The 55,800-nt window shown below is 41.0% G+C and overlaps 14 protein-coding genes across 14 annotated transcripts; 7 read left to right on the top strand and 7 right to left on the bottom strand.

Annotated features, from left to right (window-relative positions):
- Positions 1-19,601: 19,601 nt before the first annotated feature.
- On the bottom strand, positions 19,602-21,677 carry K444DRAFT_616263 (uncharacterized protein). The gene is made up of 2 exons (XM_024880894.1): positions 21,036-21,677; positions 19,602-20,610 (listed from the first exon to the last, which is right to left on the bottom strand). Exons 1-2 carry the CDS (start codon positions 21,633-21,635, stop codon positions 19,831-19,833), a joined length of 1,380 nt encoding a protein of 459 aa, XP_024733336.1. The 5' UTR covers positions 21,636-21,677; the 3' UTR covers positions 19,602-19,830.
- A 228-nt stretch (positions 21,678-21,905) lies between these two features.
- On the top strand, positions 21,906-23,267 carry K444DRAFT_645142 (uncharacterized protein; the record flags this gene model as incomplete). The annotated part of the gene is made up of 3 exons (XM_024885054.1): positions 21,906-22,410; positions 22,462-23,088; positions 23,137-23,267. The coding sequence occupies 3 exons, from the start codon at positions 21,906-21,908 to the stop codon at positions 23,265-23,267; spliced, it is 1,263 nt and encodes a 420-aa protein (XP_024733337.1).
- A 200-nt stretch (positions 23,268-23,467) lies between these two features.
- Positions 23,468-26,188, bottom strand: K444DRAFT_594941 (Rad17-domain-containing protein; the record flags this gene model as incomplete). The annotated part of the gene is made up of 1 exon (XM_024878375.1): positions 23,468-26,188. Exon 1 carries the CDS (start codon positions 26,156-26,158, stop codon positions 23,468-23,470), a length of 2,691 nt encoding a protein of 896 aa, XP_024733338.1. The 5' UTR covers positions 26,159-26,188.
- Positions 26,189-26,854: 666 nt separating this feature from the next.
- On the bottom strand, positions 26,855-28,343 carry K444DRAFT_645144 (TFIIH basal transcription factor complex, subunit SSL1; the record flags this gene model as incomplete). The annotated part of the gene is made up of 2 exons (XM_024885055.1): positions 26,855-28,022; positions 28,072-28,343. 2 exons carry the CDS (start codon positions 28,341-28,343, stop codon positions 26,855-26,857), a joined length of 1,440 nt encoding a protein of 479 aa, XP_024733339.1.
- Positions 28,344-29,040: 697 nt separating this feature from the next.
- K444DRAFT_535987 (uncharacterized protein) lies at positions 29,041-30,245 on the bottom strand (the record flags this gene model as incomplete). The annotated part of the gene is made up of 6 exons (XM_024875339.1): positions 29,041-29,586; positions 29,635-29,728; positions 29,782-29,869; positions 29,919-30,018; positions 30,091-30,126; positions 30,216-30,245. 6 exons carry the CDS (start codon positions 30,243-30,245, stop codon positions 29,041-29,043), a joined length of 894 nt encoding a protein of 297 aa, XP_024733340.1.
- Positions 30,246-30,666: 421 nt separating this feature from the next.
- Positions 30,667-32,014, top strand: K444DRAFT_63728 (uncharacterized protein). Its single transcript, XM_024884102.1, has 3 exons — positions 30,667-31,404; positions 31,499-31,756; positions 31,805-32,014. The coding sequence occupies exons 1-2, from the start codon at positions 30,909-30,911 to the stop codon at positions 31,687-31,689; spliced, it is 687 nt and encodes a 228-aa protein (XP_024733341.1). The 5' UTR covers positions 30,667-30,908; the 3' UTR covers positions 31,690-31,756; positions 31,805-32,014.
- A 1,036-nt stretch (positions 32,015-33,050) lies between these two features.
- K444DRAFT_63745 (putative MFS monosaccharide transporter) lies at positions 33,051-35,437 on the top strand. The gene is made up of 4 exons (XM_024884123.1): positions 33,051-33,556; positions 33,602-34,084; positions 34,134-34,846; positions 34,895-35,437. Exons 1-4 carry the CDS (start codon positions 33,540-33,542, stop codon positions 35,293-35,295), a joined length of 1,614 nt encoding a protein of 537 aa, XP_024733342.1. The 5' UTR covers positions 33,051-33,539; the 3' UTR covers positions 35,296-35,437.
- K444DRAFT_63774 (uncharacterized protein) lies at positions 35,438-36,324 on the top strand. The gene is made up of 2 exons (XM_024884165.1): positions 35,438-35,822; positions 35,891-36,324. Exons 1-2 carry the CDS (start codon positions 35,579-35,581, stop codon positions 36,106-36,108), a joined length of 462 nt encoding a protein of 153 aa, XP_024733343.1. The 5' UTR covers positions 35,438-35,578; the 3' UTR covers positions 36,109-36,324.
- A 1,253-nt stretch (positions 36,325-37,577) lies between these two features.
- Positions 37,578-40,714, top strand: K444DRAFT_567050 (glycosyltransferase family 39 protein). Its single transcript, XM_024877153.1, has 5 exons — positions 37,578-38,031; positions 38,109-38,242; positions 38,301-38,853; positions 38,908-39,667; positions 39,715-40,714. Exons 1-5 carry the CDS (start codon positions 37,888-37,890, stop codon positions 40,356-40,358), a joined length of 2,235 nt encoding a protein of 744 aa, XP_024733344.1. The 5' UTR covers positions 37,578-37,887; the 3' UTR covers positions 40,359-40,714.
- Positions 40,715-41,136: 422 nt separating this feature from the next.
- K444DRAFT_616272 (O-acetylhomoserine ami) lies at positions 41,137-43,835 on the bottom strand. The gene is made up of 7 exons (XM_024880895.1): positions 43,293-43,835; positions 43,181-43,206; positions 43,062-43,090; positions 42,950-43,004; positions 42,844-42,872; positions 42,317-42,676; positions 41,137-42,270 (listed from the first exon to the last, which is right to left on the bottom strand). Exons 1-7 carry the CDS (start codon positions 43,337-43,339, stop codon positions 41,449-41,451), a joined length of 1,368 nt encoding a protein of 455 aa, XP_024733345.1. The 5' UTR covers positions 43,340-43,835; the 3' UTR covers positions 41,137-41,448.
- A 1,617-nt stretch (positions 43,836-45,452) lies between these two features.
- On the top strand, positions 45,453-48,400 carry K444DRAFT_645149 (uncharacterized protein; the record flags this gene model as incomplete). Its single annotated transcript, XM_024885056.1, has 6 exons — positions 45,453-45,531; positions 45,586-45,714; positions 45,763-46,037; positions 47,615-47,780; positions 48,091-48,183; positions 48,231-48,400. The coding sequence occupies 6 exons, from the start codon at positions 45,453-45,455 to the stop codon at positions 48,398-48,400; spliced, it is 912 nt and encodes a 303-aa protein (XP_024733346.1).
- Positions 48,401-49,246: 846 nt separating this feature from the next.
- K444DRAFT_632847 (uncharacterized protein) lies at positions 49,247-50,313 on the bottom strand (the record flags this gene model as incomplete). Its single annotated transcript, XM_024883526.1, has 4 exons — positions 49,247-49,311; positions 49,364-50,072; positions 50,157-50,166; positions 50,225-50,313. The coding sequence occupies 4 exons, from the start codon at positions 50,311-50,313 to the stop codon at positions 49,247-49,249; spliced, it is 873 nt and encodes a 290-aa protein (XP_024733347.1).
- An 869-nt stretch (positions 50,314-51,182) lies between these two features.
- K444DRAFT_535434 (ras-domain-containing protein) lies at positions 51,183-51,950 on the bottom strand (the record flags this gene model as incomplete). The annotated part of the gene is made up of 1 exon (XM_024875286.1): positions 51,183-51,950. The coding sequence occupies one exon, from the start codon at positions 51,948-51,950 to the stop codon at positions 51,183-51,185; it is 768 nt and encodes a 255-aa protein (XP_024733348.1).
- Positions 51,951-52,815: 865 nt separating this feature from the next.
- Positions 52,816-55,153, top strand: K444DRAFT_632849 (uncharacterized protein; the record flags this gene model as incomplete). Its single annotated transcript, XM_024883527.1, has 2 exons — positions 52,816-52,828; positions 52,893-55,153. The coding sequence occupies 2 exons, from the start codon at positions 52,816-52,818 to the stop codon at positions 55,151-55,153; spliced, it is 2,274 nt and encodes a 757-aa protein (XP_024733349.1).
- Between the last annotated feature and the right edge of the window lie 647 nt (positions 55,154-55,800).

Here is a 55,800-nt window from a genome sequence, read left to right on the forward strand (position 1 = left end):
AAAAACACCTATTTTAATACTATTAAAAGTACTAAGCTAGTATACTAGAATAAGTTCTTAGAGAATAAAGACTTCTAGTTAATTTATAAAGCTATAAAATATACTAAAAACATTATATATTAACTTATATCTAGTATTTTAGATAATAATTCTTATAAGCTAAAATCGACTTTTTAAAAGAAATATAATATCTTTAAAACTATGCTTTTTTTACTACTTCCTATAGCTAAATCTATTAGTCTAATAAACTATAGACCTAGCTTAAAGTAGGACTGGCTTATTTTATCTAAAATAGAGCTAGAACTAGTATATACTTCTAAGATAAAAGAGAAAATCCCAGAACTAGACTTAATTACTTAAAAGATTATAGTTTATACTTATAGAGCTATTTCAGATGTTTTTTATAGGCTATATTCCTTATTTATTAATAAGAGATACTACCCTAAAGTCTAGAAATAAGCTACTAGCTTTATTCTAAAGAAATTAGAGAAACTAAACTATTTCCTACCTAAAGTATATCAAGTTATTTCCTTATTTAATTACTTAGGGAAGGTTTCTAAAAGAATACTAGCTAGGCGACTTAGCTATTTAGCTGAAACTAGTAACTTATTATACTACTCCCAAATGGGCAGTAGGCTTTACAAGTCAGCTATAGATACTGCTTTACTATTACAAAATAAAATAGAAGCTAATAAGTCCTATAAGCTAAAAACTAGTACTCTCTTTCTAGATATTAAAGGCGCCTTTAATTATATATTCAAGAATAGGCTATTATAGATTATAATTAGTTTACTACTACTTACTAGCCTTATTTTATAGGTATTATTATTTCTAGATAATCGAGTATTAAAACTAGCTTTTAATAATAGTATTAAAGTATTTAGGTCTATATTTATTAGTATTTTATAAGGTAGCCCTATATTTCCTATATTATTCCTTATCTATATCCGAGACTTATTTAAGTTAGTAAATATTAAATTCAGATTCTATTTAGATAATATATCCCTTATTACTAGCTTTAAAAGTCTAAAGAAAAATATTAAGATTCTAGAAAAAGAAATAAAGGATATAGTTAATCTAGGAAAAAAGAATATTATTAGCTTTAATATAAATAAAACTAAGCTTATTTATTTTAATAACTCTAAAAATAAGCCTAGTCTAAAACTACCTAATAGGGAACTAGTTTCCTCTAGTAAAGTAGTTAAATAGCTAGGGATTTATTTTAATAAAAACCTCAGATTTAAGAAATATATAGCCTATAGGGCTTCTAAAGCAAAACAAGCCTTTTATAGGATATAGAGACTTATAAATATATTATATAGTTTATTTCTTTTTATAATTAGATAGCTATATTTAGCCTATATTACTAGTATAATAAACTATAGTTCTATACTATAATAAAAGACTAAAAATAAAGCTCAGATTCGGCTTTTATAAGCTATTTAAAACCTAGCCTTAAGGAAAACTTTAAAAGTATTTAAAACTACTTCTATTATTCCTATAAAGATTAAATTAGCTTTAGTTTTACTTATTATAAGGCTAAACTATAATTAATATTAATATGCCTTCCAAATCCTTAAACTAAGTCTAAAATACCTTATTAGACTAGAGTTCGAAAAGTTCTTCTAAAGATCTAGGGATTTAGAAATAATAAAATCTAATATAGACTTTATTTATAATCTAAATACTAATCTAAAGTGAGATTACTTAACTAAAAAGTCTCAAATAGAAACTATAGTGAATTCTATTAGTAATCTAGTAAACCCTAGGAATCTAGAAACTATAAGACACTTTTACTTTACTTCCTGAAATAGAGAAGTGCCTTATAAAATTACTATATTAAAATAACTAAAGAAAGAGACTATTATATTATATAATTTCTACTTAAAAACTTTATATAATAATAGCTCTATATTATCTATATATATAAATGAATCTCAAACTAAAAAAGGAATTAAAGTAGGCCTAGAGCTTATAGTTTATAGTTACGAAACTTCTTATATTCCGGTTATAGCTAAATATAGAGAAAGCCAGAATATAGAAGCTAGTATTATAGTCTATAATAGAGAACTAGAAAGTATAACTAGAGCTATTAAGTATACTAGTAGTAAAGTAAAGAGAGGAGAGCTTTTTAATATTTATATAAATAACTAAGCTAGTTTACTAAGATTAAAAACTCCTTCTAATAAGCCTAGTTAAAGTTAATAGATTAGAGCTATATTAGTTACTAAGGCCCTTAAAGCTAAAGAAGCTAATATAGAACTAGTTTGGGTTTCAGGGCATATAAATATAATAGGAAATAAAGAAGCAGATATACTAGCTAAGCTAGGTACTACTTCTCCTATATTAGAACCTGAATTAGTAAAAACCTTCTTTACTTTTCTAGGAATTGAGATTAATAAAGTTAAGAAACTAGAGTATAGACTACTTTTAGAATCTTATATTAAACCGAAAACTTAGCTAGAATTATATAGTAATATATATCTATAGAAAGTATCCAGAAAAATAAACCTATTTATAGGAATATTTAGGCCTATAGCTAGTACCTTCTTCTAGCTAAAGCTAGGCTACGGATATTTAAAGTTCTATTTATATAGGCTCAAAATAATATCTAATAATAAATACAAATATAGCAAAACTAAGAATATAAAGTACCTCCTTTTATATTATATATTATATAGAGAGAAACGTTTTAGACTATTTAGTCTATTTAAAGAAAGCTTGAAAGCTAGTACTTTTAACCTATAATTACTATTATATACAGAAATTGGGATATTAAATATACTAGTATTCTTAAAAGAAACTAGTATATATATAAGAAAATGGTATATTAAGTAAAGTATAGAAGTAGAGGAAATAGAAGTAGTAGAAATAGGGGAAGAAATAGGAGAGGAAATAGGGGAGGAAATAGGGGAGGAAATAGGAGAGGAAATAAGAGAGGAAATAGGAGAGGAAATAGGAGAAAGGAAATAGGAGAGGAAATAGGAGAGGAAATAGGAGAAAGGAAATAGGAAAAAAGAGAAAAGAGAAATAGGAAATAGGAAAGAATTTGTAATTTATACTTATTTTTATTATTTCCTTAAGTTTTTATTCCAGAAATATATCCCCAACTATTTATTATACCTATATTAGAATTTGGGCCTGTATATTAGCTACTAAGACACATACTAGCTTAGCTAGCCGTACTATATAGTTCTAAACTAATAAAGTATATTAAAAGAAGAAAAAAAAAGGAAAAAAAATACTTAGAAAATAAGGCTAGTAAGTAGTAATAAACTAATTATAATCTATAATAGCCTATTCTTAAATATATAATTAAAGATGCCTTTAATATCTAGAAAAAGAATACTAGTTTTTAGCTTATAGGACTTATTAGCTTCTATTTTATTTTATAATAATAAAGTAATATTAATAGCTAACTTATAGAGCCTACTTTCTATTTAGAAGTAATATAATAAGTTACTAGTCTCGGCTAAATAACTAAGTTATCTAGCTAGTATTTTCTTAGAAACCTTTCCTAAGTAATTAAGTAAGAAAATAACTCGATATATTTTAGATAGGAAATAGTTTAGTTTCCCTAATTTCTTTAGAATAAAGCTAGTAGCTTATTTCCAGACTTTAGAGTAATATTTCTTATTAATAAATAAGGAATATAGCCTATAAAAGATATCTAAAGAAGCTCTATAAGTATAAACTATAATCTCTTAAATAACTAAGTCTAGTTCTGGGGTTTTCTCCTTTATCTTAGAAATATAGGCTTATTCTAGCTTTATTTTAGATAAAATAAACCAGTTCTATTTTAAGCTAGGCCTATAGTTTATTAAACTAGTAGGTTTAATAATAGGGGATAGTAAGAAAAGTATAGTTCTAAAGATATTATATTTCTCTTAGAAAGTTAATTTAAGCTTATTAGAGTTATTATCTAAGGTACTAGAGATAAATTAATATATAGTATCTTTAGTATATTTTATAGCTTTAAAAATCGACCGGAAGTCTTTATTCTCTAAGAACTTATTCTAGTATACTAGCTTAGTACTCTTAATAGTATTAAAATAAGTGTTTTTTATATTTTAGAGTTCTTATTTATAGAGAGTATATTCTAAAGCTTTAGACTTATAGCTATAATATAGTATTAATTTATATAAGGTCTTTAAGTTCTCATTTTACTAGGATTTAGAATACGAACTAGTAATAGATTTTGAAATACTATTACTAGCTATTTCTACTATTCTATTAGTAAAATCTTCTACTAATAGATCTAGTTTATAGTTTCCAGATATACTAGTAAGTAGAAAAGGTATATTCTTAAGGCTATTAATAAGATAGCTTGTAAATTTAGCCCAGTCCGCTTTCTTAGTATTAAATCTAACTGAATTAGAACTAGAGTTATAAGTCGACTTACTAATAATAAATAGTACCCCGAAGTAATTAGAATCTAAGTCTAAAAGTACTTACTAGTTCTTAATCTTAGTTACTATTCTACTAGTAATAAAACTTAAGTCTAATATAGAAGAAATAAATATATTAGGTCTATAGAAAGTATTTTTCCCTGGTTTATTTAATAGCCTTAGAGAATAATTCTCTATATAGCTAATTAAATAAACTATATAACTATTTTAAGGTTTAAGGGAATTCTACTAAGAATAATATATATTAAAATCACCTAGTAATAAAGAGCTATTATAGAGAGTAATAAGTAAAATATTCTCTCTTAATATAATTAATATATTATTAGGGTTTTCTGGGTAAATTATATTATAGAAATTAATTAGCTGCATTTTTAGTATATCTAGACTTAAGTTTATAATTAAGTAATTAGAATTACTTAGTAAGTTTGAGGCTAGACTAGCTTATAGTTTGCGAGCTATATAAAATAGGGTTCTAGGCCTCAGGATATTATAATTCGGGAGTATTTAGAAATAGCTAGAGTATATAATGAAATAATATTCCCGATTATTATTTCCTGCTATTATCTAAAGCTTCTAAATTACTAGAACTTTAATATCTAGTTTTATAGCTATTTGCAAGACATTTTTAGTAGTAGAGCTATTATAATTCATATTAACTTATAGTACTTTAATATAGCTACTTATTAATAGTAATAATAGGAATTATAATAGTAGTAGCTTTTTTAATTACTAAATAAACCTTATATAGCTTAGAACTAGCTAAATAAGTAATACTTAAGTAATTAGAATATTTAGTAGTTATATAAGGGCATTTTTTATTCTTTTTCTTATAAATAGAGCAAAAATAGTTCTTAGTTATATAATTCTTACTATATAGTAAATACTTAGATTTCTTTTTATAAATAGAATCTAAGTGCCCGTATTCTATATATCTAATATATTATATAATACTAGAAATAATATAGTATTTTACTATTTTAGTAGAAATCCCGGCTATAAGAAGTCTATTTTTAATAGCTCTATTAGTTTAAATCTCGGTAGGAAATACTACTATTACTAAACCGGCTTACTAGAGGCCTGAGTCTCTTTTTTTCTTTAAAGTAGCCTAATAGGGCTAGCTAATAGGCTCTAGTTCCTTATTAAAAGTCTTGATTTCTTCTAGAACTAAGTCTATTTCTTCGGGTATATTAAACTCACAAATAAATAGACTATAAATAATAACTTTATATTAAAGTTCTTCTTTTTATATACTTATAACTAAGGGAAGTACTTCCTTTATAATAGCTTAATTTTGAACCAGAAAGTTAGAGTTAAATTCGGGAGTAGTATTAACTATAATATTACTTTTTAAGGAAAGAGAAACTATAGAGATTACTAGTTCCTTAATTCCCTTAGAGCAGAAAGTAGTATTAAGTAAATTATAAATAGAAATATTAAAGAATAAGCTAGCCTATTCTATATAAGCTAGTAGGAAGGTGCTTTTCCTAAAGAGGGCTATAGATTTCGAGCTAGTATTACAAGTACTAGAACTACTAGTATTACGGGTACTACTACTATTAGTAAGTATATTAGAGCCTTTTACTTCCTGATTTTTGGACTTAGTATATAATATTATAGTCTAGTTCTTAAATAGCGATTTTAGCCCAAATAGGCTTTTCAGAGGTAGTTTTAGCTTAGGTGGCTAGTTTGGCTTGAGTTCTTAACTAAATTTTGATCTATTTAGTAGTATTTTCGAGATTTGCTATCTGGGAGGCTAATAAAGTACTAGTATAGCGAATACAGCCGAATTTAGTATATTCTCTAAAGATTTCTACTAAATCTAGTAGTTGAGATTACTAGTTATATAATAGAATAATAGTAATAGCTTTAACTATTAAATCCCGGGCTTAATGAATTAGTAATTTAGCTTTATTTAAAGCTTAATTCTAATATTAGTAGTAGTTTCCGTAGTTTTAGTATTTCTTATTAATATTACTATTAATATTACTAGAGCTAGGGTTATACTTTAGCCCGTTCTAGAGGCGGCTCAGTCGAGCTATACTAGCCGAATTAGGCTAAGGGAAAGGGGCTGCGAGTTCGTCTGAAGAGATGGGATTTATAGCTAAATCAAATGCGAATTGAGCTCCCTGGCTAAACCGAGCTAGTAGGGAGCTAGTAGGTAGGTCTAGCTATTTGCTAGGGCTCTCTGGAAGCTCTCCGAGCTCTTAAAAGTCAATGGGAGGGGGGCTAGAGCCCGGGGGGTCAGGGGGGGCCATTTAGCCTATTCTAGCTCTACTTATAATAGGTTCTAGAGCCTGGGGCCAAAGGGCTGGGGTGTATTGAGTGAGTTCTAAAGGTGGGTAAAGTATGGGTATGAAAGTAAGAGAGGTAAAAAACCAGGGAAAATATATATATATATATATATATATATAAATAATTCAATTATTTTACCAGATCTTTTAAATAATAGCTATTTTAAATAATACTAGAATATTATATAATATCTTATAATACTCTCTAGACTAGAAGAAATATCTAGAGCCGAGTTTTAAAAGTTAAATAGAAAAGCTTTAAATTATAGTATAAGAGATTAATTACTATAAAGAGTTATATCTAAAATATACTTATCTCGGCTTATTATTAATAATTAAAAGCAAAAAGAGATTATTATTAAAGAGCTATATAATAAGATTAGATATACTAGAAAAGAAAGTACTTTTTACTTAATAGCTAGCTATTATTACTAGAGAAATTACTATAACTATATATAAAAGTATATTAGTATCTATAAAGTCTATTAGTATAAGAGTAAAAGAAGATAAGAAGAAGCTTTATATCTAATAAAAGCTATATTTCTTTTCTATTACCTTAAAATTAATATAGTTAAACTACTAGACTATAAAAGATATAACTTATTAATTATTATTAGAGATAACTTCTTAGAATAGATTAAAGCTAGACTATTAAAGAACCTAACTAGTAAGAAGATTACTAAGTTTATTTGGGAAGAAATTATTTATAGATATAGTTTATTTAAATAGCTTAAGGTAAATAGCAGATCGGAATTTAAAAAAGTAGTAATTTAAAAACTTAATAAGTTAGGAATTAATAGAATTATTATTTTAGCCTATAATTCCAAAAGAAATAATATAATTAAGAAATGGTATTAATTAATTATTTAAGTACTTATTATACTTATAATAGATAAAAAGAAGCCTTAAATAGATTTGCTATTATATATTCTATTTACTAATTAAGTTACTATATATAGATTAACTAGATTTACTTCTTTTTATATAGTCTATAATAAAGAAGCTATATTACTTATAGAAATATACTTTCTAATCTAGAGAATACTTGAATAAAATAAAGTTTATAATAGAAAAACGCTTCTAGAAATATATATAAAGTAAATACAAATAAGAAATAAAAATATTAAAGAAGCCAGAATAAAAAGAAATAGATAATACTAAGAGGAAAAGAAGTAATTTAATACTATCTATTAGATTTACTTAAAGCCTATTTCCGAAAAGAATCTAGTTCTTATATATAATATTAAATTAATAGATTAAGACAAGTTAAGAAATATAAAGCTATTATATTACTAGTTTGGCCTATATAAAGTAAGATATACGAATTAACTAAAAGAATACTATATACTAGAAAAGCTTAATAATACTATATTCTAAAGAATATATATCGGGAATTAACTTAAGTAATTTATTAAAAGAAATGAATTCTGGTACTTCTTTAAAAACAAAGTTAATAATAAGTATATACCTATAAATAAGTATTTTAAAATAGATATAGAACTAGAAAAGAAAGTAGTTATAGAATACTATAAGCAAAATAATATTTAGAAGATTAAGAAAGCTACTAGTATTATTATATATATTCCAGAATTACTAGAATTAGAAAAAGTAAAATATATCTCCTTTATAAAGAACTAGAAAAAAGTATCTAATAATAGGAACTTTTCTTAACCCGAAATAAAGCTTATTATTTTCGATTCTTTATATATTTTTTATTTTATTTTTTCTAATTATTATTTATAGCCTTTAAAGAATATTATTATTAGATTACTATTCTGGAAATTAGATAAGCTTTATTATTACTTATTTCTTACTATTATATAATTATTATTACTAGATAGTATTTTTAATATAAGATTCTATTACTAGATCTTAGGAATTAAATACAAATTATTTCTTTTAATATAAAAATTAATAAGAGATTAAAAGGTTACTTTATAAACTCTTAATTCCGAACTATAGTAATAAATAGTAATTATATTTAGAAATAGAGAAAGAAGAGAAGAAAAAAGGAAGCCTTTTATATATATCTTACTAAACTAGAAATCTTTTAGAAGCTCTACTTGCCTTTTTAATTAGCTATTTTTGCGGCTTATACTAGTCTAAAGCTTAATTATAATATCTATAGATCTTGACTTTAACTTAAACTACTATTATAAGTTTACTTATAATATTCAAATAAATTTCCTAATTAGAAGTTATATATAAATAGAATAACTAAACTAGAAGCCCTATAAGAGAAAAAGAAAACCTTATTAAACCTAATAATTATTTCCGAAAGTATTTAATAATATATAATTCTAGGAATCTCTTAGATATTAGATAAACTAGATCTGCCTATTTAAAGCTTATCTTATATTAGAAAATTTACTTTTTCTTTAATATAATTATAATTACTTTTAAAACTTATATCGAGATTTAATTAATATATTATATATTTCTACTTTTATATAGAAGGAATTTCTTTTATATAGAATTCATTTTCTGACTAAAATATTATTTTATTACCGGAAACTAATTACTTCTTTAAAAAGCTAATATAATTTAATAATTCTTATTATTAATCTATTTCTTGCTATTAAATATTATCTAAATAATTCCTATATTCTTAATACTAATTTAGAATATCTAATCTTTCTATATTTTATATTAACTTTAATATTAATTATTTCAAACTTAATAATAGTACTATAAACCCTATTTATACTATCTTATAATTCTTCTTTTTATATATTTCAATACCTTTAATATTATCTTTATAGATATAGATATTATTTTAAAGTTCTAACTAACTAAATAGTTTTATACTATATAAAATCGACTTTAATAAATACTAAATAAATATAATTAGCTTTTGAAAGAGATATAAATTAGTTTTAGAAGAAGTAATATCTTATTCTAAGTTATTTCTTAATTCTATTATTCTAACTTCTTTTTTATTAATACTTACTTTATATTTTTCTAATATTTTTAATATATTTATATATTTTATCTTTTATATATTTCCTATATTATTTCTTTTCTTTTATATTATTCTTTAAGTTAATAGAGATATCTTTAAATAAATAGAGAATTGAAATATATTTATATTATAAAAATTTTATTATTTTCTTTTATATTTTAATACTTTAGATATTACTATTATATTTATATTTCTATTATATTATCTTTTTATTTTTCTATTATTACTATTTAATTTAATCTGCCTTAATTATTTCCTAGATTATATTTCCTTAAATATATATATTTATATTCTTTTTTATAATAGAAGCCTAATTCTATATTTTATCTTTTATAATTATTTCTAATTTATAATTATATTACTTCAAATATATCTAATTATTATATCTATTTTCTCTATTATATATACTACTATTTTAGCTTTATTTTCTTACTAGAAAAAAAGACAAACTCAAATATATATAATATCTTTATATAATTCAAGTCTGTTTTAATTTACTTTTTATTTTAAAATATACTTAAAAGAAATCCTTATAATTTCGAGAACTTTTAATTCTATAATTTATAACTATTATACTAATAATATCTTTATAATATTTTTAATAATAATAAAATGGCTAAAGAATAAATTCCTTAAGCTAGTAAAATATAATAGCTAGTTCTTATAAGCTATAGTATTATTAAAAGCCTATAGATTAATAGTATTAAAGTTTAGAGTATTAAAGAAGTTTAGGTAATTATAAAAGGCCTGCTAATACTAGAAAAGATAGCTATAATTACCGAATTTAATATAAATATTCTAGATAAGCTAAGTAGTATATATAATAAGCTCTTAAAATAGAAAACCTTTATTAGAGATAGAACTAAATTGGAATTAATTAAGAAGAAGCTAAAGAACTACTAAGCTAATAATAGGAAATTCGAGAATATTATTAAAGGCATTTCTAAAAGCAAATAAAAAAAGCTTAATAAAATTAAAACTATAGTAAATAGTCTAGAAATTAAGGATTAGAATAGAATTATATTATATAATAAAGCTTTTAGCTAATATATTAATAATATCTGTAATAACCTTAATAAAAATATTTATAAGAAGCTATATTTCCTTTTTAAGGCAAAAGCTTTAGTATATAAAGCTATTTAGTTAATTAATAAAGCTACTTTAAAGTATATTAAAGATAAGAAGTATTAAAATACTAGTATATTTACTAAATTAAATATTACTAAGGTATTTAAGTATACTAAAGCTATTTTGGGACCTGAATAATTGGGTTTTAAGCTACTATTAACTAATAATCTCAAAGCTAAATAGTATATCTTTAATACTTCCGGAATTCTAATTAAGGGAGTTTATAGTAATAAGCCTTTTTCTACTTTCTGAAATAAGTCTAAAGAATAGGCCTTTATTATAATTTTAGTTTTAATTTAATCGGATCTAGCTAATAAGAATAGAGCTAATTTAATATAGCCTAGTAATAAATCTACTAGTAAAATTAGTAGAATTAGTATAACTAGATAAGAAGAACCTGGCAAGAATAGAAAGTAAGCTAAGTCTAAAACTTCTAAAAAATAGCGAAAATCTGAGTACTAGTTTAAATATAAGATTAGTAAAATAGAGGAAAATAAAGAGAAAAGTAAAAAGGAATTCTTTATTCTAAAAAGAAAAATATTATCTAGAAAAACTTCTATATTTATATCCAGAATTAAAAAGCAAAAGACTAAGAATATTAAGTTCGGAAAACTTAATAATATCTAGTATATTTGCAAGATATTAGCTAAATAGAAGTTAATACTTACTTAATAGAATAAGTATATCTTTAAGGAAATATATAATAGTATTTTAAGATCTATTTATAAGTAAGAATACTATAGAGTTACTAATAGATTCTTTAAAGCTTTTTATATAATATATATTTAGTAGCTTACTAATACTCTCTCTATTAATATAAGAGATATTAATAATATTAAGAACTCTCTAAAGCTAATTACTAAGATCTATAAAGTTATTAAAGGCAAGAAGTATATTTCTATTACTTGAATAAATAAGGAAATATAGGATTTATTTTATAAAAACCAGAAGATTAAAAGATATAGATATAAGTATTATATTTCTAATTAATTCTACCCAAATCTATAGCTTTAATTTAATATTATAGTTCCTGTTTCTAAATCTGGTATTACTAATTTAGATATAAATAGCTATATTTATAAGAAGAATTACCTAAAGTAGATTAAGAAGCTTAGTATTCGAGAGCTTTTAATAGAAAAGATAAAGATATTATAGTTCTATTTCTAAAAAAATAAAATATTAAAGTATAGAGATCTAGGTAATAGTTACTTTATCTTAGTATCTTAACTCTTAATAGTAAATCTATTAATATAGCTCGGATTTTACGAGATATTAAATAAGTACTTTATTTATCTGGTTACTTATCTTTAGCTAGTCTAATTCTATATTTCTGGAAATATTAATTATAATTAATATAAAAATAATACTAAAAATCTAGCTATTACTAAAGCTTTAAATAGCGAATTCTATCTTAGTAAAAAGTATTAAAATATTAGCTATATTTTCCTTATAAACTATAAGAAGGCTATTATCTTTAATAAGAAGTTCTTTAAAGATATTAATTACTTTTCTATTTTTAATAAATTTGAGCTAGAAGTAGCTAAGGAAATAGGCAAGTATTTACTAAAGATAATAGAAGAAAAGACTTCGAGTATAGTTTATTTAATTAAATAAATAAATGCCTTTAGCTAGATAATCTATAAGTCTGAAATTATAGACAAGTATTAATTCTCGGATAATATATAAGTCGAAAAATAGCTTAATAATAATTTGCTATTTAATAGGCCTTTTGCTATAATTTTAATAAGTCTAGTTACTATTAAAAGTAAAATATATAAAAATAAAGTCTTTTATAAGGTTATTAAAGCCTCTTATCTAGAGCTTTCTTCTTTTATTAAAGATTAATTTAAGAATACTATAAATAATACGAAATTCGAAAGAGTTATTTATTTGAAATATATTAGTATAATTTATAATATAATTTGCTATAATAAGCCTTTTTAATATCTAGTAATAAAGGCAGAAATTAAGTAATAATTAAAAGCAAATACTAATTAGTATAAAGAACTATATTGGATTTAATATAAGAATATAGTTAAATAGATTCAAATTACTCTTAAGCAAGTTCGAAAATACGAAATAAGACTATTTAAGAGTAATAAGTCTTATTTTAGATATATTAAAAAGAAGTTAAATTAATTAATAAAAGTCTAAATATTTTATTATTTCGGACTTTAAGTAGGATTTTTCTATTATTTTTAGTATTTAGGAAACAAGTATAAATAAATAAAGAGTCGGATATAATATAGTAAACTATATTCTCTAAAAATTATATTATTTTAGCGGTTTTGAGATTTAGGTTATATAGTAAAGGCTATAGTTTTTTATATATAACTTATAGAAATTATATAAAAAAGCTAGTTTTTCTATAGATTTAGAGAATAATTCTTTATAAATATTTAATTAATTAAGCTTTTATATACTATATACTATTTATACTTTACTATTTATACTTTTAATTTATTATTTTACTATTAAGTTATATTTTATACTTTAGTATACTTTATATGGGTTTTTGTCTTATTATAGTTTCTCTTTTATATTAGCTATATTTTTAGTATATCTAGATTCAAGTCTATAATTAAGTAATTAGAATTACTTAATAAGTTTGAGGCTAAACTAGCTTATAGCTTATAAGCTATATAAAATAAGGTTCTAGGCCTTAAGGTATTATAATTCGGGAGTATTTAGAAATAGCTAGAATATATAATAGAATAATATTTCTAATTATTATTATCTCTTACTATTACTTAAAGCTTCTAGATTACTAGAACTTTAATATCTAGTTTTATAGTTATTTATAAGACATTTTTAGTAATAGAGCTATTATAATTTATATTAACTTATAGTACTTTAATATAGCTACTTATTAATAGTAATAATAGAAATTATAATAGTAGTAATAGCTTGTTTTATTACTAAATAAACCTTATATAGCTTAAAACTAGCTAAGTAAATAGTACTTAAGTAATTAAAGTATTTAGTAGTTATATAGAAATATAATAGAGGTTACTAAAAGAGTTATTAAAAGATTATAAGTTAGAAAGTAATTCTAGTAGTATTAACTAACTAAAACTTAAAGAAAGAAATAAGTTATAAGAGATATAAATTCTTAAGGGCTTATATATAAACTACCTATATATATACTTACTAGAATACTTGAGTACTTTCTAATATATAAGAAGATAATAAATAAATTAATCTTTCTGGTTCTATTACTTAATAGCTAGAATTCGAGACTAAGTTAAATATTACTAGCTTTTACTTCTTTACTAAATCTCGAAAAGGCTATAAAATAATAATATTACTAATATATACTAGAAAGAAACTAAAGAATAGCTTATACTAATGCGTTTTTTTATCTAACTCTAAATTATAAGTTATAAAAAATACTATAGCTATTTAATAATATTTGAGAAACTTCTTTAATAAAAGTAGTAATTAGCTAGATATTATATCTTTAAAATACTAGTAATTATAAATTATAAAGAAAATAATTATAATTATACTAATTTTTATACTAATCTTATTACTTTTTACTAGTATTAATAAAAATACTTAAAATTCTATTTCTTTTCTAATATTTTAAGTATTTTACTATTTCTAAAGTTTTAGCTATTATTTGAATTCTATTTTATAATATTATATAGTAAATACCTGAAAATATTTACTTTACTTTAATACTTATTACTAGAATTAAAAGAATATTAATTATTATAAGTGAGAGCTTTAGTTAGTATCTTTTTTATATATTTTAATACTATTATTAAAGTATAAACAAGTCTCTAATATTATATAGCTTCTTCTAATAATAATTCTTATATTTATTTTAATTTACTAGCTATATATATTTCTCTAATATCTGAATAATCTTATTAAAATTATCTAGTTTTCTTTTTACTAGCTATTTAATTTCCTTAACTAGTACTAAATTATTAGAGATAAATATCTAATTTTAATATTTCTTTTAAAGCTTTTTAACTTTAGTTAAGATAGGCTAAATCTATCTTTTCTTTTAATTAGCTCTAATATATTTTATATAATAATTTAAATAAAATATAAGAGTAATAATATAAAGAAATATATTATTAGACTTATAGTAATATATATTAAAAACCTTTTACTTTTTTCGGATTTAAGTATAAAAGTTTTTATTATTTATATATATATTTTATTATACTATAATTAGTATTATTAATTTAAGTAATAAAGATTAGTATAAAATTTAGTATAAAATTTATTATTTACTAGTAATTTATTAAATACTCGAATTAAAATATCTATTATAAAAAGCACTTAATTAATAGTTATAGTATTTCTTTAAGTTTTAAGAGTAGCTTTATAGAATAGTTTAAGAAAGATAAAAATTATCCGAAGCCTTTTCTAGTTTTCCAAATTAAAGTAATCTAATTTCAGATTTATAAGATACTTCTTATAATAAGTATTAAAATAAATATATTACTAAAAAGTAATATTAAGTATTATATACTAGCTATTTTATTATATCTAATTATTAAAAGAAATTATTCTTCTAGTAAAAGTTTTAAATCTAATAATCTAATTAGAAGAATAATATATATATATATAATAATATTATAAAGCTAGCCTAATAGTTTTAAAAGTCGAAATTTTATTTATTTTTTCTTATTATTTAATAGGGCTTCTAAATTTCTCAAGTTCTCTTATTTATTAAGTACTTCTAATTCTTTATTTATAAAAATATTATAAAATAAAAAGGCTTATATTAAAAGATTTATAATATATCTTAAATAATAAACTTGCTATTATAAAGTATTCTATTCTAATTCTTCTTCTCTTAGTAAATAAGCCTAAATAGCTCGATATAATATACTATTTATACTAGTATTATTACTAATAATAGCTTTAAGTTATTTAGTAATACTATAGTCTTAAAGTATAGGTTATAAAACCGTAAATTAGTTTTTTCCTAAATAATCTAGTATTATATAAAGAGCTAAAAGAGCTTTTATATAATTCTTATTTTATTATTTAATAAAATATATAATAATATCTAAAAAAAGATATTAAAAATAAGATAAATACTTGAAACTATAGACTAGAGTTTTTCGTTATATAATATTCTTTAAACTAATCTAGTATTTCCCAAGCTTTTTTCTTATATAAAAGTGAATTATAGAAAGAAAAAGTTAAGATTCTAAATTAAGTATTTAATAAAAGATATAAAATTCGGGCTATTTAATTACTTGAAAAGATAGATTATAAATAATAATTAATGAAATTAAAGCTTTATAAATAACTATCCAATTAAGGTATTATTAAAAGATATATATATTAATTTTAGTTATTTAGCCAGATAACTTTACTTATAAGTAAAGCTATTATAGCTAGTTAATTACTTTTAATTAAAGTAAACTAATTTCCGATTTGCTCTTAATAGTAATATTATATATTAACTTAAGATAATTATATTAATTAGTAAAGACTAAAGTCAAATAAATATTTAGTAGATTTTCCTTTTTATAAGAAAGATAATAGTAGTATTTAAGTAGTTCTTCTATATCTGGATATTTGAAACAAATATAAGCCTAAATAGCTCTTATAAGTTCTCCTTATTTGAAATCAGATTTGAATTAAATTGAGTCTATATTAATAGAGGCTTAATAGATTAATAAGGCAGATTTAGAAGCCATATTTAAATAATAGAAAATAAAGTACTATTATATATTAAAGAGAGAATAAAAGAAAGTATAAAAATTTTAATTTTTTTTAGAAGAAATAGTAGTATAAATCTTAGTATTATATATTAAATACTAGCTAGTCTATATTATATAATAGACTATTAAATAAAAAGTTAAAAAATATAATAATATATTTATAATAGTCTACTTTTATACTAATCTTAATATTAATTAGTTTATAATTGAATTAGAAAGCGAGATATTTATATAATAGGGCTTACTAGCTAGCTGGGCCCACTTTTATTAATGGTATTATTGAGGTAATAGGGCTTGCTTAAGGGCTGGCTGGGCCCACTTTTATTAATGGAATTATTGAGGTAATAGGGCTCGCTTAATGGCTGGCTGGGCCCACTTTTATTAATAGAATTATTAATAACTGGATTAAATACTAGCTAGTCTATATTATATAATAGACTATTAAATGAAAAGTTAAAAAGTATAATAGTATAGTAATAATAGTCTACTTTTATACTAATCTTTATACTAATCGGTTTATAATTGAACTAGAAAGCGAGATGTTCATGTAATGGGGCTCGCTTAATAGCTGGGCCCACTTTTATCAATAATAATTATCGATATTGATCGTTTATTGATCGCTTAGCCGATAACGATTACTAATCGATAATTTCGATCGATAATTTATCGGAGCCCACACTGCAAATATAGAACTACTCGTCGGCAATATCGTCAAAGAAATCAATGCAGTTTGGAGGCCGTGGCGGATTCAATGAGCTCTTCAATGACGACTAAAGAGTTTGGTGCTGATACTGAGGCTGTGTAAAAGTGAGTTGAAGTTTGGGAAATGATGGTGGAATATTTTGTTGGTGTGGGGTTAAGAGATTCACAAGTACTTTGTTTTTCTGTAATCGTTACGCGGGGCCGACTTTGTCATCCTGAATATAGTTGTATAGAGATGACAAATTTCACGCCGCCAAAACCGAATGGTAAGTAAATCATAATTGGTTAATGGAAGGGAGAGCAGGAACGTGGCTGAGCAACCTGAACAGTGGGTGAGTAGCGCCCGAGCAGAGCCTCGATGCTAACTAACCGCGGTGAAAGCGACGCAGGTTAAGATTCGGCGCAGGTTACCACTGTCACGCCACAGCCCATAACCAAGAACTGCGTTCTTGGCCGTTATCAGCACTTATATGCCTTACTGGCTGCCATATACTCTCGTGGAACTAAGCGTGTGATCACTCAAATGACATTTCTCCGCAGGGTTTACTACGCTGCAAGGACTGCGCTGAGCCAAACTCTTTAGGGCGTCTTACTAGATAGCAAAGATTCAATGCGGGAAGTTGCGAGTAAACTCAAATCCACAACCTCACATCCAACATCTTTGAAAAGCTCTTAAAAGCTCTTCGGTATCTCGCTTTCTGGATCCCCCTACGCAATATCTTTGAGAACGAGAGTCTGCTCGCCCAGGTGGCTCGAGACAAATCTCACCAAGACCCGTTCCAGACTTGCCGCAAGCGCTGCTCAATGGAGATTACGAAAAGCCGTAAGGATCAATCGACTTCGGTTTTCGACTTCGGTGTACGACTTGGCACGTACTCACCCCACCAAAAATCGCCCACATACTAGGCCCCCTCTTCCTGTGCCTCTACCTATTATTACTACTTAAAATATTACTCTCTCTTTAATTCTTATTTATATGTATATGAGAGAGGGGTGGGAGGTTAGGGGTAGGTGGGGGTGGAGGGCGAGTGAGCAAGTGAAAAGTGAAAAGTGAAAAGTGGAAGGCAAAAAGCGAAAAGCGAGCTTCGAGATACGCGACTCGCAAGAAAAAGGAAGCCCTATATTATCCGTTACGCTGCCGCCAGCTTTACACTTCGTGCTCAATTATACGCGCAAAATTGCAGCAAATCAGAAGGCTCAAACCCGAATTTTGGCTCTCTGATTTGCTAGATTTCCTCGCTTAAAAGTGCACGGTCCAGTGTAAAGCTGGCGGCAGCGCAACGGATAGGCTACTTATTACTAAATTTTAGGGCCATAATCGCTAAATTATAGGGTATAGGTACTAAAAATTTAGTGCTTTGCAAGGTAAATTTTTAGTAAGGTTTCCTTGCCTTACCTTTATTCCCTTTCCCCCTATATTCCCCCTCTCTTACCCCTATACTTATAAAGAGAGAGAGAGAAAATAATTAAAGAGAGTAAATATTTTAAGTAATAATAGTAGGTAGAGGTATAGGGAGAGGAGGCGTGGTATATAGGCGTGGTGTGTGGGTGTTTGCGATTTTTGGTGGGGTGAGCACGTGCCAAGTCGTATATCAAACGTCGAAAACCGAAGTTGAAAAGCTCGCTTGGACAAGTGATCCTTATGGCTTTCCGTAACAAGAGATGAATACTCGAACAAGAAATATTAGGAAGCTTCCTGCTTGCAAAGAGACCTTCATTTTCTTTCTTTAAACTTGTGTCGTCGATCCTATCTCTCTTCGATTCACTGCCGAAGCAAGCAAATATGCTTGGTCCCAAGGATCAATCGATAATTGTACCAATGTCACGTGAACCCTATTGAAGATCTTCTTTTTGATTGGCTTTATGAGTATAACTGGCGAATCAGAGTGAAGGAAATCTGGTGTGGAAATAGACATGGATGCAAATGTTAATCCTGGAGACCAAGTAGTAAGACGCCTAGGCCCACGAGCATCATGAATAATATCCATGTACCGCAATTTAATTCGTAGGAAGTGATAACAACGAAAATCCATAGATGGGAAGGGATGTTCTTACGCCGGAGAGGCCTTCCACGAAACGCAAATGTGAACATGAAAGGTGAAATTGAAATCAACCTCTTCAATAGCCGTACCTCTTCTCAGAGTCTCGTTGAGGCCGTGGGTGAGGTTGTGAAGGACCGTTTCCAACTCCCAAGTGTACGTTAAATGGTTGGAATCAAATCACAGCCAACGGCGTTCTCAAATTGAATCTGACTAAAGGAAACAGGATCGAAGGCTGCGTAAGACACCTCTGCAGCTCTCCAGGAAATGAATAAAAAACCGACGTTCGTTCTGGGACCAAGAGATGCTACACTGGTCGTGAACCGCACACTTCACCAGTGAAGAGTGAACGCATTCTGTGCTATAAGTGGAAGCGTAAGTCCGGGACAATTGGCATTAGCGAAAATGTTCGAGCAGAAGTATTTTCTGGAATAGGCATGAGACTAGCCGTTCCCGTGTGCTCTGCACTAACGGAAGATGAGTCTGAGATCACCGAAGACAACCACAAAGCACACCCACGAACTAGAAAGATCTCTACCCCACGCTATGTCATTGACACTGATGATTTATATGCCCGACTCCATTGTCTCATTCCAGTTTATATCATTCTTCGTATCTCTCTAGTAATCCTACATCCCAATCCTGAAACTTCCGAGCGCTCAGTGGCAGAAACGAAGAGGACGACTGAAGGCAAGCCTCGATTTCACAGATCGCTTCATTTGGTAGCAAAATCTCCTCCACTCCGTTGCTCCCCACCAGCTTTTCAGCAGCTTCCACTGTCAATGTCTTCCAGAAAACTTTCATAGCTAGCGTTCCGGATTCACTCTCGGTTTCCCGCAAGGACGTTGGAGAGCCACTTGTCAAATTCGTCTGCGTAGTGTTTCTTGAGAATCTTGAGCTGGGGGTCAGAATCCAGAGACTCAAATAGGTAGAACGCCAAGAACGCCGTGATTGGCCCGAGTAAGCTGTGTCGCCCACCATGGAATTCATGTCGTGTATATTCATATATACAGAAGAGAATATAGAGGCAGAAGTAGGGATAGCGTGGAACAAACCATTCCTCGAACGAGAAAGGTTGTGAGGCTGCTGGGCTGGCTCCTGCGAGGTTGGCATCCACCGCGCTGGCAATAGTACGAAGCGTGAGAGTCCTTGCGACTGCATGCTCGCTGCTAATTGTGCACCAATGATGGTAGCCAGGGATGGCAAGGTCGATGAAACAGGTGAGGTGCTCTTCAATAGCGGCTGTGACGTTTGGGTAGAACGAAGTTGCCATTTGTATAATCGGCTTCCTGTTTCTCGGTGATCGATATAACCAATGAAGCTGTGACAGGTTTTGCAAAGCATACTCTGATGCTGCGAAGTCTCTTCTGGCGAAGACTTAGTCTATTGTTTATCAGCAAACAGTCTTCGTCAAGTTGACACTGATAGGAACATCCCGAGCCGGAGATTCGCCCCGGTGAGAACTAGGTCCATGAGAAACGGAAAGTGATTGGGGAGCAGGTCTCTCCGCCAGTTTGAGTTCAGAAAATGTCCCTCGTGCTAATCCTATGGCTTCCGAGATCTCGAGGAAGATACAGAGTGAAATGCCGAGGTCGTAACCTCCAATCAAACATGTAAACCCACAGTCTAGAAAAAGGGGTAGACATGAAGGATTGCTGCTGCGCAGAGTGGTGACAGGGTGTTGATTTTGGGTACTTGTATCGGTGACCAAGCCATTGAACAGCAGAAGCAAGCCTGGCCACCTTCTTGATACCCTCGCTGTGCTCCTTGCCACAGACCCAGCTTTCAAAAGAAAATGTGTCTCTTACCTGCGTGTTTTGGCAGTCCGCATCAGCGAGGAGAAACGAGGTGAGGTCAACGAAGCCAATCCCAGGAGTGGGAGTAAATTTTGTGTTAGCTCCGTAGCCTCTGTTCGCTGCTGATTGTTCAACATGCTCGTCAGGAACCTCAGGTTTATGGCAATGCCAGAAATCCATCATTTCGGCCCAGTTCTCGCTAGGGAGATCTCTCCATGTCCCGATGCTCCCTTTCTTTACAATCTCAGAACCGCAGGCTCGACACACAAATTCTGTTTCTTTCCCTAGATATTTGGCAGACCAGGGAGCGCAATTGCTCTGCATGGTATCCATGCTTGTGCAAGTTGGCTCACCAGCCAGGGGAAGTCGCCATGTGAGTTCTTTGACACCAAACACTGGCCTCTGGAGCTGAAAACTGGGAGAAACTTGACCCGGAAGGCTCAAAGAAGACGACTCCTCACTGTGGCCGTGGCGCAAGATGAAGCGCCGTCCATCTGTTGAAAGCTCTACGTTTGTTGTCAGATCACATGGTTCTTGGAGTGCGACAATGACCGAGACTTGACGGATGTTGGAGAGCAGCTCTGCATACATCAAAGGCTTTAGAGACGACATGTTTGCGGGACCTTGGGCATTGAGTACCCAGGAAGAGAAAACATGATGGAGGACGTTGACAAAAGGTTTACCTTCGGGCCGTCGTTAAAAGGACCCTGAAAGGTTTGGCCGGGCCGGGCGGAACGGAGGCAAAGTTCGTCCGGGCCAGTGAGCTCATCCTGCAGGCATTACCATTACCCCACGATTTCGATATCCCAACAACCTCAAGCCACGAAGTCAGGAGAGGAGAGGAGGGATGTTTCCAGACCGCAAACACCTCAACCTGACAACATGTCTGCCCCGATGATAGCTTGGGTGCCTTTGGTTAACCGCATCCACAAATATCTCACAACGAGCACATATTCTGCTCAGTCCATCGACATTCCGTCAGCTGAGATTCACGATGTTGAGACCGCTCCAGAGAAACGTCCCAGGACTCTCAAACACCTCATCCGGGCAAACCATGTCAACCACTCCATAATCTACCACAACCTCCAATACCACAATCATATGCCTCATTTACTTGGCTCTGCATATCTTCTCGGAGCAGACGTCGATCAACTGCAGAAGATCTATGATGAAGAAGCCAAGGAGCTTGAGGAATGGAAGGACTCCCCAGCAGAGATATCGGACGCTGATTGGCGTGATTTTCTAGGAGACAAAAGATATCAAAGGGCATTTGTGGATTTTTTTGAAGATGAATTAGCTTTGAAATTCGGCTATGACTGGAAAAGGGTTGCAGAAGAGTACTTGTTCAGTGGAAAGGAGCCTCTCATCAACGGAGTTGTCGCAGGACGTAAGTTCACAAACCTCCACTGAGGAGCTGCTTGCTGACTGGAAGTACAAGTTGGCCACCCTCTCATACATCTTGGCTACGCCTACGAGCTGTCTAGTAAAGAATTGGCAATGGAGGCGCTCGCCATGGCTTCTTCATCATACAACTACATGCACAAGTACCTCGATAGTCCCTCATACACAAAACCCTCTTCATACTCTACGTCGTCTCCTCTTGAGATTCTACACAAGATTGCAGATGATACCAGGTTCGACGGCTTATTCAACGAGCGAGGAGACGGAAATATCGAAATCCTATTCAAGAACCACGAGGATCTGGTGCTGGAGCACTGGAACGCCTGGAAAATCGACGAACCCAACAAACAATTCCAGGATTCCCAAGAAGCAGCCGTTGCACTGCTTGTCCGAACAGTGCAGCCCGGTACTCATGGATACGATTTCTTCATGGTCCATTTACTCACTTCGAGTCATGCCGTTAGGACTCTGATACCTTTGATACCCAAGAGATTCCACATTAGTCTCGTCAGACAGTGGTGGCTATTGACAATAGCTGTGTACATAGCACAGTTGAGGCCAAAGATCGATGATGATATTGAAGAAAAGCCAATGAAGCAGTGGAATTATGTAGATGATAAGGCTGTCAATGGACCATGGGCGACTGATGCTCATTTTGTCAAGGGTACGTCTGTCTTTTACACAACATGAAACTCTGCTGACTCTTTCCTAGCCCTCCGAGCTATGAAAGTAGCCGCCTTTACTTGGTGGGATGGCCATGAGCGATATCTCTCAGCGGCAGTTAAATTTGCGGATGATTTTGAAGGGTGGACGGGATTCGGTCCAATGGACGACTCAAATTGAAAGAAGAGCTGGGAATGGTGGCTACTTTGCAGCTGCAGAGCTGTGCTGCCCTGAATAAGGTTCACGATGCAACGAATTCATGTATTCAAAAGGGCTTCAGGAAATTGGAAAGCCATTTTGTGCGCCAATACTTGTCTTACGTAAAGTAATCTTACCATGTAAGCATCTTCTTACATCATGCAGGTGCTCGCACATATTGCTCAATCATCCTCAATATCATCATCGCTCAGTACTAGCTTCTGTTCGGGCTGCTGTACAGGCAGGGTGTTTGTTGTTCCACGCCCTCTCATCACCAATCCCCCTTTCCGAGGCGACTTTCCTTCAACTGGCTTATCTGTCGCCCACTCTTCGCCAATGGTGCCAACATCATTGCCCTCGTCTGGACTATCTTCAGATTGTTTGCCAATACCATGGAACGTAGTGGCTTTCTCCATATCCCTCGCTCCAAGGGCGGATGATAAGCTTTTCCCTGCTTTAGCGATGAAGACCATGTAGGGTAAACGTTCTAATAACATCTCTTTTCTCGCCGAAGTGCCAATAGCCATCAAGGGGGCATTGTCTGCCTCCGTAGTGTTGTATTTCTTAGAAGTCGGTGTGGTTGAGGGTCTTAAACTCTTCCAACTCTCGACTGTTCCTACCTTGGGCCTTGCAAAGGCAGCCGCGCTTGCAGTAACGGCACCCAGATACTGATATTCACCTTTCAGCAGTCGCGTAACCCATAAATCGATTGTACTTTCAATCTCCTCCTTCGTTCTCCACAGTTTTAAACTTGTGGGATAGAACATCTTAAAAGCGTCGCCTCCCTTGCCCATCCTTAGCCCAGCAGCTGATGGAGTTTTTCGCTTGACAGGGCAAGGAAGTGAGAAGAGGATGCCACGGACTGCAACCTGGAAGCTGATTTCATCTTGACGGATGATGTCACCACCGGTACCCCGACCACCAAAACCTCCACCAAAACCTGTCGAGTTGAACGAACCGTCCCAGGATGGACAGAGAAGGTCACTGTCCGATAGTGCATCGATACAGCCATTTACATGATCAAGTGAAGAAAAATCGAATGAGGTGGGAGGTGCATCACATGATAGTATGTAGTTTTCATGGAGGGCGGCAATGAATGTTGCTGTATCAGTTCCAGTCTCATCGATGAGTTCATCCACCGAGACCTGGGATCGTTTTGGGCGAGACTGGGTAGACATGAAATCTGGCAACCGCTCCACATCCTGGCCAGTATTACATATGGGAGCAGGCTCGTCGCGTTTGTTATAGACCACCTTTCCAACAGCGTGGAAGATTCCCAAACTAGCTTCACGTCGTGTCACGAATTCAAGGCTTTCCTCCTCCATCCTCGTCATGGCAACTTCCCTGGTACCCTTCTTCGCCTTCCCAAAGGCTACTTTACCCCCCCAGTCACCATCGGTATCACCTCTTAAGCAAAGGAACTCGAGTGATCCAATTGCACTCCGGATGTCGCCCACTTCTCCAAGTTTCTTCAAGACGACGGGTCCAGGAGTCTTCCTTCTCCCGGACTTTCGAGATTCCTTCTGCACCACAAGCTCGAGGGCTTTTGCTAAGATAGTAGGAGCGATCGCATTGAATTCGATTGTGGCAACCCCAGGATGTTGGAGAATCTCTGGACCAAGCAATCGATGTGCTGTGAAGCTGTCTGCGGAGGCAGTCGTTGTGGTGAGCAGAGTCTCTGAAATGATCATGACAACTGGGGTTATGGGCTCGCGGGAGCTGTTGTCATACACCATAGAAAGTGGTGGAGTATTAGACGCGAGGTATTGAAGGATTGTAGAACGAAACGACTGCAAAGCAGTAGAAGAACGAGTAAACGTATTGGGGAACTCTTCTATCAGAATGAGACGCTTTCGTCGGTCAAGAGGTTTGATATCTGGTTTTGACGCAGCTGGCTGGCCGGCAGAAAAAACATCCAGTTGGCTAAACTTGCCGCCTCGGCCCATAAACTCCTCGAACTGCGCAGACATGTATTGGGGTCCGTCTGAAGAGGCGATAGACCCGACTGGATTGCGCCATTCCAATATGTCACAATCCAATGCCTTTGATAGGAGCTGAACTGTTGTTGTTTTCCCAGTCCCAGCAGCACCTTTTAGCAGGAGAAGCCTCTGCCTCATTCGGCCATTCATAACGTCCTCGAACCATGTTCGGACATCAGCGACCTTCTTTTTGTGAACTGCCAATTCATCCAAATTACTTGGTGAGAACCGTTCCGCCCACGGTCTCGTGTCTTCTTCGCTTTTGATCTCCGTTCGTGATTTCGGCTTCACGAGAAACTTCTGGCTTGCGCTGGGCATGTCTCCCTCACTACTTTTGAAAGCCTTGACACCTCTGGCTCGTTTTCTGGCGGCCAAGCCAACCAAGCTGGAGTGCTGGGCTTTGGTCTCAACAACGTCATCGTCATCTGATATCAGGTCGTGGTCTTCTGGTTTGGAGCTTTGAACTGTGTGTTTTGGCCTCGAAGTACTTCCATTAGAATCGCCATCGGCTTGCTGACGTTGTGCTTGCTTTGTAAAGAATGTGAAGATGTCCCCGCTTTTGCCCTTCTCCTCTGTCTTCCCTTTTCGCTTTGACTTTTCTGGACTGCTGCTCACGCTCTTGCTGCTAGCTTTGCCTGCACGGCTTGGTTTGCCGGGGAGATACATTGGTGCACCGTTGCGAGGATGGTTCGCAGTCTTTGTGGGAGGCTCGTTCTTTGAGGGCGTTGTCGAGCCCTGGCTGGGGGCCTTCGCGGATATTGTAGCCTTTGTATCATTCCAGGAGAGCGGGGAAGAGGAGATCGGGTCCATCAATCGCCCTTTGGGCTTTTCGTCATCCTCCTCATCAGAGGAGAGAACCACAACTCGCTTCCGGCGCTTTGCTGGAGGAGCCATGGCGTCGAGGCTGTTGGGGAGGTGGTCGGTTCTTCCTCAGTCCATGTTTGTGTGGAGAGCCCGGGGCTGATACCTTGTAAACTTGGCGTCAGCTGCGTTATCAGGTTGCTTATCTCGCTTGTATGACCCCTGAAGCTAGTCCCGAATGGTTCCTCGGTGCCCTACCTCGCTAAATCAAAACAACTCCTCTCCTCCTCAAGTCCTGACCATATTTCTAGTCTACGAAATTTTGATCGCAGGAGGGCCAGCTTCATGTACTCTAGGGGAATGTTCTCTCTGGCATAGCTTGGACGATGCGTTGACGCTTGGTGTGCAATGCCGCAAAGTGTTCCCTGCTGACTGTAGTACGCATGAAACTTTTGTTTAGGTCGAGGTTGGGATTCGGAGTCAAGTGGACCTCCGATGAAAGCCTTGTTTGTGGATGTAGGATGCTCAAGAAGTGCAGGGGAACCACCTAATTTCTTCATGTAGTACAGGACGCCCCAGGACACAAGTGGTGCAGAGATTGATGTAGCAAAAATTATCTATTTCTTCTAATGCTGTGGCAAAAATTATTCTTTTGATCCGCCAAATCATGAGAACCAGCCTCGCAGAAATGGACCTTTTTGACTCCAATACGTTTAAGCTAGCCATCCAATGCAATGCCCCTTTGATAGCCCAAACGCCTTGAAGCCAACGACAACGGTCCCCTCGTTCTCATTCAACCATTGCATCTGTTTCGTTATGACCAGGTTCCCTGTCAACCACATCTTGGACCTCAATCATGCCTCGAGTATCACTCTGGCAGCCGGGACAATTGTGGACGATCTCATGAGAAAAGACATCGCAATCAATGCAAAAGTGGTTTCCACACACCTCACATGCATATCGTCCACTCTCGCTCATACCCTTGGCCTCTCCGTCTGGCCTTGGCCCATTCTGCTCGACCTGTATCCTGCCATTTGAAACCTCTGGAAAAGGAGTAAGGCAAGAGAAGCAAACTTTTGATTTCTTTGCAGCAGACCAAGGAACCTCGACCCAGTTTCTGAGCGGGAATAGATGGTGATATGATCGCGCTAAATGTGTGGAGAGGATGAGAGTTAGGCCGCAAGCCGGACACTCAGCCGGAAGACTGCAGACTTTGCTGTCGCACCTCGAGCAGAGGTAACCGCCTCGGCTTAACTTGCTGTGACATGCGCAAAAGCTCATTGTCTTTCCAGCTCCAGAGGTTCGAGAGGGAAAGCCCATCATCAAGAGGCTGGATTGTGATTGCTTCTTAGTTCTTGTGACCGGAGGTGTGGTCAATGTCATTACCAGCTCTCGAAAATGCTGTTCGTTAAGTGCGACGTGGTAGTTGCCTTCATTACCAGCATTTGTACGGGAGCATAGCTCTGCACAGATGGCAACTTGTGCAGCTAGGCCGACTACTGAAACCCTTATTCGATCAGCAATGAGAGAAGATATGGTTTTGTGTATGTCTCCTGGATCACTGGATAATAAAGCACCGTAGATGATAAGGATCTCTCGTGTACCGTGTGAAGGGGCGTGAAAAAGAGCAGCTCTGCTCATCTCGAGGGCATTCTGCAGGCTTGGATTCCCTTGAGGTTGTTGTTCTCGAAGAGTTTTCAGTTTCTCGATATGCTCCGTCGGATTCCCACTCATGTCGCTGACTCTCACTGCTATACCATCTCGCATGCCAATAATCCCCAACTGAGAAATGGGATTTTGCTCGAAGTATTCGGTAACAAATTCAGAAGCATAGCGTACGGTAAGGAGGTATCTCGTTGGCCGTAGGTCTTTCTCAACCATAGCAAAAGAAAGATCGAGGATGAGAATAAGATGTCGAATTATGCCTCTCTGTAAAGGTGTAGTATCTCGTAATAATCTGCGAAATTGTCAGAATCTTGGGAATGTGACGACGGAGACCGGTTTACCTCTTCCTCTTCCCCGCCTCCCGTAGCCCTTCAACGGTAGAGTTGATGCTCCCATCGGCGCCCTCAACGACTGTATCCCAACTTCTCTGTATGTCCTCCCAGGCTGCCCTCCTGCGATTAGTTCCAGTATTGGTATCCCCGCCCCTCGTAGCTGACCCTGCTGCCCCTCTGATAGGGCCAGATGAACGCGTGCCATGTCTTGAGACCTGATGCGCCGCAATATCCTCATCAGAGAGGTCATCAGCAACGTACTCTCCGTCCGAGTCAGACATGATTGCCACTACTCAGGAGACACCTTGGAGACGGATGTTCGTGACGAGGCTGAAGCCTGAAAGTTTGTCTGAGTGCAGCTCCGTAGCGGCGCTGTGCTTTTCGGTTAGTGGTTCGGCTATACTTGTCGATGCTGGAGCTCTGGTGGCTCAATGCTTATTATAACTTACAATATGTTGACTTATTGCATAGGTCCTAGGATAGCACCATTCATTGGCAAATGGGCTGTGTTTCAGTTTAGGGCTTGCTCTTTCGGGGAGAAGTGAAAGTGCTGTGATCACCGTGAGAGCTGCGATTCCAGGTTGGTGATTTTGCAGCCTTGCGGCACAAGGCTCCCAACTGCCCAGCTCTTGCGCATGCTCAATTCGTGACAAGCATTCTTCCGTGTTTGATCCTTATCAATTATACGCTCGATTGGGTATACTACTAACATGCAAAATCATATACAAGCCTCCAAGCATCCAAGATGCACAGTTCTGTGCAGCTTTCCACCAGGAGCATACTTCCCAGACCCTCTCCCAAATTACCTCTTGCTTCCATGGGATTAGTTGTAATGCATATCCTCATGTTCTCCGTGCTTCATGACAGCTGTTTGTAGCAAATGCATCTTGTGATGTCGAATAATATCGTCTAACGTGTGTGGTGGTCATAATAAAACTGGCCGTAACTCCATAACCCAATGCAATTCTTTATTCATGATCACGAATATGTATTCGAGACAGGCATTGGCCAGTCGTCTTCCGTAATGCTGGACCAGAAAACCCAGATCATGACCACGGAAAGTAGGGTGAAGAGAGTTTCAAAGAGTGCTCCGTCGATTTTGCCATGGGTGCCATTGCAAATATGGACGCTGACCACGTAGTTGAAGATCTGGCCAAGTGCGAAGAGTAAAGCGGCAGAAACCAAGTAGATCATAGGTTTGCGCTCGCCAAGCACTCGAATAACTAACACCGTTTCCAGAACGAAGAAGGCGAATAGGAAGACCAGAGGGGCGAGTTGGTAGAGAACATAGAGCGCTATGTTTCTGTTGTTGCCGGATAGACTGGATTTGAAATGTCCCGTCCAGCTGTAACCAGTGTCGAGAGTGATATAGCCGGTTCCAATGAAGAGTACTGCAGCAGAACCGACCATAAGTCCGATCGACATGGGCGTTCCATCATCGAGTAATTGGTATCCCACGACAGCATTCAACATAAGGATCCATAACGTTGCAATTATCAAGCCCAGGTGGATTCCAGTGAAGGCCTATCAAAGGTTAGCTCCGCTCATAAATAAGAAGCACCCTCAACTCACTATTCGCACTTTACTACTCAGCGGAAATTTTCCGACTGTAAAGATCTCGCAGATCTCAATTAATATATATCCCACGAGGAAAACTTGCATCTCTCTAAGCACCGGAAGATCAGAGATGTGTAATGAGCCAGGACCTTCATAACATACCTTCTGCCCACGGCAGCTTGCTTGCGTTCTGATCGCCATAACAAGAAGGCTGTGACTGCAATTGCTATACCGCAGAGCATGATTGAACCTGGAACCCGTCAGTCCACGTCTGCATCGATCCAAACGACTCCACGCACCCAGATTGCCAAGGTGCCTTCCATGGCTTAACGGTATTCCCAATAGCTCACATCCGCCTTTGAAGCCACCCGGATCTTCATAACTGAACCCAGGGAAAATCTGTGCAGAAGCCCATTAGCATCGATCGACTTCGAGGGAGGAGCTCGAGGAGGAACTGCAGGCGAGGCGTACGTTGCAGATTGGTAACGTTGAGTCGCGACAGAAGTTCTGCAACCAATTCACATTAGCTGGTGCTCACGACCCCCTTAAATCCATCTCAATGGTGCCCAGTCTTCACTGCGTCGCAATCCACGTACCTGAAAGTTCCCGAACTGCGTCGACCCCATTTTGCTGTGGCGCAAGGCGCAAGGTTGCTGCTGGTAACAATTCGTATCGCTGGGCTGCAGACGGTGTCGATCAATCGATTGTCGCAACCTCGAGGGTGAAATCGCTGCTGGCCACCAAGCGCTCGATTTGATGATAGTAGCGATCGCAGTAGCGGTAGCGGTAGCAGCAGAAGGTGTGGAAGGGACAGAGACGAATGGGTTTGTGTGATCTCGAAATGAATTTCCCTGCTCTGAACCAGCCGACTGTTTTGACGCTGCTAGCTTCGTTCCTGCCCCTGCCCTGCCCTGCCTGCTTACAGTAACTCGCTGGCTGGACACTTCCTGGAAGGCTGGGGGCTCGCTCGTACTAAGTGCCGGGGCGGCGACGGCGCCGGGGGGGGGGGGGGGGGGGGGGGGGGGGGGGGGGGGGGGGGGGGGGGGGGGGGGATGGACCGTCACCGTCGGTGGCAAGCGATGTTGACAGCTGCGGATTGGTCTTCGTCTTCGTCTTCTTCTTCGTCCTCGTCCTCGAGGAGTGTTGTTCGGGAATGCGACGAGCGAGGTGGAAGGGTGAGGTGAAGTGAGGTGAAGTAAGGCGGGGTGTGTTGAGGTGTGGTGCGGCAGTGCTTCGTAGTTCGTAAAATGCGGAGGAGAATCTTTTTATGAGGTGACAAGCTGGAATTCATGCTGTTGCCAGTTCACCAGGTTGGTCTGTCGTTTACTACGATCCCTGGTCACTCAATTTGCACCTCAACCAGCCAAACGATCCAAATCTCGACGAGCACGGCAATCCTGGGACGTTCTGCGGACGTGCCTCTTTTAGGTTTTATGAAGCGCTTCATGCCGACCGAAGCTCTTTTCCTTTTTTCCCTACCTCTTCTATTAATATTTATTTCCCATTCTCCCACCACCTGGCCGACCGGTTTGCATAAGTGCGCCATTGGAGGGGGGGAGGGTCTCTTCACAATTGTCGAGTCTTCTAATAATATTGCACGTTTCAGGTTATGCAGCTGCCACATTCCTGATCCCAGAATCATTCTCCCGATCGCAATTGGTGCAGAGCAGCACGATCTCCTTCCGGACCCATTTTCAGTCTGCTGTGCTCCGAGAGGCTCCTCGAAGCGGAGAAGCCAGGATGGCCTGATCAGGCCTGTTACGGAATGTAGAGTGCAGGAATCTCGTCAGTCTCGTCAATCTTGTCATCTTCTAAATGCGCCAGCTGGCCGGGGAGAATCAATTATGTCCCGATCATTGGCTTATTACAAAGACACAAGTTCCTCTTTCCGGAAAAACAGAACACACCACAGGCAGTTCTATCATGTTTCGTCAGAGCCGCCTCCACCTTGAGGGATCTGACGCGGGAAGTCAGTCATTGACAACTTCTTCAGGAGTCCACTCCACGAATGCTACAGAGCAGTCCGAAGCGACGATCAGCTGGATATTCTGTGCCGCCTGCAGTGGCTAATCCTTGAAGCCTGAACCTCCTTTTGGGAATTGTCCTTGATGATAGCAGGGGATACGAGGTGGCAGTGGTATGGATTATGTTCTAGAATTCCACGTGGTCACTGAAGAAGAAGCAGTGCCGCGACCCAAAAGACAGATCACTGCCACCGAATGTGTTGGCAGTGAGGCTGTGCTTCCAACTATGCGTGTCTCGGCGTAGCAAGCGCACACGACCTTGTCCACAAGATCTGAGAAGTCTTGGGCTTAGTCCTGCTCACAGATCGACTTTGAAAGTTCGGCAGTTATCATCGTAAAAATGAGGGAGATATTATTTCAATGCAAGATGCAGCACCGGGAGGCTCTTACGAAATATATTCGCCTGAGGCAGTCGAACAAGAGCTGCAGAAGGATGGCAGGACACAAATATTCCAACCAAAAAATGTTGGTTATGCTTCGACTCAAGATGGCAGCAAACACGGAGGCCAGTTTCGAATTAATGTGTATCTCTGGAAAGTAACGACTACACCTCGGCTGTAGTGGTTCGTTTTTAAGTGACAGGGCAACTGTCAAAGATCGCAAACTGCTCAAACAACCCACTCAACGGTTGACACAGTAGTGAAGAAATGTGCAAGAAATTGGAACCAGATCAGGAGAGTCTCCTCGCCTCTGCGGGAAAGCCATCATTGTTGTCGGTATACTTGTATCAAGAGCATGTCGGCTCAAAACCCGTTACTCTTTCGAGAGTTACCCCCCGCCCGTATCTCTCAGCCCTCTCGTCGGCTGCCATAGCATTCCTCGTATTGGACTGCGAGCTGTATCGACAACTCTTCCTGAGAAAAACAAATCTTATCTCAGGGCTGGCACAGAAAAGGGGCAGAACGTACCTCACGTGATGTCGGGGGTTGAGGTGAGGTGAGAACAGGGTTCGCGAGAGAACGGGCAGATCCACGCGTGGGTCGTCATCGCAGTACACTCGACTCGACCAAATCTGTCTCGTGCAACTTCCACGTCCACGTCCACTGCTCAACTGCCCAGCCTTGATTCAGATATCCAAGACCAATCGCCAGCTGCCTTATCGACCTCCTTCACGCGCACCCTCGATGTAGGGCCGTCCCCGCTTTTCTCCTAAAAGTTTTCCATGGCAGCAGACTAGCTCCTCGAACAGTTACTGCCGATAGGATAGCGAGTGGACCCTGATCAAACGTCAGAATCCTACCTTCTCCAGACCTCCAACATTTCCCCAAGCGCAGAGGACTGCTGCTCAACAGTCCACGACCGTCAAAATTCCTCCCCCGAAACCCCCCCGTCGCCCTGCGAATATCCCTCTACGAACTTTATCATCAGCTGCTAGCTGGTCCGACATACACTCCGAGAGGCTGCTGGGTGCACAATCAGACGAAAAGCAGGGTCGCCGGTCCTCCCTCTCCAGGTCGTCATCTCCTAGCTCGGAGTTTTCCTGGAGTGACACTGGGGATCTTGCGGAACAATTAGCGGACGCTGAGGATCCTCTGCGAATTCAGTTGCCTGCATCTTTGGGCGACCAAGTTTTTGGCGGTAGCTCCAGACGGCCTACGCGCAGAAAGGTCCGATACAACGATTCCGAGACCGTGGAACGAAAAGAATATCATCCTGGACTCGCTAAAGAGGAGATCGAGATCCCTTCGCCTGCCCCGCGGTATATCACTAGAGCAGAGCATATCCTCGCCGCCATCATGTCTGGAGGAGAAAGGCAGATGCATGGCCTTACGGGCAAGCCATTAGTGTAGGCAGAGGTTCTCGGAACGAGCAAGCAAGCAGCTGACGGTCATCAGATACTTTACAAGTGTATTTGTATCTTTAGGGGTCTTCCTTTTTGGCTATGATCAAGGAGTTATGTCTGGCATCATCACGTAAGAAAATTGCCTTGAAAATTATCTCAGCTAATATCTTCGCAGTGGTCCTTTCTTTAGAGATTACTTCAACCGGCCATCTCGCGCAGAGGTTGGTACTATGGTAGCTATTCTCGAAATTGGAGCATTTTGTTCTTCACTAGTAGTCGGCAGGATTGGAGATATAATTGGGCGACGGAAAACGATTCTCTATGGATCCATGATATTCTTCATTGGGGGGGCTCTTCAGTCCTTTGCCAATGGAATGCCAATGATGCTACTTGGCCGCATCACAGCAGGCGTTGGTGTGGGAATGTTATCAACAATTGTGCCAATCTACCAGTCCGAGATTTCACCTCCACACAACCGGGGTAAATTAGCTTGTATCGAGTTCTCAGGAAACATTCTCGGTTATGCAACATCAGTATGGGTCGACTACTTTTGCAGTTTCATTCAACATGATTATTCTTGGAGGCTGCCATTGCTTATGCAATGTGTTATGGGTGCTCTGCTTGGTTTTGGGAGTTTAGTCATCGTTGAATCACCACGGTATGTCACATTGCAGGACTGTTTTTTGCAATATATTCTGATCGAGTAGGTGGCTTCTTGACAACGACCATGATGAAGAGGGAATTGTTGTTATCGCAAACCTCTATGGAGGTGGTGATATCCATGATGCAAAGGCACGCGACGAGTACCGGGAAATCAAGATGGATGTCCTTTTGCAAAGGCAGGAAGGAGAAAAGTCCTACCGCGACATGTTTCGTCGATACCGAACTCGAGTATTCATTGCCATGTCCGCTCAGGCTTTTGCCCAGCTCAACGGGATCAACGTCATCTCATACTACGCTCCTTATGTTTTTGAGTCTGCTGGGTGGGTTGGCCGCGATGCGATTCTAATGACTGGTATCAACGGCATCACGTATTTGATGTCCTCTGTACCACCGTGGTATCTTGTCGATCGATGGGGTCGCCGATTTATCCTTCTAAGCGGGGCCATCGCAATGGTCTTGTCCTTGTCCACAATCTCATACTTCCTCTACCTCGACGTCAGTGTAACGCCAACATGCGTTGTAATCTTTGTTATGATTTACAATGCGGCGTTTGGATACAGTTGGGGACCTATTCCGTGGCTCTATCCTCCTGAGATTCTACCTCTCAGTATCCGTTCAAAGGGTGCAAGTTTGTCCACGGCCACTAATTGGGCGTTCAATTGGTTGGTTGGAGAACTTACGCCAGTGTTACAAGAGTTGATCGCGTGGCGCCTTTATCTCGTGCACGCATTTTTCTGTGCCACGAGTTTCGTTGTTGGTAAGGACAACTGCTATTCCATGGAAGGCAGAAGCTGATGTTTTGCAGTATATTTTATTTATCCCGAGACGGCCGGTGTAAGATTAGAAGATATGGATGCTCTTTTTGGTGATGCTACTACCGCGATGCCAACCCCAGCAACGAGAGCAGAAACCGGCTCTTTGATGGGGGCCTCCTCACCTGTTCCCTCGATGGATCTTCGAAGGGGAGTACTAGCAGGTGGACTGAATGGGAACGGACTCGGTCCCTCGAGTGCTATCCCTGGGCTCGATATCGACCCACCCCATGTTAACATTAGGAACGGGAAACCGCAATATGGTACGGACGACGATGGTTCGACGAGTGAAGGCGTCGGAGGATGGATCTCTCGCATAGTGAATAGAAACAAGGGCGACGAGGAAAGCATCAAAAGTGGGAAATATAAGCCTCTCGACCAGGACGACGAGTAAGAGGTCGACCTTTAGGGGGCATTGTTGGATTTATAGAAGACGGTTACCTTAGACAGCGGGGCATAAAGGACGTCCCTGGTTATATGGATATCAGACCGATCTGAACCCATAGAACAATTGTACAATTTCGTGAAGGAAGTTGTTTGCTTTTGAAAGAAGTGCCAATAATAGGGAATTGGAGGGAGGAGGAGGCTAGAAGCGAAGGATATCGGCCGGTTGGTACAGTCTGGAGCATTCGGAAGTGGCTGGTGGCTGCATTTCGACTATAACCAGATACGTTGTGATGCGACCACATGTGGCTATCCAGGCCATTTTATACGTTCGAGGTGGAGAGCGAGACTTTAGAATAACTTCTGAGAGGTACGATGTCATCCATTATAAGGTTTCTGCTACCACGCAAGGATTGCGAAGACCCTCTTTTGCTCATCTCTCATCTCCTTCCTCTGAACGATGGCCATCAACTAACAAAATTTCCGCCTTCCAAACCCACTGCAGAATTAACGCTTATAGCCCTGCTCTCCTCGCCCGTATGATTCTCTATTCCTTCATGCCTAGTCTATCAGTCTCCCCATCTCCCCACTTACCGTGAAGACAGTTCTTAGGAGACCTCGTAAGATCAGTACCGTATCCCACCTCAGCCATCTCGAACCGATCCCCCGCCGTCCTCAGAATACAGTCCACCAGCTCAAACCATATGCCATCGGTGGGACCAAAACTAAGCCTAAGTACAGCGACCCAACCCCTATTACCAACCACCCCGGCCCCTCCGCTGAGAGTATCGTTTTTCGTGGCCGACGCCAGATCGACGAATGATGGGAACGGCAGACGTGAATAGTCTGGAAGTTCGACTACTCGAATTGTAGGAAGGCACTGGTATACCCACCAAGGCCGCCATTAACGCTCCTCTCCTCCTTCTCTTCGATTCTCCTTGGCATCGAATACCAGCCCAAGATTCTCCTTTCCGATATTTGCGTACGCTTGCAGACGTAAGTTGTTATGTTAGCTTTCCAGCTCCTTGCAGCATCCGATCAACAGTTCAAAAAGGGGAGGAACCCGACCCAACACCTGCACACTCCCACTTGCGCCTGCAGAAATTCATTCCCAAGCCAAACCTAATCACCAGAGCATCCACTAGCGCCACTGACAAGTACTTAAGCCCTGCTGTCGCCCAGCCTCCAGTCCTTCTCTTGTCTCTTTAAAATATGCAAGTACGAATCTAGGAGCTCAAGAATCTCCAGATTCCGATGCTTGCAACCCAAGCAAGCATCGTCGAACAGCTCCAGCTTAGACGGGCAACGCAATTTTTGATTTCATTCCTCGCTAAGGACTCGGGGTGGTGGTGGTCGTTGTCATCGCGAGCTAGCGGACCGGGACGAGGCCGCAGAGAAAAATGGTATGGATGCAGGCATCTGAAGTTGTACACCGCTAACGACCTCCACTCCCTATCCTCACAGAATTGTTGACTGGTTCTTCATACATCGGCGGTCGCAGGCTCTCGGCGTTGGGTTGCACATGATCGCGGAAGATGGATGGCGAAGGAGTCGGAGATTTTGGGAGCTGAGAAAATGACAAGCTGAAGAGGAAGGCAAGCAGGTAACTAGGCACCCCTTGCAATCAAATTCATCAAGCTGTCACATCCGATCCTGCTCTTGAATTCTGTTTTGCTTCATTCGAGGGCCTTCTCCCTTTACTGTTTGACGCCTTGTGTTGGTGTCGGAAGGAAAGAACGAGGACTCAAGGCAACGAGTACTTAAAGCAGACACAAAACCATTAATTACGGTCCCATCCGTGACTGACACAATAATTTGAAGGAAATATCCAGCTCGTAGTCGAGCCTAGTCTTCAGGTTCCTTTCCAGCAAGCTGGAGGGAGGACTGATGTTGCCAAACACGAGGGAAATGACAAAGGTTTGCCCTTGATGATACGAAATAGATAAAGCCAACTCTCAAATGCCATCTTGGTACCAAAAACGTTTGAATATCAGTAAATAGGCTCAAGATATCACTGCTGCGATGATGTAACCTTAGGGCAGAGCCGCATCACATGAAGAGGCGCACAAAAGGCGTTTCGAACAGCACAATGCTCAAGGACTGTACGCACATGCACCCTTATCTCAAGCCTCGTATATAGAGTATGCAAGGAGAAGATTGATGGGCCATGAATTGAGAGAAAGGCATCACGTCAAATTAGCCCCCTTTACGCGGCACACCAAGTGAAATGTGTCCGTTCGCCTAAAAAGCTCGCCCCCAGCAGCGGATTCCAAAATTAGATTTGATTCGGCATTCAGCTTGAATACGCATCTCTCCTGAGAACAGATAGTTTCTCAGCTGCAACTGCATCGCCGGAATCCCAGTGTTGCAGCCGTAGACGCCCTTCGAAGCCGAAACCTTCTTGCGCGGAGATGGTTGACTCTGGCAATTGATACTTCTTTTTAATTCACGTCACCTTTACTTTCTCGACTCTCATTTGCCAGCCGCGTCTCCTCACTCCTCATCGACAACTTCGAGACGAACTCTGCCTTTTGCGCGGTCTGTATTATCTTGCAGAAGCTAGGCTGTCCTAGAATACTATCCGCACTCTGCAGCCTTCACAATGGCTTCTGAAAAGGGAGTGCTTGCGTCCGGCCTCGAATCGGACAGTCAGTCCATTCGTCGGCGCAATGTGCTTTCAACTTCACCAGATGGAGGCATGGCGAACAGGGTGGAGATAGATGACAAGAAGACACAAATTAAGAAGGTGAGAGCAGGCAAATTTCTTTAGAAGCTGGGTCTTCTATTTTCACTAGCTGACGCTGACTTTTGTCTCTTCAACAGAAAGAGCAGACATTACTAGAATTCCTAGACGAATGGGAATTTCTGATTGCACCCCTCATCTTCACCATATTTGCATTCTTTACCCGAATGTACAAGATTGGGTTGTCACCGATTGTTACTTGGGACGAAGCACAGTACGAAATGCCCCTATTCTCAGTCCCTCCCAATCCAGCAACTAACTACGGAGAACAGTTTTGGCAAATTTGGCTCCCACTACCTGAAGCGAGAATTCTACTTCGATGTCCACCCGCCTCTTGGAAAGATGCTTGTTGGATTGTCCGGATACTTGGCAGGATACAATGGTTCCTTCGAATTCAAGTCCGGCGAGAAATATCCCGAAGAACTCAACTACACTTTCATGCGTGCATTCAATGCCTTTTTTGGTGCTGTTACCATCCCTCTGGCTTACTATACAGCCCGCGAGTTGAATTTGAAGAGGCCCGCTGTGTGGTTCGTCACCCTCATGGTGCTTTGCGAAAACTCATACACCACCATCAGCCGATTCATCCTCCTCGATTCTATGCTGCTCTGCTTTACATTCACAACTGTTCTATGTTGGGCCAGATTTCATAGACTTCAGAAGCAATCCTTCAGCCCAGAGTGGTTCGCTTGGCTTGCTCTTACCGGCGTGAGCATAGGTTGTGTTTGCAGTGTCAAATGGGTCGGGGCTTTCTGCACAGCAATGGTTGGACTATACACCATTGAGGACCTCTGGAACAAGTTTGGAGATACCAAAATGCCGCCGGTACGTCTTGAGAGTTTTTAAATATGTTGATGGCCCTACTAACATATCTTGCAGCTCACCCTTGCAGCTCACTTGGGTTCCCGGGTTGCCGGTCTCATTGTCATTCCATTGATTGTTTACATGCTCTCTTTCGCGCTTCACTTTGCCATTCTAGAGAACAGTGGCCCCGGAGATGCCCAGATGAGCTCTTTGTTCCAAGCAAACCTCAGAGGCACCGAGGTCGGAAAAGACAGCCCACTTGAAATCGCCTATGGATCTCGAGCTACTATCAAAAATATGGGCTATGGTGGCGGTCTTCTCCACTCTCACGTCCAGACCTACCCAGAGGGCTCAACTCAACAGCAAATTACGTGTTACCATCACAAGGATGCCAATAACGAATGGTGGTTCTACCCCAACCGACAACAACCAGAGCATGATCCTGAAGCTCCACCTAAGTTTGTCGCGGACGGAGATGTTCTGCGCTTGATCCATTCTCAGACTGGCCGAAATCTCCATTCTCACGAAGTTGCCGCACCGGTCACCAAGGCTGACCGGGAGGTTTCGTGTTACGGAAATACCACTGTTGGTGATGAGAAGGACCACTGGACCATGGAAGTCGTCAAAGATGTTGCATCCAGCGACAGGTCCAAGATTAGGACTCTGACCACTGCGTTCAGACTTAGGCACAATGTGCTGGGCTGCTATCTCCGAGCTGGCAATGTCAACTTACCTCAGTGGGGTTTCAAGCAAATCGAAGTCACCTGTGACAAAAACAACAACCCCAAAGACGTATATACTCACTGGAACGTCGAAGCTCACTGGAATGAAAAACGTAAGTTGCCAGAAAAGATATCTGTTCTATTTGCTAATAAGTCGTAGTACCTGCTGCCGACGCTGGAGCCTACAAGTCCCCCTTCTTCCAGGATTTCATCCACTTGAACGTGGCTATGATGACCTCGAATAACGCACTTGTCCCAGATCCAGACAAGCAAGACGATTTGGCCTCTCAGTTCTGGCAATGGCCAATCCTCCATGTCGGTCTCCGTATGTGTGGATGGGACGACTCTATTGTCAAGTATTTCCTCCTTGGAAACCCTCTGGTCTACTGGCTTTCCACGGCCTCCCTGGGCATAGTAGCAGTTATGGTAGCTTGGTACCTCGTCCGATGGCAACGAGGCTATGACGACCTCAAGCAAGCTGATATTGATCAAATCCACTATTCGGCGCTCTATCCTGTCCTTGGTTGGTTCCTGCACTACTTGCCATTTGTTGCCATGGCTCGTGTCACCTATGTGCATCACTATTATCCGGCTCTATACTTCGCCATCCTCAACCTTGGATTCGTCACCAACTGGATTCTGAGCAATCAAATCAAGAGTGCGCAATACGCAATCTATGGTGTCCTGTATGCCACGACCATCGGACTTTACATTCTGTTCATACCAATCAGTTGGGGAATGGTTGGTCCCAACCGCCAATACAGCTACTTGAAGTGGTTCGACAACTGGAGGGTAACGGACTAAATAACGACCAGTCGAAGACTCGGAATGCGAGCTGAAATGAGAAAAAGGGGCGGAGAGGGATAGAAGTTTTGGATGCTTCTATAAACAGAGACGCATGGAAACACATTTCTTCGCGTGTGTTAAACCACTTTTCATTTGTCTGATAAGGAAAATACGGGAGCTCGAGGGGAATCTTACGGATGGGGAAGAGGCGCCTAGGTACAGCAGAATCAACTCCTAATGTTGTGTACAACCAAGTTTCTGTTGCGCTTGGCATCAGTGTCCCCAACCGTTCTCGTGTACCAAGACGATCACAGATGTGAGGGGTGAATATTCATTCCACAACTTTTGTTGCACTTCCAATGCTCCAAAAGTTCCCGAACATTGAACATCCCCTGTATAGTGGATCTTCGAAGGTAAGTTTTTCTTTCGGACATGGATCAATGTCTCCGATTTTCTGGTAACCCCTTTCCCCGTGTGGATCAGATGGATTGATTGCAAGTGCTAAATGTCGAGGAACAAGAGGCGGAAGTTTATAATCACGTGACATGATTTGTTTTTCTCCTGATCAAGTGCCACACAGCCACTCGACTGCTCTCGATGCCGCTTTCGACGATAAATGAAGGTCATTGTTTGATCAACTTGGATACATTTACTGGCTTCAAGCGGTGGTACTTGCTTGACCTCAAATTGGGGTTTCTAATCATTTAGTTTTCGTTCTTCGCAGTGAACCTATGAAGTTATCTTGGGCAGGGAGTTGGGCCAAGTGATGGCTATTAGAAAGATAGGTGAATCTTGGCTGCCGCTTGATCCTTGCTTCGAAATCTTATTGAATCAGTTGAGATAATGTCCCTTAAGTTCTTGTACTTCGTCACTCCGAGTGGACCTAAAGAGGAAAATCATGATCTATTCAGGTGTCCAGGTCGCTATGCTAAGAACCGTAGCCCGTAAGCAAATACCCATGTCATAGCTTTTGGTGAACTCCTAGCCAGCGAAATCGCAAAAATGCGCCAATCTAAAGCCTCACAGCACTGAAGGCCTCCGCAGAGGAATGATGCAGAACAAGGCTGAAAACAACGTGGAAAGAAAGGAGGATGGGCATTTGTGGTTTTTAGGCGACCATGGGTGCATCGTTATCATCGCTAGTCTTGTCTGCGTTGGCTGCGTTGCCACCGCTGGTTTTGACAGAAGCGGAGGCAGTGAACGACTGCTCGAAGTCGCCGATGATGTCGTCAATGTGTTCTGTGCCAACGCTGATGCGGATCAAGTCCTCCGTGACACCAGAAGCAACCCTCTCCTCCTCAGACAGTTGCTCGTGGGTTGTAGACCAAGGGTGAATGGCAAGAGTCTTCGAATCTCCAACATTGGCCAAGTTAGAGATCAGCTTGAAGCCATCGACGACTTGGGACCCGGCAGCTCCACCACCTTTGACACCAAAACTCAGAACACCTCCGAATCCGCGCTTGAGATATCTCTTAGCAAGTTCGTGAGAAGGGTGGCTCTCGAGACCAGGGTATGAGACCCAAGAAACATGTGGGTTCTTCTCCAGCCATTTTGCAAGAGTCAGTGCGTTGAAAGCATGTCGCTCAGCGCGCAGGCTCAGCGTTTCGATGCCCTGAAGGAGCTGGAAAGCACCGAAGGGATTGAGAGAGCTTCCCAGGTCACGGAGAATCTCGACTCGAACTCGAATGGCGAATGTGATTGGTCCAAAGGCATCCCAGAACTTAAGGCCATGATAACCTGGTGAAGGTTCGACCATCTCGGGGAAGCGCTTGCCGTGCTTGCCCCAGTCGAATTTACCAGAGTCTACGACCACGCCAGCAATGGTTGTGCCATGTCCTCCAATCCACTTGGTTGCTGAGTGTACCACGATATCTGCTCCATGCTTGATTGGCTGAACGAAATACCCACCAGCTCCGAAAGTGTTGTCGACCTAGAGAAGTCAGTCCCGCAATGGTACCGCTTCTAGCAAAACTTACAATAACGGGAACACCGTGGTCGTGAGCAACCTTTGCAATGGCCTCAAAGTCGGGGATATTGTACTTCGGATTTCCGATGCTCTCGATGTAGACAGCCTTCGTCTTCTCATCAATCGCCTTGGCAAAATCCTCGGCCTTGTCTCCGTTCACAAACTTGGTGTCTATGCCCAATCGGGGGAGGAAGACCTTCAGTTGGTTATAGGTTCCGCCATATAGGTTCGTGGTCGAGACGATATTATCTCCCGCATGCGCTAGAGCTGCAATAGCCATGAATTGAGCTGCCTGACCTGAGCTAGCTGCGACAGCCGCAACTCCACCCTCCAAGGCTGCCATTCGCTTTTCGAAGACATCGACCGTGGGCTAAGAAAGAAGGAGAGTCAGCTGAGGCTACTTCTTGGAAAAGGCTATTGGCACTCCCGAGGCCCATGATTGTAAAATCGTTCCCGACGGCGGATGGTCATAAACGATGGGTCAATAGCCTCCCCCACATTTGAACGTTGGAAGTTGTAAGGGAGAACTGGACTCACGTTCATAATCCGGCTGTAGATGTTGCCAACTGGGTAATGGGGGAGTCAGTCTCCTCTTATCTCAGAAATCGGGAACAAAGAATTGAAGGAAGCCCGTTGCTCTTACACTCCTTGAGGCCGAACAGTCGTGCTCCATGGGCAGAGTCATTGAAGGTGAAACTCTACAAAGCCAATTAGTTTCGAATACTAATTAGGGCAACATACTAAATGTGATTTACTGTGGTGGCATAGATGGGGACCGCACGAGCTACAAATCGACGTCAGCGCTGAAGCTCAGTGGAGGGTACTTTATATTCAGAGGCATCTTCAGAAAGGCCGAACCAGAGAAATGACTGACCATTGGTCGTGGGGTCTGGCTCTTGACTGCAATTGCATTTTGTTAGCACTTTTGGGAGGCGAAGTTGTAGAAGCTGTGGGTCGGAGGAAGCGAGGAGGGGGAATTTATTTACCCCGCATGAAGTTGGAGAGTCTCGAAATTGGTGGATTCGCCGGCCATTGTGAAGTCTTGGATATCTGGTGTCTGGAGGAGTGGATTGGGAGTGGATTGGGAATTGAGAGAGCAGTGCAAGGGACGTGGACTTGCTGTTAAGTGAATCCGAGGATGTACGGGCTAGCGGGTTGGCCTTTTATTTTCGGGATGGTTCGATCGACGGTGGGGTAATAAAAATGGAAAACTTCAAGCACGCAATCGGGCGTGGGCAAGCCAGCACCTCTTTCGGGCTACCTGGCATGGCATGGCATGGCAGTGTTCACAGCAGCTCACGGGACACTTGATTCCTGCTCAATCCTGTTGCTGCGGCTTCGGAGCCACAGGGGAAGGGGATGGGGATGGGGATGGGGAAGCAGGGCTGGAGGGCTGGAAGGCTGGAGGGCTGCCTCTCCCAAGATTCTGTTCATCTGTCGGCCGCTGGTTAGTTGCGCAGTGTGCACCAGTCCCTGCAGCATCCAGGAGATGGGGTGCGTGGTGGATCGTGGAGGGGTCGAGAATGCTGGCGATGCTGGCCTTCTCTTCTACTGGCCATCCGCGGTGTGTGAACGGCAGAGAAGGCTGAAGAAAAAAAGAAGGCTGACGCCACAAGGAAGGCCGAAGGAACAACTTCGAATGGCAGCCTTGCGACAAAATTACATTATGCATCTGTCATCATTGCCACAGCCTGAAAGCAAAGCAGGCTGGGCGGGTTTGAGCATTCGCCAGATTGAGAGTGAAACTTCGAGGCGACGAGGCGACGAGGCCACTCTCCAGCCACGCACGGCTTTCCGCCCTTTTCCAGGAGCTCTGGTGGCTGTGGCTGGTGGCAGGTGGCTGGTGCCATTGTCGAATTCCTCTTTCCTCCCCACCAACCCCCACCCCCTATTCAGCGCGACAAAAATAGGCTCGAGCCGATGCGGCCATTGCACCGATGGCCTCAACCCACCACGCCCAAACGCAATCGCGATCGTGGCAGTCTCACGGTCTCACGGTCTCACGGTCTCACGGTCTCACCCACGTCCAGGATCACCAGGAAGAGGGCCCTTGATCTCCTCTTGGCGCGCGTGAAGACTACTAAGCCGCCGGAGAACTTGAACTCTCAGTCTACCAAGACGTCTGGGACTCCAGCGCCAATGTCCCACGAGTTCCAAGACCTATGCGATATCCGCGCGCAAGCTCTAGATTTGTCGGCAGCATTCTTCGACACTTCTCGGCCAGTATTGGCATTCTAGGTTTGTTTCATTGCTGAGCGCTAGTGCCGTCGCCGCGTCTTGCGTCGTACACTCTGTGTATCGAGGTCCTCATCAGATCAGGCGAAAAGCTTGTTTCCGTCTCCGTCCTGCAGCCTCTTTCCTTGTATTGTTTGGTGGTTGTACACGTGTTGTATTGTGTTCTGTTGTGTTGAGTCGGGTCAAGTCGAGTCGAGTCGTGTCGAAATATTGGTGGAAGTTTCTGAAGCCACAAGTCCCACAACCCCGCGTAGCACATCAACGGCCCGCCAGAGGGTGATCTCAAAGAGAGTGGAAGTGAGGCATCGCGCCCTGGCTGCTGCAGCGCACGCCGATACAGTATTTGCCGTAAGGCCAGCCGAATACTTGTAATCTCCATCTGGGCCCTGGCCCAGGAACACCGAGATCGCGTGGTCGGACCCTGCCCAAGGCCCTCCCCCAAGGCCCTCCCCATCCACTGGTGATTGGCCCCCGAGCGTGTCTGCGACTCTGCCCTCGGGAACCCTGTTGCTTAACTGGCGTGACTGGCGTCCCTCCCCTGCCCGTTTCAAAATGATACCGAAGGGTTATGTCCACCGTCCCCAGATTATGCGTCCCTTTTTCATTCATAGAGGTCGCCTGCCCCGACTGGGACCACGTCCTGCAGCCCTTCCCTTTTCTTCACATATTCCCGTAATTGCAAGTCATATCAGGCGTGTGTGTGGTCTGCGACTCCTCACGATCCATTCTCCTTCCCACTTTTTGCTTCTCTGGACCTTTCCATCAATAATCCCATTCATACGCTCATTCCACGCGCGCACCAGTTGCTGCAGCTCGACCTTTACTACTACACAGTACGTGAGTCGCTACGACGTCCAGGACAACGAGAAACGAGTTATACGTGAAATTACGACATCCTGAGATCTAGCAAGATGGCGTTTGGATTGCTCCTCCCTCTGCGCATCGCACAATTTGTCTTTGCCATTGTAATCGTCGGTCTCTCAGCATACGGTATGGACTTCTCCCCATCGAGCAAAAAGGTACAAGAGTAATAAAATGAAATAGTTGCCCACTGGTACGATGCCGACACCTTGACCGCATCTCCTTCTCAGATCAACTTCCTGATCTTCCTCCCCCTATTCTCATTCCTCTCCATCGCCTATCTGGAAGTGACACCCCGCTTCGCTGCAAAGGGTATGTTAGTATCGGCCCGATCCCCTCCTTCAATATTGACAAAAGCAGCATCACACCCATACCTCCACCTCGCTTTTGAGGTTCTAAACGTCCTGTTCTACTTCGCCGGCTTTGTCGCTCTCGCAGTCTTCTTGGGCAAGCTCCTCTTCTGTCGAGGCTCCGTGTGCGCCGCAGCTCGCGCTGATGCCGTCTTCGCGGCGTTCAGCTGGATCCTCTGGACTGGAACTACCACCATCCTCGCTTTGGAGATCTTCAAGGGCGGAATCAGCGGCATGAAAACTGACAAGCAGGCCAAGAATGCCATGAAGGAGGTGCCATCGACTGTGGGCCCATGAATGCCGCTTGACAAAGCTTATGCTTGGCCCGGAAGGAAAGATGGGATTGAGGAGGAGTATGAGGATTTTTTGGGGGTGTGAGAGAGGAGCTGAGAGGAGAGGAGAGGTCTTGATGGCTTCGGTTCTGGTTCGTTCTCTTGTGCATTTGGGGAGGGTGGGTGCAGTCTTTGTAAAATGAAAGCACTGAGTGTTTACCTATTTCCCATTTTTATGATAGATAATGAATTGATGCAATAAATACTCTATTCCCGGTTCTTCTTATTATCCATTACCTTGAATGTGTTTTGGGAGATTGAAGTTCTGAAGTTCTTGGAGTTTGGTAAGGATCGGGTGGTTGGGGTTGAGACTGGCGAGATCAGCTCGAGACGACAAGTGTTGCACCGCCCTCAAGGCTGTGTGAGAGTACTTAGCCTAAACCACTCATTCCGGATGCGACGCCAAGCTTAAAGCTCGGAAGTCCGAATTGCGAAGAAAAGGAGAAATTATTTATGACTGGGAAGGAAATAAGGAAAGGGAGTAAGCGAATGAGTGGTGTCGAATGTCTTAGCAGGGATGTGGGACCAAGACTGAGGGTTTCCCAGAGACATTTCTTTAGTCCAATGCCCAACCGGATCATGGGCATTTGAATATTTCAAAGATACCTGTCTAAGACCTCCTCGTTTTCCATGACTTTATGTCATCCAGGCCTGGGTCTATGACCAAGATCTGGACAGGGAAAGATTTGCTTTGAAACTGAGTCTGAGAGTTGAATACTCTAAGAAAGATGGCGACATGACTCCTAGAACTGAGACTTCTGCATTTCAATTTTAATTTAGAACAAACGTTCATTGTGAACATTATTCTTCTTCTTAACTAGATCAGCTGAATGCCTTGGAATTCTTCCAGACCCTATTCAATATTCTCATTGGTCAAGCCTTATAACTCTTGAAATAGCGAGACTTTCTGCAATAGATAACCTTTAGGGTCATGTAAATGTCTTTCCAACAGTAAAGCTCATGTGATATAAACATCCCAGAATCAATTGCAATAACGGTGCAAAAAAAAGTAGAGATAGCGCAGACACCCTCGCTCTGGGTTCACTCCCACTCCCAGCAGTCTCAATGTCCCATGAATTTCGGGAACATCGAAGTGACATGCAACAAAACTTCTTGCATCCACATTTAGTAGATAATCGAACAGCACAACCTCAGTGTCCTAAGGCCTTTGAAAGATTGAGACCAAAAATGTTAAAATTCGAGGATGCACATGCCTCGAACTTTATCCTCCACTTGGAGTACAGTGTCCATTAGACTAGGCGCAAGGAATTGAGTGCACGGCGCCACTTGATTGGAACATTCTTTGGTGGTGCCAAGACCAAATCTTTGAGGGTATGACGATGGTGAAATTTAGATAGAGCAGGCTGAGAGTCGAAGAAGTTGGAAAGAACACGAGGCTGCTCTCGCCTAAACCTGGCTTGGCAGTTCATCGCGAACCTCATTCAAGCTTCCTCAGCCAGCTACCAACATCCATCACATCTCTCTCACAACCGACAAAATGCACATCTCCAACCTCATCACACTGTTTAGTCTGCCTCTGGCCCTCGCGGTCCACCACATCCGCATCTCCGTCCCATCCTCGCAACAACTTCAACACCCCAACACCCTCCCAGCATCCACACACGCAACGCTCACCACCCTCTCGAAGGCCTACTCCGCTCCCTTACGCTCCGACAACACGTTCGACTTCCGCAATGTCAGCTCAGGCTCCTACCTCTTGGATGTACACTGCCACACTCACGCCTTTGCACCATTGAGAGTGGATGTTCGGGACGTTACGCCAGATGTTGTAGGAGATGATCAGGAAGTCCAGGTTTGGGGGACGTTTAGAGGGAACGAATGGAGCAATAAGGGCGAGGTTGTGGAGGCTCAGAGAGGTGATGGGATTTGGACGTTTGATGTTAAGGTGCAGGGTGGAAAGGATTATTTTATTGAGAGGCAGGGCTGTAAGTTCCGAGTCTTTCAGCCCAGAAGCTGGTTACGTTTGCTAATGACTTGGAATATAGTCTCCCCATTGGGTCTTCTAAAGAACCCAATGATTCTCATTGCAGGCTTCAGCATGCTGATCGTCTTCGGGATGCCGTACATCATGGATAACAGTTCGTCTACCTCCCATCCTTAAACTTACAGACTGACAGGCCAATAGTGGACCCGGAATTGAAGGCCGAATTTGAAGAGCGCCAGAAAGTCCAACCTAGTGCAGCAGCGAATCCTTTGCAGAATTTTGATGCGGCGGCCTGGCTGGCGGGGTCAACTTCAAGTTCGTCGAAGAGGACTGAGGTGCCGAGTCATGCGGATAGAGGAATTACACGATGAGAGGCGAAGATAGATGTTAGTAATCTATGAGACCTCAGAAAGAGGATGTATAGTATGAGTTGGTCAAGGGATAGATAGACGAAGTCATGGGCGCCTCACAAGATTAACGATGGACTCGACGCTACTGTCCCCAACTTCTGTCCCCAAAACGGGACACCCAAGCTTCGTTGTCAGATAAAGAAAATGGAAGACAATGGGAACGGATTCATGAAGTGCAAGCCCTCATTCAGCAAGTAGGCCATTGTTCAAGTAGGCCTTGTAATCAAAGCCCAAGCTTCCAAAATCCTACTTCGCCGTACCATTCTCCACCCCTTTGCAGCCCAAATATATTTGGCGACTTAGTCATGGCAGCCTCTTCCTCCTGCATGTCAGCTTAAACGTTAGCAAGGAAAATAATCCCATGCGGCTTAGAAATAAGCCCCTAGCTAGCTAAGCAAACTAAGCACGGCGACACGTAACGAAACTGCCTACACCACTCCATAGTTCACGACGGCGGCTTTACTTAGTATTTAGACATCGAATCAAGGCTAGACTAGGTGAGAGCTAGAAATTCAGATGTGCAATAAAGATTTATAAGTTCGTGGACTGACTCGAATCTGCACACGCATGGAAGCTTTGACGAACTTAGGTTTAAGGGAATAGTGAAAAGAACCAGTTTGGGAAATTGGAATTTGCTAAAAGCAACGCCAACTTCAATTGCGAGAGAAGCGTATTCTAAGTAGGTGAGAGCATATTCGTAATGCTCCGTAGCTTCTCAACTTGCCGAAAATACGACCGATATGAAAGCCTTGCATGCAGAAAATCAAAGGAAACTCGTAGGTATCATTCTCGACTCCCACGGCCCACTTAAAAGTCTCCTCCACCACCATCATCTCCTCCGCCGTAATCCCCGCCATTGTCCTGTCCTTGTTCTATAGACTCATTAGCATCTGTTGGGGTTAAAAATAGCGAGGATAGACTTACGATAACCTTGGTCATACTCGTTCTGATCATGGTCCTGAATGGCATCCTCAAGCAACATTCCACCGACCAAACCGCCGCCGAGACCCAGCGCCGCACCTCCCAGCATGCCCATTCCACCGCCACCAGACTTCTGAGGACGTTGTTGCTGGTAGTACTGTTGCTGAGGAGGATAGCCACCATATTGAGGCTGACCATACCCAGGCTGGCCGTATGCGGGTTGGCCGTATGCAGGTTGGCCATATCCTTGAGGTGGGTAAGCCTGCTGCTGAGGGTAACCCCCTCCATATTGTTGTTGCTGCGGAGGGTATTGGTTACCACCATATCCACCACTGTTCGAACTGCTTGTCTTTCCCAACAACTTGCTAAAGAGACCTCTCTTTTGCTCTCTCGGAGGAAGCTCTTGCTGCTGATAGCCGGGCGACTGCGATGGCAATGGGGTGTTCTGGTAATCTTGCATGGCGTTCCGACTTCCCGAAGCGCTGCGAGCACGCTCATCTTCTTCGGCCTGGAGACGTGCTGCCAGCGCGGCGTCGGATTCGACATTAGGGTTGTTGTGGGTTTCGTATGGGTTGGATTTCGTGTCGGTGGGGTGCGACGAGCTTCCGCCGGAATATCCTGGTGGAGGACCTGGGGGACCGTCTTCGCCGCCTTCGGGAGGATAGACAGGCTCGGTCGGGCGATCCCACGTTGATTTCTTGGTGTAGATATTCTGTTGTTCCCTTCACTTTAGCAATGGGTCTCATACAAATGTGTTTTCAGACAGCCTAAGCTGGGAGGTATGTGTGGGACTTACAACATAGAACCTGCAGATGCTGTCAGAGATGCGATGCGGAATAGTGGAATAGGTGGCCGAGGACTAACCATTCATTGTACTGCTCATTCCATTGAGCTTTCCATCCAGCTGGAACCTTTGGTGGCGGGGGACCGCTTGGGGCCACAAAATCTGCCATGTTGATTGCGTGGTAAGAGAGATTGAACTTGAGGCGGTCGCGATGGTGGAGGGTTTATGTATCGTGCGACTGCGCGGATAAAAGAGCTCCGGAGGTACTCCGTAGAACCAAATTGCCCCGCGATGTGCGTCACCGCGTTTCAGCTAAGCCACACTGTGCTGTGCAAGCCGCTGCGATTCGGAAGCTGTCACTTCCCGTACCTTAATTGCTTCTGGAATGCTCTGTTCAGCTGAGCTGGCTGTTCTGAAAGTCGAGTTAACGGGCAAGTCATGGGCAAGTCGTAGGCGAAAAAGTCTCAGCTTTTGTGTTCCGAGGTGTGAGTGATTTTTGCTTTCAGAAAGGTGATGAATAACTTTGAGTTCACAACGCCAAGACTCGATTTGGCAGTACATAGCAGTTTATTTTCTTGCCTCACCATCTCACCCTCAACTAGCACAAAGCTGGTCTCGTGGTAGATATAAAAGCGACACTGATTTTCATTGTGCTTAGTAGAAATTGAACAACGATCTAGACTTTGAGAAGATAACACTGGAATATTCTAGAGCTTCCAACATTCTCGATGATTACGAAATGTACGAGACCCCGAGGAAATATTGGGAGAGGGGCAGTTGAAATGCCCATACTACCAATGGAGATAGGGCTTGGGACATTTAGTTCCGCTTCTCATGTCCACTACGAGATAAGTTCACTTGGTAGTATAGGTTGATTGAAGATTACATTCATCCTGCAGAAGTAGTCCGAACATGTACCGCAATTAATCGAGGTCTCTCTCCATTGCTGCAAACGCCTTCCCATGCTCATGGTGTATCTCGTCGTAACTCCTTTAACGTACAATCCCGATATGTACAAGCGGCAACCAGCCACGCATTTCAACAGCAGCCATAGCCAGTCGTCTTCGCTGAGCCGTTGAGTTTAACATTCCCCCTGTTTCCGCCTCCTGCAGGTGGTCCCTTTACTCCTGATCTCCTATCATTCAAGTCGTACTTTCCGGCCTCGATGTTCTGATAAATCCTCTCTGCAACTCTTCCGAAGGCCATCTCAACACCGTCGCCGTTCTTGGCACTCGTTTCCACATACTCCAAGACCCCATTGCTCTTAGCCCACTCTTCAGCCTCTTCAATCGTAACTTCTCGCTGTTTCTCATCTCCAGCAGCCAAATCCGACTTGTTCCCAACCAAAACCACCACAATATCTGGCTCGGCAATCTGTCGAAGGTCGTTCAACCAGTCCATCACATGCAGGAATGTCGAACGTCTTGATATGTCAAACACAAGCAAGGCTCCCGAAGCTCCGCGAAAATAACTCCTCGTTACACTCTTATACGTTTCCTGCCCTGCCGTATCCCATAAACTCAACTTCATATGTTTCTGGACCACGGTCTGTTCAGCGCGTGGCGGTTCTGGAAGCCCGTCGGAGACATCTGCTAATGACGGATCTCGGGAGATGCTTGGTTTCGGTTTTGGGGGTTGTGTATTGGGAGGCCCGACTGGGACGATCCGAGAGCCAAACTCGACCCCTATTGTTACATCATGATGTGGTGAGAAGCGACCCTCGCAGAGACGGATAGTGAGTGAGGATTTCCCTGTCCCGCTATCTCCTATGCAGACGAGTTTTGCGATGAAGTCCCATGAGGCCATCACCGGTGGTATCGAGGGGTTGCTGAGAGTGGCACGCGATCAAGGCAGCGAGTAAGTCGTAGCTGGATGGCTTTGTCAGGACTTGGAGGAGGCGAAATCGTCACCAAAACGTCTGCCTGGGATTGGGAAAATCGTGCTTGCCTCCAGATCTGTCAGGGGGAGCAGTTCGGAATATACCCCCAGTTGTCGAGAGTTGAACAGCGCATCAAAAGCAGCTGTTGAGTTGCACCAGTTGAAGCTTCTGAAGTTCTGCGAGCTTGATTTGACTTGCGAGTTAGCCTTGTGACGGGGCTAGCGTCGTGCGCATGTCTGTGGCTTGGACAGGACTGGTGTGGCTGCCCCGGACCTGGACCTTTTACAGCAGAAACAATGAACGGTGCAAAGTGAATTTGCCTTGATCTGCATTTGGCCACCTGCTGGGAAAATTTATGGTCAGTATCATTTTTATTGTGAATTGGTAAAATCGCCGGGGGATACTTGGTATTTCGGACATTTAAAACGTCGTCCCGTTCTGTGTTGTCGACTGCCGGCCTCGAGCCTAGCGAGCTGCGTCCGGGATCATCCACCGCCGCTTGCCTGTGCTGCTTTGTTCATCGGTATGACTGCAAGTGACGGACTGACAGTCCCGTACTTCCTCCAAACATCCAGATAGCAGTCATTCAGGATAACAGCATACTCTGCCTCGCCGAGCATCGTCTATGCCATTAGACATCCATTCATATCTTGAGTAATTCTAGAGCAAAATTCGGGAAAGAAGACGGAGCACAGTAGCTCTCCGTTCAGCCTTCTAGGCGTCGGCCGTTATCGTCACAAACGCGGCCCGCCTCTGCCTTCTTCTCACTTTCACAACACTTGAGGCCTGAAGATGTTCTCCGAATGTGGGTATACCTCGAGCAGAGCTTCTCGAGCATCAGATACTTGAGCTAATACTCGTCTTTATAGATGCTTCACGCTTTCTCGCCCAGTCTCAGTCCCGGTTCTCGAACTTCGTCCAACCTGATAACGCCGACGCTCCTCCTCGAAACCCCAACGAGAGATACCGGCGATCGAACCAACCTTTACGGAATCAGTCTCGTGGTTATGCTACACGGCATGGTAACCCATACCAGTCGGCCTCGAATTTCAACCTTGCCTCTCGGTACTCCGCAGCTCCGGACGCGCCTTTATTTCACAGTGCCCTGGATGACTTCCGGGAGGAGGACGACGAGGAAGAACGGGAGAGGGAAACAGCAGATTACTTTGCTTTACAAAAGTCACGAAGAACATTCGCTCCCATAAGACTTGAGGAGAGCTCTGAAACGGATCCGGAGGGCAGTAACGCTTCAATAGATCACAGTAAAGACGACGACGGGAGAGCTCTGGAAGATCGGGGGAGAGGACGAGGAATCAAGAGCAGTTGGAACGGAGGTGGCCGAAGTACAAGGGGAAGAGGCCGAGGAACCGAAACAATAGGAGAGGAGGATCTCAAGGGCGAGGACTACCGTGGAACGAGCGAGGCGAGTAGCAAGGGAAAGGAACGGATGGTCGATGTTGGGCTGGAATCGACGACCGAAGATGATGGACCTCCCGATGATTTGGCTTTTGAAATGCCTATGGATGACAGCCCCCCCGCATTTCAAACGTTCAGGTCGGGGCCGAAGCCAGGAGCAATCAGGTTACCAACGGACTCCAAACATGGACGAGGTGAAAACACCGAGGATGACCCTGGTGCAGGAGCCAGAATACCACCGCCTCCGAGTTCGGTGGACACCGTTCCAGCCACGATTGCGAATGCGTTAGGAGAGGCGCCAAAACACGACGTATTTTGGGGTTCCTTGTACCTAATATGTTTAGGAGGATTATTCGCAACTTTTGTCCTAATCTTCCTACATACCTCGACATCAGATAGGAACCTTGGCGATACGATATATACCACGCTGCACGCCTCCTTCCACCTGTTCGCTGTTGACACAGTCGTCTCGATCATTGTGTCACTTGTTTGGCTTGCACTGTTAAGATCTTTTGTCCGTCCCCTGGTACATCTGATCTTACTTGCTGTGCCGATCATCCTCTTCTCCTTTTCGTTGTACCCCTTCATATCGAGTTACAAGAGTGCAGGAGCGCCGACTCTACAGGACAAAGTCATGAGATGGCTTTCATTTATTCCAGGACTCTTTGCTCTTATCTGGCTTTACACAATCTACAGAGGACGTCATTCCTTGAACAAAGCTATTGGCATTTTGGAATTCGCCTCGAGGATTTTAGCCGCAAATCCAGCTCTTCTTGGAATGGGTCTTGCTACCTTGGCAGCTGTTGTGGTCTGGACCTGGATGTGGCTAGGCATGTTCACCCGAGTTTTCCTCGGTGGACATTTTACCCAGTCCTTCACGAAGTTCATCATTGATGCAACAAGTTGGTGGTTAGCAGTTTACTTTGTGTTGATGTACATCTGGACACTTTCCGTCATCGGTGGCATCCAAAGATCAACTACAGCAGCCACAGTATCTCAGTGGTATTTCCACCGAAATGTTGTGCCCTCTCCAACCTCCAGAGAGATTGTTGCAGCAGCATTTAGCCATGCAATCACCACCCTCTTCGGCACGATCTGCCTATCCACTCTGATAGCACTCCTCATTCGGCTTCCACTGCTCCTCCTCCCTCGCCGACTGATGGGCGTTGTTACCATTTTTGCGTATTCGTTCGTTCCAACGCCAATCGCTGCACTCACCAACCCGTTAACTCTCACTTACGCAGCTGTTCATTCTCAACCACTTCATGTCTCTGCTCGTGGTCTTAGTCAAATGACTTTCCTTGCACCCCAAGCACCAACTACGACCCTCACACCACGCTCTTTCAATGCTCGTAACAACCAGACTACACCTCTCCTCCCTTACCGATTAGCAAAGTTGCTGCTCCACGCCACGAGATTCATCATGGCTATGGCGCTTGGCTTTGGCGGATGGGTTGCCACGGCTAGACAATTGCGTATCACAGTTCCAGGACAAGCAGACACGATCAGAGGAAGCGCGTATGCGTATGTAGTAGGACTGGTAGCAAGCTTCATTGGATGGGGAGTCTTGGGTGCAATGGAGGGAGTGCTGAGCGGAATTGTAGATGCGTGTGTGGTATGTTGGGGAAGTGAGAGGGGCATGGCTGGTGGCGGGGCGTATTGTCTCGAGGCCGGGTACCTATTTGGAGAGGGACGAGAAAGGGATTTACCGTGAACTTGGGATCGGCGTTTGGAGATTTGATGACAAGGCGGCGTGAAGGGATGGGAGGCGGCATTAGCGATACATTGCATTATATGAACCACAAGAACTGTATAATTATATCCTTGCTATCTCTTGCCTTTGTGACAGCGATGAACCGCAATGTATGGGGAAATAATCAAGACCCGCACTGTTTGGCGGCTAGGAACTAGGCACGAGAATAATCTTGTTGCATATTTTTATACGCGCTTCTTTAGTTTTCAGGGGCAACCTTTGACGTGGTCTCGTTATAAACAGAAAAAGAGACAGTCATTACCAGTATCTCGCTTCACATTAAGGCATTCAAAAGCTGTATTATTTCTCCCAATATTCCCTCGTATTAGGTAGGGTAGGTTTGGAGGCCGCGATCACCCCCTTTTTAAGCGAAAATAAAACGCCGCCCTCCAACCCACCGAATTTCGAATTCTCCTCCAGCCCAAAATCAAAACCAAATAGCAGATTAAATCAACGAAAAAAATAATCCGAGGGGACACAGAAACTAGCTTTTGCCCGTTGTCTGTGGCGGAGCATACCTCGTTTGGACTGCGTCTTCTCGTAAGTGACCACTATCCCAGGCTTTCGGACTTCCTAGTGATCCAACTTACAACGCGGCTAGAGGCCTC

This window comes from Hyaloscypha bicolor (genome assembly GCF_002865645.1).
Source record: "Hyaloscypha bicolor E unplaced genomic scaffold K444scaffold_118, whole genome shotgun sequence".
In the NCBI taxonomy this organism is placed as follows: domain Eukaryota; kingdom Fungi; phylum Ascomycota; class Leotiomycetes; order Helotiales; family Hyaloscyphaceae; genus Hyaloscypha; species Hyaloscypha bicolor.

Bases quoted from the DNA above. Each gene is read 5' to 3' on its own strand.
- K444DRAFT_616263 (XM_024880894.1), bottom strand. From the start codon at position 21,635: ATGTCGTCTCTAAAGCCTTTGATGTATGCAGAGCTGCTCTCCAACATC. The intron at 20,611-21,035 runs GTAAGAGACACA...GATAAACAATAG, and splicing joins CGGACTGCCAAAACACGCAG to ACTAAGTCTTCGCCAGAAGA.
- K444DRAFT_567050 (XM_024877153.1), top strand. From the start codon at position 37,888: ATGGCTTCTGAAAAGGGAGTGCTTGCGTCCGGCCTCGAATCGGACAGT. The intron at 38,854-38,907 runs GTACGTCTTGAG...CATATCTTGCAG, and splicing joins GAGATACCAAAATGCCGCCG to CTCACCCTTGCAGCTCACTT. The intron at 39,668-39,714 runs GTAAGTTGCCAG...AATAAGTCGTAG, and splicing joins AGCTCACTGGAATGAAAAAC to TACCTGCTGCCGACGCTGGA.
- K444DRAFT_63774 (XM_024884165.1), top strand. From the start codon at position 35,579: ATGCGACCACATGTGGCTATCCAGGCCATTTTATACGTTCGAGGTGGA. The intron at 35,823-35,890 runs GTATGATTCTCT...CCGTGAAGACAG, and splicing joins TAGCCCTGCTCTCCTCGCCC to TTCTTAGGAGACCTCGTAAG.
- K444DRAFT_63745 (XM_024884123.1), top strand. The intron at 34,085-34,133 runs GTATGTCACATT...CTGATCGAGTAG, and splicing joins GTCATCGTTGAATCACCACG to GTGGCTTCTTGACAACGACC. The intron at 34,847-34,894 runs GTAAGGACAACT...GATGTTTTGCAG, and splicing joins TGCCACGAGTTTCGTTGTTG to TATATTTTATTTATCCCGAG.
- K444DRAFT_63728 (XM_024884102.1), top strand. From the start codon at position 30,909: ATGCTGTTGCCAGTTCACCAGGTTGGTCTGTCGTTTACTACGATCCCT. The intron at 31,405-31,498 runs GTCAGTCTCGTC...CAAAGACACAAG, and splicing joins ATGTAGAGTGCAGGAATCTC to TTCCTCTTTCCGGAAAAACA.
- K444DRAFT_616272 (XM_024880895.1), bottom strand. From the start codon at position 43,339: ATGGCCGGCGAATCCACCAATTTCGAGACTCTCCAACTTCATGCGGG. The intron at 43,091-43,180 runs GTCAGTCATTTC...GTCGATTTGTAG, and splicing joins GCCAGACCCCACGACCAATG to CTCGTGCGGTCCCCATCTAT. The intron at 42,271-42,316 runs GTAAGTTTTGCT...TGACTTCTCTAG, and splicing joins ACCACGGTGTTCCCGTTATT to GTCGACAACACTTTCGGAGC.